Raw genomic sequence first — 72,089 nt, forward strand, 5'->3', positions numbered from 1 at the left:
TATGGTCAGAACACTCAATTTTCATAGTAACAGATGCTGTTTAGTCTTGAAAACTACTGCATACTAAACACATTTCAAAGGAAATGTGAAACACATACTGATGTGTGCTATAAAATTCTTGTTTGTCTGTTTTCAGGAACTCTGTATATTTTTAATCACTCTCACTATCTTAAATCTAAGATAATATTTTCAAAGAACATTTTTTTATCCCTGAAAGGAAGATACATGAGATGTTTTCTTCCTTTTTTCCATTCTTTTGCACCATTGGTCACATCCTGTGCTGAATATTTTAACAGTAACGGCATGCTTTAAATCTGATTAAGCATTAAGAAACTTTGGAATAGCTGAACAGTTACTGAGCAATTCTGTGTTACTGGTTGCTGAGTGTATCAGCCCAAAGCCTCAAGTAAATAGTTGCTGATTTTACTATAGGTTCAATTTATATTAAAAGACCATTAGGTCTTAGCATTAGGTCTTGATGCTTGTCACACATGAGAAGCATCAAATTGTGTGTTTGGGGCTACAGTGGTGGTACACATTTTTTTGAGATTGGATATGCAGTAGCTCTAATGAACATTTCCCCATGGTTAATCAGGGTACTATTTGTGTATATTGTAAATGTACAGTTACTTCCATTTCTGTGGAAAAAAAGCATTTGTATCATGTTTCAGCTTTTTTAAACTTTGTACACTTCACTAAATGTGGAATTACAGAGTCATCATCACTTGACACAGATCTTATCTTTGGTTATGTTTGGGTTAGAGGTCTTATGGAGAGCACGTTGTCCCTTGCACACAGAGGGAGTTTCTGCTCTCTTTCATAGCCTTGGGCACACACCCACAGTGCTTAAGCTTTCCTCACACTTAAGGTTTTGCTTGTCATTTCTTACCCTATATCATATATTTTTTTCTGATATAAATGGTTCATATTATACATACTGTTGTATTTGTGTATATTATCACTATTTAATTCTGTAGCTTAGTAGAATTTAACTGATAGCTGATAGCCACTATGTTACATAGGATCAACATTTCAAAATTGTGACAGCAAACAAAAATGGTATCTGTGTGAGCTCCTGATATCACTCGTTTACTGTAAACTGTAAAGTAACTGTGAATAAGCCTGAGAAATAGAAAGTTGAGTCAAGGCAGGCAAACAGAAACAGCTTTTAAACTACATTTAAACTGTGTGGGTTGTAACACAAGACAATGGTACCTATGATATACTTGCACTGAGTGTTCCTTGATCTTTTATCAAGCAAGGCGCATTGGCTTAGTATATTTATTTATTTGTCAAAGAGATTAATAGTGTAAACTTGTCAGGAAAACATGTGCCAAATCAAAATGTAACAATTATGAACTTAACACTGATGACACAAAAAATATTCTGACTCAAACTTGATCTTATGTTTACTTTTGATCAGTCTATTTTGGTGCCTATAAGTGGACCTTGTGTGTACACAGTTATGCTTGCAGTACACACATTTCCAGAAACATATATTTTAGTTCATTTTTATTCACATTTTAAATGTTCACATAGCCCATCTTTAAACTCATTTTTTCTGTTTATGAGTGTATACTTTCTGAAATTCCGTTCATATTATAAAAGAGGTTCATATTGTATAGAGGCCATGTTCTGTTGTTACATTCATCTGATTGATGTTACTCATAGTTTGTACGGTAGCCTGATGGCTGACAGCATTTTGTGACCTTAGAATTACAAGGTTCTATCTGGGTTAAGAATCAAAGAGAGATGAAACCTTGTAATACTAAAATTATGATTTTGTCTCTTCGTCAACAGATACATTATTTTGTTGTCTAGTTGTGTCTGAACATGGCATTGCCCAAGGTAACATTTAAATACTTGATTCCTTGTATATTCAACCATATGTCAGGAGTACATCATACTCTGTATTAATATTCCAGCAATTTAAAGTTATTGGACAAACATGTATAATTTGGGTAAATACTGGAAAGAAATCTGAGTATTTTCAGAATTGCTTTTTTTTCCTACACACCAAAATTGTTACTGCTGAAGAAAATTATGTTAAACTTATGCTGTATAGTATAGACCTTAAACACTGTAATGAGCTAATAAAACTGAAGAGATGTCATGACTGTAAATGGCATAAAAGGATTCTGTGTCTGCTCCAGAATGTGTCTTGTTAATGTTAATGGATTTTCCAAAATCCCCTTGGTCTTTTGCCCATATGGTTACAATGAGTCATCAGCCAAAGTGAGTTCCCATTTTTGTCTGTAATGTGAACTAGGTGGGCGATCTCATTGGAGTCCAAACTTCTTGTGTATATTTCCATTTGTGATATGTAATATTGCTAATTTAGGAAATACATAAACTAAAAATAATTAAATAATTACATGGAAAGGAAATGGATGTGATATAGAGATATGAAGCTTATGGAGACATCTGAAATTTGTCAGTGTGTGATATCAGTCTTTTAGAGTGCTGCTAATTTTATTGCTGGTGTGTTTTGGCATGAGTGTCTTTTGCCTCAAAATCTTTCTTGTCTCATAAGCAGTTCTAATAAAAGTGTAACACTCAAACATTTAATTACTAACTTTGTGTTGTAATACTTTGGGGAAAAGCATTTTCTTTTATTTTAAACTACTTCAAGAGGTCTTTTTTAATCCTCTATTCAAAATCCTTACCTCCAGGTATAGACAGGAATAGTGAGTCACTGCCAAATTATTATGCACACATGCTGCTCAAAATGTGACACAACACAGTCTCTCCATTTTATATCTCTCCTGTTTTTCTCATCATTGTGTCACCAGATGCTCAGTCATCTAAGCAAACTCAGCCCTCTCATGAAGCTCTCCATGAGCGTGCACACTGGAATGATTACTCACTAGTACAAACTATAATAATACAGTGTGTCACCTTCACTGAAGGTTCCAGCCAGTGAGATGAATTTGAACAAGAAACCTATTGCATTTCCTTTCAGTAGGACCACTCATCTTAATGACATATAAGAATAGATAATGTCAAAGGCTGGTTTAATTAAAATACACACTTTTAAAACTGTTTTCCATCTTATCTGTGTCTTTTTCCAAGTTATATCTGACTATAAGTCTGCAGTCTGAGGGATGTCTGCTTTCACCAGTCATCAAGATAATACATGATTGTTCTGTGTGTAGGTTAACATATTGAGTGGAGTGGATGTAGTAAACTATTTAGTGATTAAATTAGGAAGCACACCAAAAAATCCACTGACTTTGCTATGCCATCAAATTCTTGGTTGCAGTGAAACTTTAGTTTTATGCATATGACTCTTTTTTTTTAATCTACATTCTCAAATTGTTTCATGTCTATGTGAGCTAAAGTGAAAGCCGGGTGTTGGGGGGGGCAGACTGGAAAGACAGACAGTTATGACTTCACAACTTCCGTTGGCTGGAGGGGTGGAGTTCTGAGTCTTTTAAATACTGGAGACTTAGTTCGTGCTTGACAAGCAGCTCCAGAACACAGTCTGCAAGGTTAAATCGTTGGAAGAGCCTTCAAGACCTACTTTCAGGTAATGCAATGTTTTGTTCTGAAGTACATTTTATTTGGTATATTTTTGCATATTTGAAAAAGAAAAGCCTCAGCCTACTTGTATTGCCATGTTTATTTTGCTAGCCTGTCACTTAATGAATGGTAGGAAAGGGGAACCAGCTTACACTTAGTATTGTGAGGTTGACTTGTTTGGTAACTCAAACAAATAATTAGATTTTACCTACATATATTTTTGTATATGTTGGTGGTTATAGCAATATTTAAAACTCTAATGTTTACTATTGGAATTTGAATCTGTAATATAATAAAGCTTTAACTAATAAACAAGGTGGTTTGACTTAATAACCAAGCTTATGTGACCAACCACTTCAATGAACCAAAACCACAATGCCACCGACAATTAAAATGGAGTTTAATGAAAAAGCAATATATAGTAAAGTCACTTATGTCCACTGTGGAAAGTTGCAATGCTTAGAGATGGAAAGTACTTTCTTAGCATTAAGAGAGCAGCTCATGTAACTGGCCCAGTGTATTTCAGGGCAGTTATGAATGAACCTTTTGATTAAAAAGAAAGGTGAGTCAAGGCAGCCAAATGAAAACTTGGCATTTGAACTGTGGGTGTATTGTAACACAGTGGAGAATGCATGTCTCAAACATATGCATGCACTTATGCTTTCCTTTTAGGTTTTTCATTTGTTTTAATATGTTGAAATAATCTGTATTAGTGTTATAAAATGCTAACATTCTCCTTAATCATATAGATTGCTCTGTGGATTTAAATGTTAGCACAATAGTCAGCTTTCAATGGGCCTTATTTCTTTGTTTGAATTTATAATTAGTTCTGCAATTAGCTAAAAACTAAATAATATGTGCAATCTCTCTCAATACAGGATGCAGAGACTGTGTGTACTTATGATCTTCACCTTTTGCGTGTCAGCTCTGGGTAACCACTTTCAGGAGAAGCAGTCGGATTTTGGACTACGCGTTTTTTCAGAAGCTGCCCAATCCCATCCATATCAGAATCTCATTCTGTCTCCCTATGGCATCGCCTCAGTGTTGGGGATGGCTCAGCTGGGAGCCTACGGTGCCACTTTGCAGAGTCTCAGAAAACACATGGGCTACTCTCTGCAAGGTAGGAAACAAGACAGTAGTCTAAAAGATGATCAATTTATGAATGTAGTAGGGAAATGGTTTTATGCATTTCTCTAACTTCCTACACTTCTTTCATGCATAGATCATAGAATATCACGTCAACAGAGACTTCTTCAGAGAGACCTAGCCAGTGAAGAAGGAGTGGAAGTGGTAAGTGCCATAATGGTGGACAGGAAGGTAGTCTTGGAGAAGGTCTTCCAACGTAGCCTATCAAAGGCATTTCAGAGTGTGCCACACCAGGTGGACTTCAGTTATCCTGACACCGCCCTGAACGTCATCAACTCCTGGATGTCAAACAACACTGGAGGTGTGTTTTTGTGTGTAATGTGAAATTTGGGAGCAAGATTCGGTGTTTATTTGAAGTACCTTCAAATAACTCTTAGGAAGTGATATTCTTAAAAGTATCAGGCTCATGCTAAAGCATTTTATGTGTGAAAGTATAGTTGGTATGTGCATGAATGTGTCATTCTCATGAAAACTATACAAGTCTGTATAAGTCTTGAATTTCTCCTTGCTACTCTGCTTTTTTTGTTTAGGAATGATCCCAAATTTCCTACAATCTGGAGTGTTAAGTGAGCAGACACGTTTGTTGCTGTTGAATGCGCTCCATTTCCATGGGCTTTGGAAGAACCGCTTTGACCCCAGACTGACTACAGAGGCGACCTTCTACACTGCTAATGGCACCGCAGTGTCAGTGTCAATGATGAGATCAACACAGAAGTTCAACTATGGTGAGTATATAGGATGTAATGATGAATGTACAAATGAATGAATGAATTAACATGGAGGGATGGGTAAGTAAGTGAATAAATAAATCAGAGGACTGGTTAGTTCTAAGTATTATCCAGCCAACATTGTTTTAAATATTGCTTTCATATATCTCTCCACCCAGGTGAGTTTGTTACAAAGGAAGGTATTGAATATGATGTTATTGAGGTGCCATATGCTGGGGACTCACTGAGCATGCTCATCATATCATCATTTGAGTGGGATGTACCACTTTCTGCCCTAACCAAAGAGCTGAGCAGCAAAAAAATCCAGGAATGGAGAGAGCAATTGAGGAAGGTTAACCGAGAGCTGGTGATTCCCAGGTAAAATTAATGCATTACGCCACATGTTACTCTTTCAGGTTTATATTATGTATGCCTAAAGCTGATGTTTGTGTCAATGCTATGCCCAGGTTTTCTGTAGACACAGAAGTTGATCTGAAGTCAGCACTGAACAAACTGGGCCTTGGCGACATCTTCAGTCAGACTAAGGCTGATTTCTCCTGCATTACTAGTAAGTAAAGAAAAATATACTCTTCATGCATATCTTATATTTATTATTTGATATTAATCATTTATTTTCTCTTTCACCCTCAGCTGAAGAGCCATTGTATGTATCTAAGGTTTTACAGAGAGTAAAGTTTGAGGTGAATGAAGAGGGAACCAAAGGATCCTCTGCTGGAGGTATATAATTTCCACCTAAAAATAGTTATGTTGCTTCTTTAAATATAAGGACTGGTAAAGGTCACACTTATCACTCTTGTCTATTTTTTTAGGCGTCATCATCTATTCCCGCATGGCCATAGCAGAGCATATTTTGAACCGTCCATTCCTCTTCCTCATACAGCACAAGCCAACAGGTCAGTTTTGTTGTCAGGTTTTTGTGAATGGGATTTTGTTAACAGGTTTATGTTGTTTATTCTGAATTCTCTGTTTAATTTCACAGATGCTGTGCTATTCATAGGTCAAGTGAACCAACCTCAGGCTCATTAGCAATCCCAGAAGGTCAAAGACTAAAAAGATTACTGTAACTGTCTTCAAACAAATTACTACTGAGCCAGTGCAGGTTTGGGAACAAGAAAAAGAAGCAATAATCTTAAATGCAACCTGGAGACCCTACTATAAAGTGTACTGTTAAATATCCAAACAAATGGGTCAATAAGTTTGAAGAAAATTTCCTAAATTTAAGTCCTTTGATTGACTAGGTCTCATCACTAACTGTCGGTAACTGTTATATATCTGTAAGAACTGTATAGTGTAGTGTGTATGTGTGGTGGAAGACATTGTAAAAGATATTTGTCAATGAAGGAATACACTTGTGTATGTTAAAACAGCAAATGTTACTATTCTAGGATTTTATGGGCACTTTTAAAATACAGATTTATAAAGTTTTTATTATCCCTCTAATAAAAAAAGCAGTATTATAAAACAATACTTTTTACCCTGCAAGGAAAAGGTGATGTATGAAATTTGCTAAAGAATGTTTTTATTTCATGATGTTTATTTACATATTATATTCAGTGCAAAGTTGTATTTTTTTAAAAGATTATATTTATTTCTATGTGAACACGTTTATTTGTGTGAAGATGCCATATTTGTACATGGAACAAAATAAACTATAACAAACCTAATTTTTATTTAAAAAAAAAATCAGCATGCTTCTTTGCTCCTTTTGTGTGTTTCATTTGCAACTGAGGACACCTGGTGTTCATGCGAGAGAGAGAGAGAGAGAGAGAGAGAGAGAGATTATGGGATGGGGACTATTGCTAAATTTGGTCATCAAATCAATATTGCAGTGCTACAAAACTGCTTGTGTGTCCAAACCGGTGTCCCAATAATTGACCCAGTAATCTGGTTCTACTAGGGTACATTATTTGGACCAACTGCATTACATTGTGGGATTTCGAGAAGAACATTCTTTATGTGCAATATAACAAAACAAAATGACAAAACATTCAAAATGGTGCACTATATAGTCAATAAGATGTGGCCTTGGACATCAGAGTTAAAAATCAAGGGGTTTTGAAATTAATTTAAATAGGGGTGGGGATAGACAGTGATTTATAGATCACTCTCTATATTAAGTAATTGGACATTTTAGTATATTCTCCTTTTTAAAAATTCAGTTTGCAAATGAATTTAATGTTATCACTTTTTCTGCAGACGCATACGTAAACTCATCAGAGTCCCATCACCATGGAAACCAAAATCAGCCTACGAGTTTGTCATGGCAACAAGACCTCATCCGCGACAGACTTACTGGCTAACACACACAAAAAAAACAACAACAAACAAACACAGAACTATAGCCTATACGACCTGCCCTGCATACAGAATGGCAATTAAACCAATCGTTAAACGCATAAGTGACGGCAGGAAAGCGAATCTCCTAGTTACCGAGCCATGACATGATTCCCTGAACGGAAGGAGCCTCTTGAAGCGGTAATACGCAGTGCGCATGCGCACAGGAGGCGATGACGCTTCCTCTTCAGTCTCAATGGGGTTTTTGAACCCACCGAACTAGTAGGAGTGTAAAATAGACATGAATTACTAGTATTTTGTGTTTCTGATTAAAACGTCTTTCTCGTATATTTTGACTACACTGGACACTCTTGAGAAGCTGAGAAAATGGTAAGTTAATTCGCGCTGCTGAAACCGAGAGAAGAGACTTTGTCAGCTCACGTTACCGGATGAGCTAAAAGCAAGCAGAACAGCTATTTGCTAGCTAGTTCAAATTCTAATGAAACCGGAAGGAATTATTATAATAAAAACCTGTCCTCGGTGATAACGTCGTGGATAAATTAATATAAAATATTTTACTAATTTATAGTGCTGCAAGTTATTTACCTCAGTGTTTGTCGTGTGTGTGTGTGTATAGGAGAGAGGTCAGTATGTGTCGAATATGTCAAAGTTGTTTGTGTCGGTAGTTAACGCAAAACCTGTGTAGTCCTTCCCCAGTTTAACCTCTTAGCATAGCTAGCTAAGTAACTGCTTAGATAAGTCACTTCGTTTCTATTGCAGTTTGACAGCTTCAACACCTCATACAACTGTGATGTTGTTTAAAATGTTTTTTTAATTAGATTTCAGATTTTCCATATACTGTAGAGCTATTTATGAACAAAAGCGGAAACGGTGGATACATACCTGTGTAAGCTACTCATGCCATGTACACACGTAGCCGGGTATTTTTAAAACCGAACATTTCCCCCCCCCCTCCGTTTATAAAAATGTTTTATCCACACCACCTCGTCTTCGGAAAAAATCCCTTCCACACATAACCGAACATCTGCGTTTTCAATCACATTCATAAGCATTCCAAACCTGTAGATGGTTATTTCCCCAAATCCGACCCCCTAATCACATCGCCTGTGCTCTTGGAGCAGTAGTTGGGCTTCTAAAATTAAACATGTAAATAGCACCTGCACAATAATTAACGCTTTCAAGGCACTACTCCGATCCATTACTCTTTAGCTAGCCGCACACTACGCCGATTTTCAGCGTACCGAGCCAACTGAAGTCGCGAGTCAGGCGTAAAGACTAGTTTTCGATGGTACCGACTCATCTCACAGCCGATTCGAAAAACTAATCGGGAGCCAGACTGATCGGCGAGAGTCGCGAGCAATAGCCAATCATATCTTTCGCATATAACACGTGACATCATTAAACACAATTTCTAGCGCGAGAAATACGTGCTGGTAGCACCTAATGCAGGTATATACTGTAATTCCATAGACTGAAGCTTTATCCATAGACACAGTGGGCTGGAAAGCCACTCTGCTCAAGTTGTGTGGCTGAATTCCAAATCGCTTTAACTCCCCTATATAAGTGCACTATTTAAGGTTGGTAATAATAGCTCGTGCAGCCTAGATAGTGCGCTACATATTCCGTGTTGTGTCATTTGTAATTCAGCCTGTAGCATCTTCAAGTGTTGGATTTAACAGTAACTATATCCAATAGCCAATCACAAAGCTATTGTCACGTGCCGCTTCAATCGCGACTGCACTCGTCAACAGTCGGGGGATATGTGCGTGCCCTGTCGGGAGTCGGCTCTGAAATGGGTCGGTTCGGTACCGCGTGGATCGCCGTGGTGTGCGGCTAGCTTAAGTCCATGCTTAATCTGGCTTCTGCAGTAAACAAAGGTCGCACGTTTGACGTCAGGGCAGATTTGTTGTCATTTTTTTGGCGCAGATTGTGACGTTCTAAAACGCAAAACTCCGGTTATCTCTGTCTACACGAAAAGGCATACACGGAGTTTTCAAAAATCTTCACTTTGCCCGGAGTTTTTTTAAATATTCGTTTTTGATGTGTTTTCATGTGGATGACAGGCCAAAACGTAGAAAAATATCTTCGATTTAGCAGATACCCGGTTACGTGTGGACGGGGTCTCAGTGACTACTTAAAAAATACACCTATCTAAGACCCCGTCCACACGTAGCCGGGTATCTGCTAAATCGAAGATATTTTTCTACGTTTTGGCCTGTCATCCACATGAAAACACATCAAAAACGAATATTTAAAAAAACTCCGGACAAAGTGAAGATTTTTGAAAACTCCGTGTATGCCTTTTCGTGTAGACAGAGATAACCGGAGGTTTGCGTTTTAGAACGTCACAATCTGCGCCAAAAAAATGACAACAAATCTGCCCTGACGTCAAACGTGCGACCTTTGTTTACTGCAGAGGCCAGATTAAGCATGGACTTAAGCTAGCCGCACACTACGGCGATCCACGCGGTACCGAACCGACCCATTTCAGAGCCGACTCCCGACAGGGCACGCACATATCCCCCGACTGTTTACGAGCGCAGTCGCGATTGAAGCGACACGTGACAACTTAATAGCTTTGTGATTGGCTATTGGATATAGTTACTGTTAAATCCAACACTTGAAGATGCTACAGGCTGAATTACAAATGACACAACATGGAATATGTAGCGCACTATCTAGGCTGCACGAGCTATTATTTCCAACCTTAAATAGTGCACTTATATAGGGGAGTTAAAGCGATTTGGAATTCAGCCACACAACTTGAGCAGAGTGGCTTTCCAGCCCACTGTGTCTATGGATAAAGCTTCAGTCTATGGAATTACAGTATATACCTGCATTAGGTGCTACCAACACGTATTTCTCACGCTAGAAATTGTGTTTAATGATGTCACGTGTTATATGCGAAAGATATGACTGGCTATTTATTGCTAGCGACTCTCGCCGATCAGTCTGGCTCCCGATTAGTTTTTCGAATCGGCTGTGAGATGAGTCGGTACCATCGAAAACTAGTCTTTACGCCTGACTCGCGACTTCAGTTGGCTCGGTACGCTGAAAATTGGCGTAGTTGTGCGGCTAGCTAAAGAGTAATGGATCGGAGTAGTGCCTTGAAAGCGTTAATTATTGTGCAGGTGCTATTTACATGTTTAATTTTAGAAGCCCAACTACTGCTCCAAGAGCACAGGCGATGTGATTAGGGGGTAAGATTTGGGGAAATAACCATCTACAGGTTTGGAATGCTTATGAATGTGATTGAAAACGCAGATGTTTGGTTATGTGTGGAAGGGATTTTTTTCGAAGACGAGGTGGTGTGGATAAAACATTTTTATAAACGGAGGGGGGGGGGAAATGTTCGGTTTTAAAAATACCCGGCTACGTGTGTACATGGCATAAGACGCATATTTTTTGTCCGTTTTATCAGGTACATCTACACATAGGATTGCCACTAATGACTATCGCCCATCTGTTGCTGTATACGCTCCGTTAGCTCCCCTAGACCCTGACTACCAGCGGATAGGTATTATTTAGTGGTGGCACATTCTCAACAGCAATGACACTGACTTTAGTGACAGTCTAAATCAGGGGTTCTCAAACATTTGCGGACCCCCCCCCCGACTGTAGCAAGTGTACTTTGAGCCCCCCCCCCCCAATAATAATAATAATAATTATTATTATTATTGGGCTGTTTTTTAGTGTTGTGTATTATTGTATTATTACAATGTTAGACAATACAGTCCGAAACTGAAAATGTTTAGTTTTGCCCAATATCCTTTTAAAAATTTCTGGATCCAGGCGCGGTTCCGGATCACCTCCAACATTTAAGTTCTTCATTGGGTCAAGACACGTATCTGGTAAAATTTTCATGAAAATCCGTCTGTACATTTTTTTTCTGCAAAGTTGCTAACAAACAAACACATGAACGAACAAACTCTACCGGAGGTAGTGTTAACAAATGTCTCAGTGTGACACATGAGCCTGCTTTGTTTGGCAGAGTTATCGAATTCTCGGCTCAATTTTAGTTAAACACAGCCTCAGGTCATCCTCAATCTGTGCGCGATTGCGGTACTTAGTTTTGAGCGCGGTCAGTTTTGAAAAGCCTGCCTCACTCAAGTATGTTGACGCGAAAGGTAGGGGAATTTTTAAGGCAACATCACAGGGCTAGGAGTACTCCTGTGTCAGTGTTACCCAGAAGGATGTAAGAGAACAGGTGCTAAAAAGGTGCTTCAGCCTTGTCACTCTTCAGCTCAATAAGCTGCTCTTGCATGTGCAGTGACAAATCATTTGCAGTGCAAACAAATGGGTCCCGAACCCGGTAGTCCTCCTTGAAATAAGAAACTAACTGCTGCTTAAGCCCAGACAGGTGATCTGCAGCTGATTGAAAAATAGAGGAGAAATTACTGCCGCGTGCCTCAGTGATGAAATCTGCGAAGCTGGGGAACGTCACAATTTCCGACAATTATGCGGTCATGCCAGAGCACAAGTTTTTGGATGAAAGCATCCACTCTGTCAGCAAGGACCAATACATTGGAATCTCGGCCTTGCAAAGACAGATTCAGACTATTCAGTCTGTCAAATATGTTGACCGAATATGACAAGGAAGCTAGCCACAGGGAATCATGGAGGTGTTTGGCCAGTTCCGAATTGCTTTCGGTCAAAAACAACTTCACCTCTTCTCGCAGCTCATACAAGTGCTGTAACACACTCCCTCTGGAAAGCCAGCGAACCTCTGTGTGCAAGAGCAGCTGTTCATGCCCAGAACCCATTTCCTGACAGAGGACCCTAAATAACCATGAGTTCAGTGGATGCGACTTAATGTAATTTATCATCTGAACTGCCTGTTGAAGCACAGACTGGAAGAGCGTCGTCATTTTTTAGCTGCAGGTGCCTTGCGATGGATCATGCAATGAGTCCATCTTGCTAACGGAGCTACCCATTGAAGGCGTGTCATTAGGCCACTCTCATGTCCTGTCATTGATCGCGCCCCATCCGTACAAATACCAACACACTTCTCTCAGAGCAAATCTGCATTTTTGACAAACAAGTCAATAAGGTGAAAGATTGCTTCCCCAGTTGTACAGGTTTGAAGAGGAAGACAAAACAGAACATCCTCTTCAATCCACTGGTCTTTCACAAACCTTATATAGGTAAGCACCTGAGCCTGCCCAGCAATATCAATCAACTCATCTAACTGCAATGCATAGTAAGGACCCTGTCTAATGCCGCTTTTCCACTACAAACCCTGCTGAGTCGGGCTGAGCCGTGCCGTGCTGAGTCGAGCTGAGCGGGGCTGTTGGAGTTGCATTTCGACTACAACCGCGCTGAACCATGCTGGCTGGAAGTGGGTGGACACATTGGGTGGAGTTAGCGAAAGTGGGTGGACGTCAGGTGATGTCGTTAAGCAGCGCAAACAGTGACATCAGTGAGCTTTTAAGCGGTAGTCTCACGACCCGAATAGTAAACAATAAACATGGAGGACATGGAGTCGTTAGTGTTGCTGGTCTTGGTGCTGTGGCTTGTTGTCACCGACAATGCCAACAGATACTGGCAAGAGCGTATAGATGAGGCGAGGCGCATAAGGCTTCAGAAATTCTCGTAATTCATAATTCTTCTCCTTCCGGGTTTGCGGTGTTTACAGATCCCAGCATGCTCGCGGGGCGTGTGTGGGCATGTGAGGACACTCCTCCTCACCAATCAGTGCGCAGGGGAGTGTCTGCTCACGCCCCTAGCCTCACTCGGCTCGCTTTGGCTCGCTTCAGCCCCACTCCAAAATGGTGCGAGTTTTAGGGGCTAAGCAGGGCTGAAGCGAGCTGAGTCGTGCTGGTTTTTGGTAGTCGAAACGCGAGCCGTGTCGGGCTGAAGTGAGCTGAAGCGAGCTGAAGTGAGCTGAAAAAGGGTAGTGGAAAAGGGCCATAAGTAGTTGTAGCAATTGCTCCTTAACATCACTGGCCAAATCAGAGATCCTGCGAGCTACAGTGTCATTGGATAGTGGAATGTCACTAAGTTTAGCGGCGGCACTCTCCCCCAGCATTATTCTGCAAATATCCTGTGCTGCAGGCAAAATCAGTGTCTCGGCTATAGTATGTGGCTCCCCAAGTTTAGCTGTTCTTTGGGAGACCACGTACGAAGCTTTGAGACACTGACTAGACACGGTGGTATGTTTGGTTATGGTGGACTTTTGTAGCTGAAGGGCATCACGCTTTCTTTTGAAATAATCCACCAGTTTGTTTTTCACGTCAGGGTGCTTGGTGTCCAAATGCCTCTTTAATTTGCACGGTTTCATGCAGTCACTGGCAAGCACCTCCGCACAAACGACACATTGCGGCCGTGGTTCCAGTGTGCCAGTAACAGAAAAACTGTATTGTAAATAACTTTCGTCATATTTGCGGAGTTTTGATTTTTTGGGAACTGGTGCATCAGTGGGACCAGCTCTTTTTTCATGAATTAGAAATTTGTTCATATTGTTTATTAACCCAATAAAAGATCGTTATGCTGTAAGTGTGAACGTAGCAAAGGGACTTGCTCAGCTAAGAATGCTAGCACCTTACCACCACGCACCAGACTTAGCTCTGCTAAAATGAGCAATCTACAAACCGTGCTTAATGTAATTGTCAAAATATAATTAACTGTGATACGGTGTTGGACCTTACAATTTTTAATCGAAGAAAAAAGTGGGGGAAAAAGAGAAAAAAGTAGGAGAAAGATTAAAGAAAGGAGAAAGAATAGGTTGACAAGTAGGCAAAGGAGAAAGTAAGTTGACAAGTAGGAAAGAGAGATGGTAAGATCAGATTTAAATGGCGTTTTAAAGCAAGAAAAGAGGGCTGAAATAGTCTTTAAAAAGACTGTTTAAATTATTATTGCAATTGGAAGGCTAGCTATATATGCAAGATATAGCCTTTAAAAAGGCTGTTGGTAAAAGGTAATTGAAAAGCTAATAGTAGGCTATATGAAGCTGCAATGGTACGAGCTCGACTCAATTGCACAGTGGTGTGTTTCCGATGTCTGTGATCTCTTATGTACTCGAGGTGTGTCTATAAAAGTTCCTTGCTGAAATTTCAAATAATAACTCTCCGTTTTCATTGGCTGCACTGAAGACAAAGACATTCGTTATTTGTTGGTGCAACTGTAAACCAGCCCCTTGTATTTGCCACTGAGCGGTCTGTGACCACACGTCCCACTTGCCGAGTGTCCCCCCCAGTTTGAGAACCACTGGTCTAAATGATACACTCATAGCATTGCAGTGCTATGAGTGTATCAGTCACAGCTTTGGTGCAGGGATTTTTCAGTATTTCAAGTTTTACTGCTCCCCCAGAATGTCCAGCCAGTATGAACCTATTAAATAAATGCATTTTATTTATAGGCACCTTTCAAGGCACTCAAGAACATCTTACAATACACAATAAAAATCAACATACAAAGCCTAAAATACAAAAATAAAATTGCAAAAGTAATTAGTGCTGAAGTCAGACAGAATAGGCAAGTTTGAAAAGGTGTGTTTTAAGGCAGAATTTTGAAGGTTGATAGAGAATCACTATTACAAATGTCATGATGAAGAGCATTCCAGAGGTGAGGGGGTGACACGACTGAAGGTTCTAAACCCCATGGTTTTCAAATGAGAAGGAGATATAACGAGATTGATGGAAGAAGAGGATCTAAGAGTACAAGAAGGTGTGGAGATATGAAGTAAGTCAGGGAGATATGGATGTGCTCGCTTATGAAGTGCCTTAAAAGTGAGAAGCAGAATCTTGTAGTCAATATGGTATTTAACAGGAAGCCAGTAAAGCTGCTGGAGGACAGGTATCCTGATGTTAGTCAGAAACTGAACCATAATGAATGGATAGAGGTCAGTTAAAACACAATCTACATCAGTGATACTCACTATTTTTTTCACAAGAGCCACATTGGCAGAGCAAAATCAAGGGAAGAGCCATTTTTACGACAACATACCAAGTCCCCTTTTGCAAATGTGCATTTCTACATATAAATTGGACATCCCACAAAAAAAGAAACAACACAGCCAATACATTTTCAATTAAGACCATATTTACCTTAATACTGGAATGAGAGGAAGCTGGCATGCATGTCCTTGACTTTCTTCATGTTGTTTTTGTAGTTTGTTGTTGCAGTCACAGTGAGGCATTCAAGATGAGCATGGGTCAGTCGGTTTCTCTGTTTCCTCTTGATAGTGTTCATGGTTGAAAATGTTGACTCACAAGTGCATGTGCTCATGAAGAAAGACATCACTTTTTGTGCAAGTGGTTTCAAACTGGGAAAGTCTGTTTCAGAGACCAAACTGAGGTGGTGTTTACATTAGACCGTATCCGTCTCGTTTTCATCGTGGATGCACTGTCCGTTCACATTAAAACGCCGGGAAACGACTCCACAGGCGGAACAACTTGAATCCGCCAGGGCCCACGTATTCAATCCATTACGTATCTGATCCGGTGCTGTGTAAACATTGAGGAACGAGGATATGCTGTGCTGAGCTCAAGCTGACGTCGTCATTGGACAACGTCACTGTGACATCCACCTTCCTGATTCGCTGGCGTTGGTCATGCCACGTTGGTCATGTGACGCGACTGCTGAAAAATGGCGCGGACTTTCACTTCCTGCTATTTGTCCTGAATCACTGCTCGTGCGCTTCACTCGCGCGCTCTGTGAGCTGCGCAGGGCCAGAGTGCGCACCCTCCAGAGGGCACTCGCTGTTCAGGGCGGAGTGATTTGGAGCGCAGGATGCCTGCGGAGCCGAGCGTATCCGTGTATTGGCGTTGCTGTGTGCACGCGAATTGTTTTAAAAACGTTAATCTGATGATCCGCTGATACGGTCTAATGTAAACACCACCTGAGTTTGGCCAACACCTGCTCTGAGTTCAACTTGGAAAATGGTATTTGTTTACAGCTCTATTATTTCACTCTCCAGAGCGGCACGATTACCAGGGCAGAGTTGTGAAGGTTGGAGTGAGAGAGGATACATCCACATGGAAGGGGTTTTGAATAAAATTGAAAATCTCCTTATGTTCAGTCATATCACTGAATCTGAACTCAAACTCACCCTTCAGTTCCTCCAAAACTTCAACAAATCCTCTGTAGCTGAAGTGCTGCTGCAGAGATGGGTCACTTGTGGTTGTTGCTCTGAGTATTGGGAAGTGGATGAGTTCTCTGTCAGGTATCCACAGAGCAGTTATTTTGTTTTGGAATGCTCTGACTGCCCTCAGTGTGTCATTTGGAAGCTTGTCTCTCCCTTGGAGCTGCAAGTTGAGAGCGTTCAGGTGACAGGTAATGTCAGTAAGGAGGGCCAGCTGTATGATCCAGTGTGGGTCTTTCAACTCTGGCTGGTGTTTCCCCTTGCTGTCCAAGAAAGTGTTGATTTCAGGAAGGAGGCTCAGGAACCGCTCCAGCACCTTTCCACGGGACAACCATCTCACTTCACTGTGTGTAACACTAAATCGCTGTACTCTGTGTCATAGTCTTGAATTAACTGTCTGAACTGTCTGTGGTTTAGTGCTCTTGAAACAATGTAATTGACCACATGCACAACCCTTTCCATCACATTTTTGAATTCATTGTTTCTGAGCTTTGATACCAGTGCCTCCTGATGGATGATGCGGTGGAAGCTGATGAAATTGGGAATTTCATCTCTTTTTTTCATGAGGCCAACAAGACCCTTCTCTTTGCCTTGCATGCTTGGGGCACCATCAGTACACACACTTGCAAGTTTGGACCAGCTGAGATGATTTTGCTCAAAAAATACCAAAAGTGCATTCAGAATATACTCACCTCTTGTTTGGCCATGGAGTGGTAGTAAGCACAGTATTTCCTCTCGAAAAGAGTTTTCTTTTGGGAACCTCACCCAAATGCACAGCTGAGCAACATCGGTGACGTCTGTGCTTTTGTCCACTGCGATGCTGAAACAAGGTGCGGCGCGCAGATCAGCCAACAACTGGTCATGCACGTACTTTCCGATGTCTTCCATCCGTCTCATTATTGTTGAATCAGACAACTGTAATCCTTTTACTTGTTTAAGGATCGCATCCTTGTTGTCAAAGTCTGTGAACAGTATTTCTGCTGAAGCCAAAAATCAGTCTTTTACTATTTCTGAGTCTGAGAACGTTTTTTTGGCCCGCGCCAAAATCCAAGCTATCTCAAAAGATGCCTCTGTTAAACGCTCTGCAGTGGAGGTTGTTCTGTGGATAAGATTTTACTGCTCGCAAAGTGAAGCAGTGAGCTGTGCTATTTTCCTCTTTCTTATTTCACTGCCAGGCGGATAACTTTCATTGAAATTTGGATGTGCAGTTTTGAAATGGCGCTCCAAGTTCCTTCGTTTGAAACAGGCGCGGGTTTGTTTGCATATTAAGCACAGAGGGTTCATGCCATGAAGAATAAAGAAGAATTCGTCTGTCCACTTTCCTTGAAATTTCCTGTGCTCATCTTGTATGCTTCGTACCTTTTTGTTTTTTACTGGGTACACCCGACGTTTGCTTGCTCATCCCCTCTCCGGTGTCTTCATGCTGATTTTCATTTGGTTTTTGTGCTGGTTTTTGCCCTTTTTTAATTAAAAACCGATCCGTTGTGCCTGCATCTCACGCTGGCTAGCGGAGCTAGCATGCACTGCGGCCAGGTTTAACAGTGCCCCCTTTAGGAAACACCATTAAGCCTTAATTAATACTTAATAAAAATACTTAATACTACAAAAACGCAAACAACTGCATTTTAAGTATAATGCAGATGTTTGCGTTTTTGTAGTGCAGTGTTCACTGTATGTTTATGTAGCACATTTGAAAAAATGTATTGGCTGTGTTACCATATTGTTATAAGCTACTATGCGAGTGCAAGCCACCAATTAAAGCTTGACGAGCCACGCAATGAGTATCTCTGATCTACATGGTAATCTTTTCATGAACAGTACATATACAAAGGTGTAGTGTTTAAAGACAACAGCGGTTCTGCTCCGCCTCGTACATTTAACATGTCAGGGTCACTACTGTGCTGAGAATGTTCCCATACCCAAAATCATATCTATTCAGTTGTGGTTCTATGGCCAACATATACAAGGTAGTAAATAAAGGTAATTAAGTGGCCACAAGTAGTACTGATTTTTAAAGTCTACTGTACTCTTATAGTATGAGTACTGCAGAATATACTTTTGATTAAAATGTGTTCAAATTCATTCCCGTTCCACCGTCCCAATGCAGTCTACCCTACTCAGATGTTTATAACAGTGTTACGGACCCTGAAGCATCAAGTTAATTGTGTTCCTAAACTCATTTCTGAGACCACAGCAGTTGGTTTAGCAGTCATCCATTGGTGTTAAACCAGCTATCAAAAAGCACAAGTGACACCCGCAATTTGTTTTTGTGAAGATGTTCATGAAGTAGCTGATAGAAATGCTTCAGTATACCTACAGCAAACAGTGACAATAAGATCCCACATATGATTGTTAGTTAGTAGATACAGTGGGGCAAAAAAGTATTTAGTCAGCCACCAATTGTGCAAGTTCTCCCACTTAAAAAGATGAGAGAGGCCTGTAATTTTCATCATAGGTACACTTCAACTATGAGAGACAGAATGGGGGGAAAGAATCCAGGAAATCACATTGTAGGATTTTTAATGAATTAATTGGTAAATTCCTCGGTAAAATAAGTATTTGGTCACCTACAAACAAGCAAGATTTCTGGCTCTCACAGACCTGTAACTTCTTCTTTAAGAGGCTCCTCTGTCCTCCACTCGTTACCTGTATTAATGGCACCTGTTTGAACTCGTTATCAGTATAAAATACACCTGTCCACAACCTCAAACAGTCACACTCCAAACTCCACTATGGCCAAGACCAAAGAGCTGTCAAAGGACACCAGAAACAAAATTGTAGACCTGCACCAGGCTGGGAAGACTGAATCTGCAATAGGTAAGCAGCTTGGTGTGAAGAAATCAACTGTGGGAGCAATTATTAGAAAATGGAAGACATACAAGACCACTGATAATCTCCCTCGATCTGGGGCTCCATGCAAGATCTCACCCCGTGGGGTCAAAATGATCACAAGAACGATGAGCAAAAATCCCAGAAACACACGGGGGGACCTAGTGAATGACCTGCAGAGAGCTGGGACCAAAGTAACAAAGGCCATCAGTAACACACTACGCCACCAGGGACTCAAATCCTGCAGTGCCAGACGTGTCCCCCTGCTTAAGCCAGTACATGTCCAGGCCCGTCTGAAGTTTGCTAGAGAGCATTTGGATGATCCAGAAGAGGATTCGGAGAATGTCAGATGAAACCAAAATAGAACTTTTTGGTAAAAACTCAACTTGTTGTGTTTGGAGGAGAAAGAATGCTGAGTTGCATCCAAAGAACACCATACCTACTGTGAAGCATGGGGGTGGAAACATCATGCTTTGGGGCTGTTTTTCTGCAAAGGGACCAGGACGACTGATCCATGTAAAGGAAAGAATGAATGGGGCCATGTATCATGAGATTTTGAGTGAAAACCTCCTTCCATCAGCAAGGGCGTTGAAGATGAAACGTGGCTGGGTCTTTCAGCATGACAATGATCCCAAACACACCGCCCGGGCAACGAAGGAGTGGCTTCGTAAGAAGCATTTCAAGGTCCTGGAGTGGCCTAGCCAGTCTCCAGATCTCAACCCCATAGAAAATCTTTGGAGGGAGCTGAAAGTCCATGTTGCCCAGCGACAGCCCCAAAACATCACTGCTCTAGAGGAGATCTGCATGGAGGAATGGGCCAAAATACCAGCAACAGTGTGTGAAAACCTTGTGAAGACTTACAGAAAACGTTTGACCTCTGTCATTGCCAACAAAGGGTATATAACAAAGTATTGAGATGAACTTTTGTTATTGACCAAATACTTATTTTCCACCATAATTTGCAAATAAATTCTTTAAAAATCAGACAATGTGATTTTCTGGATTTTTTTTCTCATTTTGTCTCTCATAGTTGAGGTGTACCTATGATGAAAATTACAGGCCTCTCATCTTTTTAAGTGGGAGAACTTGCACAATTGGTGACTGACTAAATACTTTTTTGCCCCACTGTATGCCTGATCTTGATGAGGGGTATACAAAAAAAATTAACTATAGGTTCCTGTTTTAATGATTTGTGGTTACTGACCCCTCAGCAGCATATCTGCACTTTTCCATAAATGATGAACTGTTTTCAAAAAGGACAAAGCCCTTTAGTGCCAAAGGGTACGCTACTATTTTGGGTAACTGTTCATACTCAAATTAGCAAGTCACCAGCTTCAGTATGCGAATGGCCACATACAGTGGTGCTTGAAAATTTGTGAACCCTTTAGAATTTTCTATATTTCTGCATAAATATGGCCTAAAACATCATCAGATTTTCACACAAGTCCTAAAAGTAGATAAAGAGAACCCAGTTAAACAAATGAGACAAAAATATTATACTTGGTCATTTATTTATTGAGGAAAATGATCCAGTATTACATATCTGTGAGTGGCAAAGTATGTGAACCTTTGCTTTCAGTATCTGGTGTGACCCCCTTGTGCAGCAATAACTGCAACTAAATGTTTCCGGTAACTGTTGATCAGTCGGCTTAGAGGAATTTTAGCCCATTCCTCCGTACAGAACAGTTTCAACTCTAGGATGCTGGTGGGTTTCCTCACACGAACTGCTTGTTTCAGGTCCTTCCACAGCATTTCGATTGGATTAAGGTCAGGACTTTGACTTGGCCATTCCAAAACATGAACTTTATTCTTCTTTAACCATTCTTTGGTAGAACAATTTGTGTGCTTAGGGTCATTGTCTTGCTGCATGACCCACCTTCTCTTGAGATTCAGTTCATGGACAGATGTCCTGACATTTTCCTTTAGAATTCGCTGGTATAATTCAGAATTCATTGTTCTGTCAATGATGGCAAGCCATCCTGGCCCAGATGCAGCAAAACCGGCCCAAACCATGATACTACCACCACCATGTTTCACAGATGGGATAAGGTTCTTATGCTGGAATGCAGTGTTTTCCTTTTGCCAAACATAATGCTTCTCATTTTAACCAAAAAGTTTTATTTTGGTCTCATCCATCCACAAAACATTTTTCCAATAGCCTTTTGGCTTGTCCACGTGATCTTTAGCAAACTGCAGATGAGCAGCAATGTTCTTTTTTGGAGAGCAGTGGCTTTCTCCTTGCAACCCTGCCATGCACACCATTGTTGTTCAGTGTTCTCCTGATGGTGGACTCATGAACATTAGCCAATGTGAGAGAGGCCTTCAGTTGCTTAGAAGTTACCCTGGGGTCCTTTGTGACCTCGCCAACTATTGCACGCCTTGCTCTTGGAGTGATCTTTGTTGGTCGACCACTCCTGGGGAGGGTAACAATGGTCTTGAATTTCCTCCATTTGTACACAATCTGTCTGACTGTGGATTGGTGGAGTCCAAACTCTTTAGAGATGGTTTTGTAACCTTTTCCAGCCTGATGAGCATCAACAACACTTTTTCTGAGGTCCTCAGAAATCTCCTTTGTTCTTTCCATGATACACTTCCACAAGCATGTGTTGTGAAGATCAGACTTTGATAGATCCCTGTTCTTTAAATAAAACAGGGTGCCCACTCACACCTGATTGTCATCCCATTGATTGAAAACACTGGACTCTAATTCCACCTTCAAATTAACTGCTAATCCTTGAGGTTCACATACTTTTGCCACTCACAGATATGTAATATTGAATTATTTTCCTCAATAAATAAATGACCAAGTATAATATTTTGTCTCATTTGTTTAACTGAGTTCTCTTTATCTACTTTTAGAACTTGTGTGAAAACCTGATGATGTTTTAGGTCATATTTATGCAGAAATATAGAAAATTCTAAAGGGTTCACAAACTTTCAAGCACCACTGTAGGTATCTCTTTTAAGTACATTATTAAGTTTCCGAAAATGTAATAGCATTTATTTTGTAATACATAATTATTTAAAAAAAATGCTGTGTCACAATAACTTTAAAGGAAGCAGATACAGAAACAAAAGTGGTCCAGACGTGCTGTAGTTTACTCCAAATGCCAAGATAAGATTATTAGAATGCAAGGTACAGCTGAAATTGCAACTTTTGAATCTTGTCACAAGCATAATCATGCGAGTGGGTGAAGTGAACTTTAGAGAGAAATGTATCAGTAGACTTCCTGTATTCCAGAAACCACTCTGGCCAGGAAGTTATATCCCTTATGTTCAATATGATAAGGCTTCATTTGTGACTTTTCAAATAGTTTGTGTGCCCTGATGAACTGAAATTCATCCAACAGTTCTGAAAGCATTCAATATTAATACATTTGTACATTCAGCATGAATTATTTTTTTTTTATTTGTCATACATTGCCCTTCATGCCTAAACAACCTAACCTATGATCATTGGTTAGAAAATGTAGCACTCATTATTCAGACAGCTTGACATATTTCATTTTGCTACAATATAAGTTGTCTCTCCTTTTTTTTTTTGTGAAACTAGACTTATACAAACAACAGAGAACATTCACCACAGTAAGTAACATCATTAGATTAGCTGTAAACTGTGGTATGGTTGTTTTTTTTAAACAAATGTTTGTATATTAATAGTAACTGTAAAACACGTTTTGCTTTTTTTTTTTTTTGCATGTTTTTGAAACTAACTACAGTGTTTTTGTGATGGTTCATTTTCAGCCAGATTATACACTGTGTTGGCTATCACTTTCACTGATTGGCCTTGACTGGTTTCTTAGTTGTGATTTATCCATGTCTTCGTGTGTTTCTTTTCACCAAAATACGACTTAATGAATCTTGGTAAATATATATTTTAAATGAGAACATGTACACCTGATGTTCTACATAAGCAGAGAGCTGCAGTCCTTCCATCTTTGGAGAATGCTATTTTTGGCTACATCCTCGATTTAATATTTTCTTTACACTCCTTATCACACCAGGCTAGAGGAAGATGGTACCAGATTTTAAAAAGAAAAAAAAAACTATCAGTATGATGCCTGGGATATGGGAATGCATTAATTAGCCAGAGTGAGTGGACATGCATCAGTGGTTTGGACAAAGTGTAGTCACACATATTGGTCTAATTGACATTGATGTGTATGCATATGATACACTGTATATGAAGTGGCATTGAAGATGTAATTTATTTAACAGGGTGTCTCTGAAAGGCTGTTTCATATGTAAAGCAAGCACTTTTGCATTCCTTTATGTGTATACTTCCCTGGTCCTTTAAGCCATCTGTGAATGAAGCTTCTGCATCCAGTTAATGAGTTTTCATCATGTTACATCATAGGACAATATTTTTATGTGCTACTAGCACATATGTAAAGGCGTATTGTGTGTAGTAATTTATCAGGAATGTACATACATGTTGATATTTATTGAATTCCAAAATAAATACCATATATCTGTGCTAGCCCAGATTGTCCATACTGATACCTTCTACCATTGATTAAACTTGCTTCATCATTTCACAGTACAAACATTTTGTTCAAATTGTTCTGGAGATGTAGAAATGTAGTGTCATGGTAACATCCAGTTACCAGCACTGGTCCTATACAGGCTCTCAGCAAGTCTATAACTGCACCAGGACAGCAGACCGTCTGATTAACTGGACCAGAGTAAATACATAATCAGAGAACAGCCCTCACCCCATGAGGACTGAATTGAGACTCTATGAGCTTACTAGTTTACGAGCTTACTAGTTGTGAATGGAGTGAGCTCAATGGAGGATGGTATATGTAGGCCAGAACCACAGGGACTAAAGCAGTGCTCTCTAAGTCTCTCAAATATTTAACAGATGTGAAATACATCAACCCAGATAATGGTCTAATTTGAAATTATGAATGAGGTTGAAATGCTGCAGAGGAGCCAAATGATCTAACATTTGCATGAGCCAAAGTTGACCATTTTTATCAGTAGTTTTCTTTTTTAGGCTACATTTATTTGATGTTTTAGAGAACTTTGGTCTATTTATGTTGCAAGAATTATCTGTGATTTAAATCTGTTGCACACCTATTAAAATGTTGAGTGTTATTAAAAAAGCAGATTGATTAAACATTTGTTAATTACTTTGCTCCCCCTTGTGTATCTTTGTATGAAGACATATAAAGATAAACAGAGCTGTCAGTAAGCATTGCCCTAACATTTATATAACAGCTTGTTCTTTATGTGCTGTAGCCTGTTTTTAGCTTGCTCTATGTACAATCACTGGGAATTTGCATTTTTGTTTATTTCAAAGGTGATAATGAACAATTCCCTATTATCTCTCTCTCTCTCTCTCTCTCTCTCTCTCTCTCTCGCTGTGTGTGTGTATGTGTAGATGCGTTTCATGCTGTTGTTTAGCCGGCAGGGGAAGCTGCGGCTGCAGAAATGGTATACAGCTACAGCTGAGCGTGACAAGAAAAAAATGGTGCGAGAACTCATGCAGGTGGTGCTGGCTCGGAAGCCCAAAATGTGTAGCTTCCTGGAGTGGAGAGACCTAAAGATAGTCTACAAGAGGTGAGGTGATGCACTAAATATATATATGATGCCTCAGAAATAACATTCTTTTTTTAATATTTATTGTGAAGTCATATTCTACCGATCTATTATTATCTAATCAGCCAATTTCTCGACAGCAGCACAATGTATAAAGTCATGCAGATACAAATCAAGAGCTTCAATTAATGTTCCTGTCGAACATTAGAATGGGAAAAATTGTGATCTCTGTGACTTTCACTGTGGCATGGGTGTTGGTGCCAGATGGACTGGTTTGAGTATTTCAGAAACTGCTGCTCTCGGGGGTTTTCACACACAATAGTCTCTAGAGTTTACACAGAATGGTGCAAAAAAAAAAACATTGAGTGAGCAACAGTTCTGTCTGTATAAATGTTTTGGTGATAAGAGAGGTCAGAGGAAAATGACCAGATTAGTTTGACCACATTGGGTTCCACTCCTGCCAGCCAAGAACAAGGATCTTAGAATCAAGAACAAGTTCCAATTAAAGTGGAATAGGAACTGCGTATTTGGCATATCACTGCAGTGATGTAGCCACTGTCATGGCTCCAGCCATCAAATTCTAGGGAAGAAATACAGTATTGGTTTTCCATTGTCTTCTACTGAATTATTATGGAGGTTTTCTCCTCTCAACCTTTCACACATATTCATGCCTTTGAGCCATTTAGAGTAGCCAGTTAACCTAAGTCTTAACTGGCTTTGGACTGTGGGGGAAACCAGAGCACCCGGAGGAGACCCATGCAGACATGGGGAGAACATGCAAGCTCCACACAGAAAAGCCCCTGTTGGCCATGAGGTTTGAAACTGGAACTCTCATGCTGTGAGGCGGCAGTGCTAACCACTGCACCGCTGTGCCACCCAAAATCATTTTAGAAGAGCAAATTTAATTGAGCCATATTGCATTTATGAAGAGCACTGAGCTTCTATGTTGTGTTTAAAATATTATATTCTATACACACATTGCTAATAATTATTCTCTTTGGTTGACCTATTGCTTCTGGACACCCTGTTAGTTGACCAAAATGGCCAGTAACTATTTGGTCATTATGTCCATTTTATTTAATTTTATTTTTTTATGGAAGGATTTACACACAAATAAAAACAATGAAAAATTCATTCATTTCAGCTCTGGAGGACTGTTTTTAAGCAGTGTGCGAAATTACCGCGTGCCCGGTAGCCCGACGCTATCAACTTTTTCGTCGGGCCATAAACTATAAAAAGTAGCGAGTCCATCATGCCACAAACATTGGCCTGCCCGTCAACATACATTTTGACGATTTCATGCTTGTATTACTATGTCCCTAACACTTGACGATTTCATGCTTGTATTACCATGTCCCTAACACAACACGTACACCTTTTGCAAGGATTGTTTTCATTGGTTATTTTGCCAGATACGTCACAAATCTGTAAAACGAAAGCGAATCAGCTGCCATCTCTTAAATGAGCAGTTTATCACATTACATTTTGCTGACATTGTGGCGCGAGATTCTACAGGAGTGCGCTTTTTCGCCTTTTCGTGACAATCATGTGGAAGTTTCTGGGTTTGCCTGAGAAAAAAGTGAAGCAGAAGAAGAAATCAAAGCTACTAAGAAGTGATATGAGGAAGAAAAGCGGGAGAGGACATTTAAACCAGGTTGGCTGCAGACATACAATTGGTTGTTGTACTCAAATAGACAAAAACAGATGTTTTGCCGACCTTGCCGTTCAATTTATGGTCCGTACGCTGTTAGAAAACCCGGACTGAAAACTGACAAATATCACAAGTATGCGAATGCTCTTCTTGTGTTGGGCTCACAGAACTTCAAAAAACACACACTAGATGTGCATCAGGCATCCGAGGGTCATGTGTATGCAACTAGACGTGTATGGGCAGTGTTGGGCACGTTACTTTCAAAAAGTAATTAGTTATAGTTACTAGTTACTTTTCCCAAAAAGTAACTGAGTTAGTAACTGAGTTACTTTGTCATAAAAGTAACTAATTACCAGGGAAAGTAATTATTCCGTTACATTTTGTGTCCCCCCCCCCCAAAAAAAAAAAATCAAATTCAGTTAGTGTAATCATAATAAAAGTGAATGTTGAATGTGTTTAATGACATAAGTCATTATGTGTTTCATAAGGTTTGAATTACTGGCCACTGACGAGGACAAACGCTTTGTTCCTCGACATAATGTGCATTGCACGTAGACATTTTTGCCTTTTATTTCAAGTAATGAAAAGTAATGGCTGTATTTCCAATTTGAAAACGCAGTCTTGGGCTGACCGCTCGCCATCGCTGTGTCTTCTGATTGAAAGTGTGCGCAGTAGTACAGTAGACGTAGCCTACCTACGTATGTTGTACGTACAGTATGTTGTCCAAATCTACTCTGATTGGCTTACTATGCTGTTGTCTCGCATCTCCCCTGCCCCACACTAAAGCAGAGTAAAGAAAGGCTGAACGAGCAGCGTGCCAGATGAAAACAGCTTTAATAAAGTAATGCATAGCATTTTATTGTAAGTAACAGGAACGGTGTTATAACGATGTAAAAAGTAATTAGATTACTCGTTACTAAAAAAAATAACACCGTTAGTAACGCCGTTTATTTCTAACGCTGTTATTCCCATCACTGTGTATGGGTGAGGGACAAATCGAACGAAACAGAAGCAGACAAGTGCATTATGAGCATACATTCACACTGGCCATCAACTTTTAATGCTGACCATGAACATTGAAAAGTTAAGAGCCCTGTTGGCCATTTCTGATTTTCAAGATATTTCACACACTGTTTTTAAGTATCAGAGTTTTGGGAAAATCACTTTGCTGGTCTGTTTTACATATGCATTTTAAGAATTATTGTTTTCACATCAGTTGTTTGTCTTTTTTCAGCAATATTCAGTTTATAATAAATTAAAATAGATAATTGATTAATTATTGTTGCCTTGTTTCATTTAAATCGTTGCTTTTTAAAATGATGCAGGAATCACCCAGTCGTTACAACTTCATTAATAATCATGCAAACTGTAGCTTAAACTGTAGCTTATTGATTTATTTTGGTTTTAAAGACCAATTTTGTTCAAGAGGGAAAGTGAAATTATTTTCTATGTGTTTCTATATCAAGCATCTGTTGAATTGGTGCTTCATAGCTGTGCATGCTGTCTTTATGGATCTATTGCACTGTCTACTGGTAACATGTATACACAAACAGGTGACCTGCTGGTGCGGAAGATTAGATTGCACAACTTTTCATAGTTGCACAATGTGCAGACACACATGCACACTTACTCTGTACACTTATTCTAAAGGTCAGCTATATGTTTGTGGTGATAATGGGCAAATGTAGCTCATACATGCGCAGAGAGACAAGAATCTCCTTGTGTGTTCTCTCCAGTTGTATAATATTCAATATAATAATAACATTTCATATTTCAGTGTGAAACCTGGCCTTTTTTAAGGTTCTATGGACTGAGTTAACATTAAATGTCAGAAGTTACCAAATCAGATGTTAGGAATGACTGATTTAGTGCGTCAGTGTGGAACCATACATCACATCTAAATATGACACCTATTACTCCTTACCTGCTGTTCTGTGAAGCAGGGTGACATTAGCCAGTGTAAATCTCGCTATAGACAGCTTCAGCAGTTATTTAACCATTCTCATAATTTCGCTCTGGTTTTTAGCACTGCCGTCGCACAATATATGGTACCTGATTTTAGACTTGATGGTTTGGTGCTGTGTAGAGGTGTGTTCCATTGAGCATATTTATGTTCTGCCCACTAGAGGGCTCTTACAGAAAAGGCTTCTCTGTGTATGCAGCCACAGTGATTCGGCCTAAAGTAGTCCATGAGATTTATCTTAAAGATTAAAATTATCTCTCATATTTTTCTGACATAGACTGCTGAAGAAATGCAAACTTTTTGTTGTGCATCACAAAGCTTTACGCATTCAGAAAGAGCAGAAAGTTGGTAGACAGTTTCACGGTAAGATGGGTTATACGTATTGATTCAGTCTCTATTCCTCTGTTATCAGCATTCTCTATGTTTCCTGTCTAGATACATAAGTCACACTTGCATACATGTGCTTCTGTATTTGTCTGATGTTTGTTACATGTATGTACGTGTGTTAAACACAATAAAATTGTATATTTGGAAATCTGTTAGTTAGCCTCTGTTCTCACCTGTGTGTGTGTGTGTGTGTGTGTGTGTGTGTGTGTGTGTGTGTGTGTGTGTGTGTAGATATGCCAGTCTCTATTTCTGCTGTGCAGTTGAAGAGCAGGACAATGAGCTGATTACCCTAGAGGTCATCCATCGTTTTGTGGAGCTGCTGGATAAGTACTTTGGCAGTGTGAGTCATTCCTCAATTTTCTCCAGCTATCTTTTTGTCCGTCACCTTCACTGACCCTAGCCTGTCTATTTGTCATTAGCTTTTTTCCCCAGTATATTTCCCTCTATACATTTCCTGGCTTTGGCCTCAGAAGACCTTTTTTCTGTTCTTTCTACCATTTTGTTCTTCATTTCTGATCCTATTTTCTCTGTAGCATTTTTGCTTGCACAGTGTCTAAAAATCAGGCCTGAGTTTCCCAAAAGCATCGCAGCAAAAAGATCATCATTAAATGGTAGAGTGAGCAGCACAATGAACACTCTCCTAGTTAAGCTGCTCTTAGTGTTAAGAGGCTTTTGGAAAACCCACCCCAGGTTATTTGAATTTTTTAATGACCATTCTTGAATGTTTTTCTTAACCCACATAGTAGAAACAGTGTTTTGAATCATATGCTGCAAAACTAAATTGTATTCGGAATTCAGATTCTCTAATTTGTACTTTGCTACCACATTTGTGTCTAACCTCCTCTAGGTGTGTGAGCTTGACATCATTTTTAATTTTGAGAAGGCTTACTTTATCTTGGATGAATTTCTGATGGGGGGAGAAATCCAGGACACTTCAAAAAAAAGTGTGCTCAAGGCTATTGAACAGGCTGATCTGTTGCAAGAGGTGTGTATGTGTTTGTATATTGGTGCCTTTTCACACAAAATGTAATTATGCTGTAGTTCTTAAAAATCTGATTTGGTCATATTCCTGGTCTGGAGTCTACCATAGATTCTGGTTAAGACTGATTTTGGATATATCCCTATATGGCTATTACCTGAATGTAGCGATGAACTGAGATAGAAATGGTCTTAAACTGAACTTTAGCGTATACTGTCCTGAAAACAACAAAAAAAAAATCCAAATTATTTTATATTGATTATTAATTTGCTTTGTTGTACTATTGCATAGATTATTTTACTTGTTTATTCATGTTTGTGTATAGAACTTAATTGAAAAACTGGATAGAAATGCAAAAAAAAAAAAATCACTGATAATTATTTTGCAAATCCATCACTGTCTTAAACCCTTTAAAACAGAAATCTTGTTCTTGCCTTCAGCCATTAAAAAGTTTCCGCATGCATGTTGCTGACTGGTGTCCAGAATTTTGGCTGCCAGCTGTAGGCCTTTTATTTTTATTTAATTTTTTTAGCTCAAGGTAATTAAAAATATCATAATCTTAGCGGATGCTGCCTAATTTGGCAACACTGAAAAAAATGGTGATTTAGTGTGAATGTGTCAGCAATGAATAAGTAATAGCAGAGGCTCTTCTGAAACATTGTATAATGTTGAGATGTGTATCTTAGAAAATGAAAGCAGTGTGTCAAAAAGGACCTAAAATTATTGGTGCCTGATTTTCCAGTGCACCCTAACCTTTTTCTTTTGTCTGTCTCAGGAGGATGAGTCTCCAAGGAGTGTACTGGAGGAGATGGGTCTGGCATAGAAGCCTCTCAGTTTTAGAAGGGACTGTTTTAGATATTACTACTGCATCTGGCAAGGGAATGGACTTTATTAGAATATGTTTGGGGAGGGAGGGTCAAGGATGGCATGAAAAAAGGACACAGGATAGAGGGATGGTTTGAAAGTGTGTGTATACACTTCTTTTTTCTTTTTTTTTTAAATACTACTGAGTTCTGCATGTGATTGTACTTTTTTCAGCCCAATTTGTATTCATAATGTTAAAATAGCTGTGTCTTATGCGGGGATCAAACTACACAAATTCAGCCTGATTTGAACATGATTTTGTTGTTTCTGACAAATTTCCAGTGTCAGGCCCAAATATGAAAGTTGGAAACAACGAATAGGCCTTGTAGTGTCGCATAATCAAAGAACAGTGATGAGGTGTCCGGGATGCCCCATGACACCCTTCCAAAAAGTTTAGCATGTCAGAATTTTTCGTATTTTCTCACCTAGTTTGACAACTCCCGTGGCATGATCCTTGATATTCCTTCTGTAGCCATGATTGGCTATTTCGTGACCTTCCTCTCTGATGACATGCAAGGACATCAATGATTGGTTGAGGTGTAACTTGTCGTGTTGCCAGTCTCCTGACCAAGACACAGCAAGAATTTATGGCACTATAATTGCCTAATTGGCCATGGTGACTATCATGAAAGACAAAAATATTGTGTAGCCTGATCCTGGCATTATCAGGACTCTCTGAAGACACACTATACAGATTATAGTGTGGAATGCAGATTAGACACTTGAACTTGATACACAGCCATTTATTTGTAATGAACTGAAAGTGAATCAAGCCTTACTATGTTAACAAAAGGAGACAATATGCTTTTAGTCTATAAGGAGCAGTTATTTATTTCTGCAATCTCAAATTAATATATTCAGAAATACTTAGATTGTATTTTTTGCTGCTCAGGAAAGATTGGCTGTAACCATTCATGCATGTCTATTTTTAAATGTGATGCAAGATTTAAAGTAGATATCAGACCTGAACTGCTTGCTTTGCAGTATAGGGACCACACAGTAAATCTGTGTATGTGTGTGAATGTGTGTTTAAAAAAAAAATTTAAATAAAAAAGTGTGTGTTTATAATGAGTATATAGGAAGTATATCTGTGCTCTTCACTTGCACAGGCTACCATTAAAACAGTTTTCCATGAGCAAGATTTAAAAATAAACTGATGTGACATTGGAAATAGAAGAGAAATATTGAATAGGTCTTTGAGTCAGTAGAATATTGAATAGACTGCTGCATATGGTCTGTTCATTCACTTCTAGTTCTATGAACCACATCTGCAAAGTCTTTGAATGTTTAGTTTAATGGAAGAGGGAAAAATTGTACCTAACCTCGTTCCTGTTTTGTCCTGTTTCTACTTCCTGCTTTCCAAAGAGATGTCTGACTGTAAATGCATAGTATTGGAATAAAAAGGGAATATTATTTGAATAACTCCTTTAAAAATTGAGGGCTTTGGCATAATTTGTAACATAGTGAGGATAAAAATTTAAAAGCAAAGTTTTTTTAATGTATTGTCAAATAAAAAAAGAATGTTTTGAGTGGAGTTGTGTATTTTTCTTCCTTAATACTGAGCTATTCTTTGTCAAATTGCTGGTGCTCTCACCATGTGTCCTATGTCTTGGAGCTGATTCATAAGAAGGTACATAAAGATGCAGATTCTGTTTAGACTGATGTTAATTAGATGCAAAGAGAAATGCAGATAAGTTCTCTCTTAGAAATAATCTCTAGCTTCATAGCAAATTGCACAAATGAAACTAAAACCTGAACGCTAAAACTTCGCATCAAATCTTGGAATCTGACAGTTGTAGCGTAATTGTACAGTCTGCTATTGCTAGGTAAAATTATGGAGGTAGTTATGATTTATTCTTCCTGTCAAATTAAGTCCATGAAGGGAAAGTCTGGAGTCTGATTTTATATGTTGCGTCAAACATTTTATTTAAACATTTTTCATTTGATTCACCTGACTGGTTATGAATAGCGATGGTTGGTCAGAAGCTGATTTACTGTGTAAAATTATGAAACACAACCTTGTAAAAACATTTTCTTCAAATGATGTAATGATTTTGATTTAAAACTAAATACATAAAGTTTGAACAGACACCTCTTTATCTGTCTTCTGATACAGATCCAAGATGGTGAGTAATTTGTATGTTCATGGAATAACTAAATTAACACAGCATGAGGACATGTCTCTTTGTCAAGTGTCCCTATCAAATTGTGTGTGAATGTAATTTTTTATAATGAAATAAAAGCCCAATTTCACCATAAATTTGGGTCTGTATGGAGCATTTCTTATGCCTTTTTTTTTTGGATTAATGGACACTTCTTATAAAATTAGTGTTTGACAAGAAAATAATGGCAGTTTCTTTATAGAAGCCATTCCTTTGTTTTTCACTGTGCGTGTGGAGTAGAGATGTAATACTGTTAGAGATAGCAGCTGAGAAAATGGGATAGAGAGAGATGGAGCATTTAAGTGGATGAGTCACCAGTCTTTTGTCATGGTGGTGCAGTGAAACTGACTGCACCATCACGACAAGAAAGACAGGATGAGTGTGTGAGGGAAAGTGGAGAAAATCTATTTTCACATTAACTGGAATACAATGACCTCACTTCTGTTCTTTTTGGAGAAGGGTAGTCTACATTTTTTGTCTTATTGTCAGCCTGTCTGATTCTTTTACATTCCCCCCCTCCTGGATTCTTTCTTTCTTCCTTACAGTAAGTTCATGTCTAGCTTAAGCCATTTTCAATCCAGTTAAACAAAAGTCCAGCTAGATGTACAAGTGTTATGTTCACATTGTCCTATTCAATTACTATTTTAACCATGTAGAATAAAAAGTAATTTCCAGCATTTGACTGGCAAAAGTTTGGATGTGAATACAAATTTAAGTAAGCTGATGGAACATATTTGGAAGGTCTAATTTCTTTTATTATACTGTTAACCCTTCATTTTATGGAATAAGAGAGTGATGTATTCCACTGGGGCAACACGAGTTTCTTATAATCTCATGATGCTTTTTCTAGGGTGGCATGGTGGTGTAGTGGTTAGCATGGTCACCTCACAACAAGAAGGTTCCGGGTTCGAACCCAGCGGCCGGTGAGGGCCTTTCTGTGTGGAGTTTGCATGTTCTCCCCGTGTCTGTGTGGGTTTCCTCCAGGTGCTCCGGTTTCCCCCACAATCCAAAGACATGCAGTTAGGTTGACGTGGGGCGGCCTTGGGCTGAGGTGCCCTTGAGCAAGGTACCTAACCCCTGACTGCTCCCCGGGCACTCTGGTGTAGCTGCTCTGGGTGTGTGTGCGCGTGTGTTCACTGCTTCAGATGGGTTAAATGCAGAGGATGAATTTCACTGTGCTTGAAGTGTGCATGTGATAAATAAAGGTTTCTTCTTCTAAATATAATGTGGGGTTAAATATAGAAAACCTGTTGTTAAAAAAAGGGGCTAAATTTTCATGCACAGTGATTTAAAGTTTCCATATTGTCTTAAACATTCATTAGATTGTCATTTGGACAGAAAAGTTACAAGAGTACCAGTAAAAAATAAAAAAAAAAGCAAAACGCCAGCTTTACACATGTTAAAGTGATTTAGTATCTTCATTTGAAACATTTAAACATACAGTTTGGTAAGGTCTGGTGCACACCAGAGGATTTCTAGCTCTTCACCAATTTTTAAAAATGTGGGAGATCACAGACATAACAACAGATGTAACTGATTTTTGTCCCCTGCTGGCCGAAAGGCCCGAAGGGGGATTATGTTGTGGCAAAGTCCGTCCGTCTGTCTGTCCATCCGTCCATCCCGGAAAGGGTTCTTGCCTTCTGAAATCAACTCCTCTACCAATTTTTGGAGGAAATTCACAAAACTTGGCAAAAGGCTTTGTTATAGGACAGTAATATGCATATTGTAATTTCATTTTCAATATTCTGTAGCAGGGGATATTGTGCTCTCAGAGCACTCTTGTAATATTTTAATTGCAAGAACCCACACACCAGATGATTCAATTGAGATGCAGGACCACACACTTGGAGATTATACTGAACGATTTCAGAGTGGCCATTTCGGGGACTTGGGATCTCAGAGAAACCCACTCTGAAAAGTTCAGTGGGTGGGACTCATTCTTCCTTCTCTACAGCACCATGTATTTTAAAATCCTTCTTAGAGTGTGTCATTCACCATATTCAGTCACAGCAGAATCTCGCCATGTCATAACCCAAGCATGTAATAGAACTTGATAAAATCATGTAAATGAGCCATATTACCCAGTTTATTCTCTGCACACCTCATTCAAACCATAGATTCAAACATGAGTTTAAAGTTGTGTTATAACATGAAAAGTTTCACATTTTAACAATATAAATTATCATGTTATGACATGAAACCAAATTATCATGTTATAAGATGAAGCATTTCATATAATATTGTGAAAATATATTATAACAATAAACTTTTCACATTATTATGTGATACTGATTGTTTTTTTCTTTTTTCTGGTGTGGCAGCAAAATATGCTGCCATACTCTTCCCATGGAACAACTGAGACACTGGCACTCAGGGAAAAATTCTATATGGACACCTGCCCTTATATATTTTGCAGTGTGAGCTGGAGGTGAGCTAGTGCATTTACTGCTCCAAGCTCACCCTATAGTGTACACAGGTAGAGGGGAGAGTGAAACTCATAATAATTAGAAATGCAGTTATTTTTACATATTTTCTGACCTTCCACTGCCTTGGAGATGCCACTAAACATGACACTTCCTGGTCAGTTCTCTCTCTCTCTCTGCTCAATATTCCATCGCTTTTCCTTTCACACTTAAATAATATTGGCTGGCTTTGAGTGGTATATCAGATATACAGTTAGGTCCATATATATTTGGACACTGACACAAATTTTCTTTTTTTTACCTGTTTACTGAAACATATTCAAGTTATAGTTATATAATGGACATGGACATACAGTCCAGACTTTCAGCTTTCATTTGAGGGTATCCACATTAAAATTGGATGAAGGGTTTAGGAGTTTCAGCTCCTTAACATGTGCCACCCTGTTTTTAAAGGGACCAAAAGTAATTGGACAATTGACTCAAAGGCTATTTGATGGGCAGGTGTGGGCAATTCCTTCGTTATGTCATTCTCAATTAAGCAGATAAAAGGCCTGGAGTTGACTTGAGGTGTGGTGCTTGCATTTGGAAGATTTTGCTGTGAAGAAAACATGCGATCAAAGGAGCTCTCCATACAGGTGAAACAAGCCATCCTTAAGCTGCGAAAACAGAAAAAAAACATCCGAGAAATTGCTACAATATTAGGAGTGGCAAAATCTACAATTTGGTACATCCTGAGAAAGAAAGAAAGCACTGGTGAACTCATCAATGCAAAAAGACCTGGACGCCCACAGAAGACAACAGTGGTGGATGATCGCAGAATAATTTCCATGGTGAAGAAAAACCCCTTCACAACAGCCAACCAAGTGAACAACACTCTCCAGGAGGTAGGCATATCAATATCCAAATCTACCATAAAGAGAAGACTGCATGAAAGTAAATACAGAGGGTTCACTGCATGGTGCAAGCCACTCATAAGCCTCAAGAATAAAAAGGCTAGATTGGACTTTGCTAAAAAACATCTAAAAAAGCCAGCACAGTTCTGGAAGAACATTCTTTGGACAGATGAAACCAAGATCAACCTCTACCAGAATGATGGAAAGAAAAAAGTATGGCAAAGGTGTGGTACAGCTCATGATCCAAAGCATACCACATCATCTGTAAAACACGGTGGAGGCAGTGTGATGGCTTGGGCATGCATGGCTGCCAGTGGCACTGGGTCACTAGTGTTTATTGATGATGTGACACAGGACAGAAGCAGCCGGATGAATTCTGAGGTATTCAGAGACATACTGTGTGCTCAAATCCAGCCAAATGCAGCCAAACTGATTAGTCAGCGTTTCATAATACAGATGGACAATGACCCAAACCATAAAGCCAAAGCAACCCAGGAGTTTATTAAAGCAAAGAAGTGGAATATTCTTGAATGGCCAAGTCAGTCACCTGATCTCAACCCAATTGAGCATGCATTTCACTTGTTAAAGACTAAACTTCAGACAGAAAGGCCCACAAACAGACAGCAACTGAAAACTGCTGCAGTAAAGGCCTGGCAGAGCATTAAAAAGAAGGAAACACAGCGTCTGGTGATGTCCATGAGTTCAAGACTTCAGGCAGTCATTGCCAACAAAGGGTTTTCAACCAAGTATTAGAAATGAACATTTTATTTACAATTATTTAATTTGTCCAATTTCTTTTGAGCCCCTGAAATGAAGGGATTGTGTTTTAAAAAATGCTTTAGTTCCTCACATTTTTATGCAATCATTTTGTTCAACCCACTGAATTAAAGCTGAAAGTCTGAACGTCAACTGCATCTGAATTGTTTTGTTCAAAATTCATTATGGTAATGTACAGAACCAAAATTAGAAAAATGTTGTCTCTGTCCAAATATTTATGGACCTAACTGTACTCCATTCAGCTAGCATGATATTGAACAAGTCGAAGACAAGCTCAATATTATGCGAGCTGAATGGAATATATCCGATATACCACGAGAAAAAGCCATTATTATTATTATTATTATTATTATTATACACATTCGATGGAACAATTATAGATTTTACAAAAAGAAGAACAGGGTTTACAAATTGTCACAGTCGCTCGCTAGCGTGGAAGTTTTACATGCAATACGTATCTTATGTCCTTTTCAATTCACTACAACAGTACTGTAGGCACTGCCAGCAAATAGAAATGCCTCTGTGCATGCACAGCAAAAAACCTCTCTCATTGGATATTCGCATCAGCTCCAATGTGTGATGTCATGTTGTCTTGACAACCATACAATATCATAAACCATTGTCAACGTTCATTGTTTATTGGGTAGAGTGATATAATACATGTAGGATAAGCAATATGCTAACAATATCACATGCTATCAAAACAAATAAATGGAACACGCTAGAAGGGAATAGAATACATGTTTCTTATTCCATCAAAAAAGTGTCTTGTATGTATAATAATACACAATATAAAACATGTTTGATATTTACAATTCTAAATCTGGGAGGCTCCGATTCAGTCGGTAACTTTAAAATTGTCTGTAAACCCCTCACACTACAGGTTATTTGGGCAGATAATTGCTTCTGACCAGCCTTGAATCAGGCTGATTATTGAAAGGGGCAAATTGGACACAAAATTGGCCCGATTATCCTTTAGTGTGGGGCCAGCCTAATGTAAATACTCAATTCCTGTCACTCTGTTATAAAATGTAGTCAATGTACACTGGTGCTTGAAAGTTTGTGACCCCTTTAGAATTTTCTATATACTGCATAAATATGACCTAAAACATAATCAGATTTTCACACAAGTCCTAAAAGTAGATAAAGAGAACCCAGTTAAACAAATGAGACAAAAATATTATACTTGGTCATTTATTTCTCATTCTCATCTCATTATCTCTAGCCGCTTTATCCTGTTCTACAGGGTCACAGGCAAGCTGGAGCCTATCCCAGCTGACTACGGGCAAAAGGCGGGGTACACCCTGGACAAGTCGCCAGGTCATCACAGGGCTGACACATAGACACAGACAACCATTCACACTCACAGTCAATTTAGAGTCACCAGTTAACCTAACCTGCATGTCTTTGGACTGTGGGGGAAACCGGAGCACCCGGAGGAAACCCACGCAGACAACATGCAAACTCCACACAGAAAGGCCCTTGCCGGCCACAGGGCTCGAATCTGGACCTTCTTGCTGTGAGGCGACAGCGCTAACCACTACACCACCATGCCACCCTGGTCATTTATTTATTGAGGAAAATGATCTAATATTACATATCTGTGAGTGGCAAAAGTATGTGAACCTCTAGGATTAGCAGTTAAGTTGAAGGTGAAATTAGAGTCAGGTGTTTTCAATCAATGGGATGACAATCAGGTGTGAGTGGGCACCCTGCTTTATTTAAAGAACAGGGATCTATCAAAGTCTGATCTTCATAACACTTGTTTGTGGAAGTGTATCATGGCACGAACAAAGGAGATTTCTGAGGACCTCAGAAAAAGTGTTGTTGATGCTCATCAGGCTATTACATTGGTGGTAATGCACTTGCACAGGATTCTCGTTAATAATCTGTGGGTGTACACACAGGCGCCATGTTATTTGGCACAGCTGAGTCATATATTTTTCCACTTTCCTCTACCAAGGACATCAAATAGAGCACCACTCATTTTGAAAATTGCATGATCTAACTTGAAAACAGTGATGGTGCCAATGTGTACATAGTAGATAACTGGAATATACCACTGAGGTATTTGCTTTTCCATATGCCACTTTTAAATGTCTATAATATGAACATGGTATATAACTGAACTCAAATAAATTGTTTCATGGTAGAATGCAAACTATTAAAGGTACTTATCTGAAATGAGTGTTTGTAGTGAGGCCTGTATAGTTTTAACTGTAGTGTATTGTTCAAATAGCTAAATATTATACCAAGCATGATTTTTGTTACTAATGAAAAAATGAATGTAAAATAAATACTGTTATTTACACTCTCAGAGTACTTTCTGATCAGAATACTATATTAATATTGGGTAGAGCCTCCTATTTGCTCTCAAAACAGCCTCAATTACTTGTGGCATGATATTTTGGTCCATGCTGACATGACTGCATTCCTGCACATTTTTTCAGGTGCACTTTCATGTTGTGGATCTCCTGTTCTACCACATCCCAAAGATGTTCTACTGGATTCATAGTTGGTGACTGGGAAGGCCACTGAAGAACACTGAACTCATTGTCATGTTCGTGAAACCAGTTTGAGACTTTTGTTTTGTGACATGGTGCATTGTCATGCTGGACGTAGCCATTAGAAGATAATAAATTGTGGCCATGAAGGGATGCACATGGTCAATAACATTCTTATAGGCTGTGGCATTCAAGCAATGATTGATTAGTATGAACAGGCCCAAAGTTTGCCAAGAAAACATTCCCCACACCATTATACTACTTCCACCAGCCTGGATTGTTGACTCAAAGCAGGTTGGGTCCATGGATTCATGCTGTTGGAGTTATTTTCTGACTGTGCCATCTGTGTGCCTTAGCAGAAATTGATATTCTTCAAACCATGCTATGTGTTTTTTTCCCCCCCAGTCTTCAACTGTCCAGTTTTGGTGAGCCTGTGCCACTACAGTCTTAGCTTTCTGTTCTTGGTTGAAAGAAGTGGAACCTGACATGGACTTCTGCTGTTATATCCCATCCACCTAAAGTTCGAAGTGTTGTGCATTCTGTGATGGAAGAAATCCCAGGGATTTCTAGATTTCTAGAATCCCAGTTCTAGAAATACTCAAACCAGCCAATCTGGTACCAACAGTCATGGTTAAAATAACTGAGATCACATTTCCCCCCGGGCGGCACGGTGGTGTAGTGGTTAGCGCTGTCGCCTCACAGCAAGAAGGTCCTGGGTTCGAGCCCCGGGGCCAGCGGGGGCCTTTCTGTGTGGAGTTTGCATGTTCTCCCCGTGTCCGCGTGGGTTTCCTCTGGGTGCTCCGGTTTCCCCCACAGTCCAAAGACATGCAGGTTAGGTTAACTGGTGACTCTAAATTGACCGTAGGTGTGAATGGTTGTCTGTGTCTATGTGTCAGCCCTGTGATGACCTGGCGACTTGTCCAGGGTGTACCCCGCCTTTCGCCCGTAGTCAGCTGGGATAGGCTCCAGCTTGCCTGTGACCCTGTAGAAGGATAAAGTGGCTAGAGATAATGAGATGAGATGAGACATTTCCCCCCATTCTGCTGGTTGATGTAAACATTACCCAAAGCTGATTAGCTAATTAGATAATTGCATGATTGCATAGGTGTACAGTTGTTACGTCTTAATACTGATGCAGGCAAAACATCGGTCCTGGTATTACTGGACCTCAGTGCAGCTTTTGATACTGTTGATCACAACATACTGCTATATCGACTTGAACACTGGGTTGGATTGACTGGTAAAGTTATCAATTGGTTAAATTCATACTTAAAAGATAGAAGCTTCTTTGTTACCCTGGGAAATTGTTCCTCAACGTCAATGTCCTTGAACTGTGGTGTCCCCCAGGGGTCGATTCTTGGACCATTACTTTTCAACCTTTATATGCTCCCACTTGGGCAAATTATCAATAAAAATTCAATTTTGTATCACTGCTATGCAGATGACACCCAAATTTATTTTGCTCTATCACCTAATGATTATGTCCCCCTTGAATGTCTCTACCAGTGTATCGATCAAATCAATAGCTGGATGTCACAAAATTTTCTTCAGCTGAACACAGATAAAACAGAAGTAATTCTATTTGGAAAAAAGATGAAAGACTCAGGATTACCACTATTCTTGACACAAAAGGGATTAAAACTAAAGAAATGGTTAAAAATCTTGGTGTTTTCATTGACAGCGAGCTAAACTTTGACAGTCACATGAAAGCAATCACTAAATTGGCATTTTATCACCTAAAAAACATTTCCAAACTAAGAGGACTTATGTCAAAAAATGATCTGGAAAAACTAATACATGCCTTCATCTCTAGTAGGGTTGATTACTGCAATGGCCTTTTCACAGGCTTGCCAAAAAAGACCATCAAACGACTTCAGCTGGTTCAAAATGCAGCGGCGAGGGTTCTCACACGAACAAAAAGAACAGAGCACATTACTCCAATTCTAAGGTCCCTTCACTGGCTTCCAGTAAGCTACAGAATTGACTTTAAAGTATTGCTGCTGGTATACAAATCTCTAAATGGTACAGGGCCCAGTTACCTCTCTGATATGTTGCAGCGGCCTAACCCAATCAGATCTACCAGATCAAAACAGAAAAATTTACTATTAAAACCAGTTGTTAAAACAAAGTGTGGTGAAGCAGCTTTTAGCTACTATGCAGTACAGCTATGGAACCAACTCCCAGAGGACATTAAAAATGCTCCTGCTGTTGGCAGCTTCAAATCTAGGTTAAAGACCAAGCTGTTTTCAGATGCTTTCTGTTAAATAATTAATATTGTCTTCTTTACATTCTTTATAATCTTTACTTCTCTGCATGTTTTAAATTTACTTTAACTTTATCCTATTTTATTCTTTATTCTATTCTGCTGGGTTTTTTTTCTTCTCATCCTATTTGAACTACTACTTCATTTTATTATTTTATTTTTACTATTGTTTAATTCTTATTTTCTTTTAATTCTTTTAATTATTTTAATTAATTGTTTTAGAATAAAACTAAAATTATTTTATGTAATTTTATTTCTCTATTGTTTACTGTTTTTGTTTTTACTTCTGTAAAGCACATTGAACTGCCATTGTGTATGAAATGTGCTATATAAATAAACTTGCCTTGCCTTGCCTTGCCTCCGCCAAGGAGGTTATGTTTTCGGTAGCGTTGGTTTGTTTGTTTGTTTGTTTGTTTGTTTGTTTGTTGGTTTGTTGGTTTGTCTGTTAGCAACATTACGGAAAAAGTTATGAACGGATTGCTCTGAAATTTTTTCCAGAGGTGTGACTGGGCACAAGTAACAATCCATTAATTTTTGGCACTGATCCGGATCACCTTCTGGATCCCGGATTTTTTTTAAAGGATTCTTGGCGGAGGTCTGCGCTCTCTGAGTGCTTTTCTAGTTAGGAATTAGAAAAGCACTCAGAGAGCGCAGACCTCTGCCAAGAATCCTTTAAAAAAATTCCGGGATCCAGACGGTGATCCAGATCACCGTCAAAATTTAATGGATTGTTACTTGTGCCCAGTCACACCTCTGGAAAAAATTTCAGAGCAATCCGTTCATAACTTTTTCCGTAATGTTGCTAACAGACAAATCAACAAACAAACAAACCGACGCTACCGAAAACATAACCTCCTTGGTGGAGGTAATAAAGTTGTCTGAGTGTATATGATGCACTTTATTACCTAAAACCTAATATTAATGTGGTAGACATTATTTATTAAAACGCATACAGTGTAAAGTCTGATATAATGTTAAATAAACTACTCACTTGTGTTGTAGCTCACATTTATACAATTATGTGCAACTTATTATGCACTGTGAAATATAGGTACACTGCAGAACTATTGGCACACTTCATGTAAAATAAGCAAAGAATAAATGACATACAATAAAAAATTGTCTGTTTTTGAAGCTTAGGTATATTCTGTAAAAGCATGCTTTCCTAGTGTAAGTGCATCTTTTTGCAACATACTCATTTTAAAATTATTGGCACAGCCACAATTTATATTTGGCATTGCCTTGCCAAGGGAGAATAGCAGCACTGAATCTCTTTCTGTGATGTCTAACAATGTTCATGAAAACTTATAAAGGGTTTCTGGAGCACTACATAGTACAGAACATTTCAAGCTCTTTCATATTTTTAGGCTTGTGCGTGTGGGCTGCCCTCCTTGTAAAAGTTATAGTTATTTTAACTGTCTACCACAGTATACTGAAGTTAAAATTAAATAATAAACTCAGAAGTACAGTCCTTCAGCCTGAATTTGATGGGCTATACACATCTGAAACAGGTGAATCTTGTGGAATTACAGAACTTTTTATATGTAAGCCCCCTCCCCCTTTTAAAAAGACCAAAAATAATTGGACAGTTGGCTGCTCAGCTGTTCAGTGGCCGGGCTGATGTTATTCCCTCATTATTTCACTTACAAGATACATTTCAGAATTTCAGATAAAAGGTCTAGAATTTATTTCAAGTGCAGCATTTGCATTTGGAATCGGTTGCTGTTAACTCTCAGTACAAAATCTAAACAACTGTCATTGCCGTTACTACAACAAGCCGTTATTAGCCTGAAAAATCAAAACAAATCCATCAGAGGGATTTGAAAAAAAGATTGGGCGTAGTCAGATCAACCATTTGGTACAACCCTAATACCAAATAATTTGGGACACTGTGTAAACTGTTAATAAAAACAGAATACAATAATTTGCAAATAATTGAAACCCTATATTTAATTGAAAATAGTACAAAAACAACATATCAAATGTCTCGTCTCGTCTCGTCTTCTTCCACTTTATCCGGGACCAGGTCATGGAGGCAGCAGTCTAAGCATGGAAGCCCAAACTTCCCTTTCCCCAGACACCTCGGCCAGCTCCTTGGGAAGAACACCGAGGCATTCCCAGGCCAGCCGAGAGACATAGTCCCTCCAGCGTGTCCTGGGTCTTCCCTGGGGCCTCCTCCTGGGGGGACATGCCTAGAACACCTTCCCAGGGAGGCGTCCAGGAGGCATCCGAAAAAGATGCCTGAGCCACCTCAGCTGATTCCTCTCGATGTGGAGGAGCAGCGGCTCTACTCTGAGCTCCTCCTGAGTGACTGTGCTTCTCACCCTATCTCTAAGGGAGCACCCAGCCACCCTGCGAAGGAAACTCATTTCGGCCGCTTGTATCCACAATCTTGTTCTTTCGGTCATTACCCAAAGCTCATGACCATAGGTGAGAGTTGGAACGTAGATCGACTGGTAAATTGAGAGCTTCACCTTTTGGCTCAGCTCCTTCTTCACCACGACGGATCGGTAAAGCGACCGCATCACTGCGGAGGCTGCACCGATCCGCCTGTCGATCTCATGCTCCATCCTTCCCTCACTCATGAACAAGATCCCGAGATACTTAAACTCCTCCACTTGAGGCAGGACTTCTCCACCAACCTGGAGAGGGCAAGCCACCCTTTTCCGGTCGAGAACCATGGCCTCGGACTTAGAGGTGCTGATTCTCATCCCAGCCGCTTCACACTCGACTGCAAACTGCCCCAGTGCATGCTGAAGGTCCTGGTTTGAAGAAGCCAACAGGACAACATCATCCGCAAAAAGCAGAGATGAAATCCTGTGGTTCCCAAACAGGATTCCTTCCAGCCCCTGGCTGCGCCTAGAAATTCTGTCCATAAAAATTATGAACAGAACCGGTGACAAAGGGCAGCCCTGTTGGAGTCCAACATGCACTGGTAACAGGTCTGACTTACTGCCAGCAATGCGAACCAGACTCCTGCTTCATTCATACAGGGATCAGACAGCCCTTAGCAAAGAGCCCAGAACCCCATACTCCCGAAGCACCCCCCACAGAATACCATGGGGGACACGGTCGAATGCCTTCTCCAGATCCATAAAGCACATGTGGACTGGTTGGGCAAACTCCCATGAACCCTCTAGCACCCTATGAAGGGTATAGAGCTGGTCCAGTGTTCCACGACCAGGACGAAAACCGCATTGTTCCTCCTGGATCCGAGGTTCGACTATTGGTCGAATTCTCCTCTCCAGTACCCTGGAGTAAACCTTCCCCGGGAGGCTGAGAAGTGTGATTCCCCTGTAATTGGAGCACACTCTCCGGTCCCCTTTCTTAAAAAGAGGGACCACCACCCCAGTCTGCCACTCTAGAGGCACTGTCCCCAACCACCACGTGATGTTGCAGAGGCGTGTCAACCAAGACAGCCCCACAACATCCAGAGACTTGAGATACTCAGGGCGGATCTCATCCACCCCCGGTGCCTTGCCACCGAGGAGCTTGCAAACCACCTCAGTGACTTCAGCTTGGGTAATGGACGAGTCCACCTCTGAGTCATCAGCCTCAGTCTCCTCAATGGAAGACATGACGGTGGGATTGAGGAGATCCTCAAAGTATTCCTTCCACTGCCCGACAATGTCCCCAGTCGAGGTCAACAGCTCCCCACCCGCACTGTAAACAGTGTTGGCAGAGTACTGCTTCCCCCTCCTGAGGCGCCGGACGGTTTGCCAGAATTTCTTCGAGGCCGACCGATAGTCCTTCTCCATGGCCTCCCCGAACTCCTCCCAGTTCCGAGTTTTTGCCTCTGCAACTGCCCAAGCTGCAGCACACCTGGCCTGCCGATACCCGTCAGCTGCCTCAGGAGTCCCGGAGGTCAACATGGCCTGATAGGACTCCTTCTTCAGCTTGACGGCATCCCTTACTTCTGGTGTCCACCACCGGGTTCGGGAATTGCCACCACGACAGGCACCGGAGACCTTGCGGCCACAGCTCCGAGCAGCTGCGTCCACAATGGAGGTAGAGAACATGGTCCACTCAGACTCAATGTTCCCCGCCCCCCTCGGAAGCTGGGAAAAGCTCTCCTGGAGGTGGGAGTTAAAGACCTCCCCAACAGAGTGCTCAGCCAGACGTTCCCAGCAGACCCTCACCATACATTTGGGCCTGCCAGGTCTGTCCAGCTTCCTCCTCCGCCAGCAGATCCAACTCACCACCAGGTGGTGATCAGTTGACAGCTCAGCCCCTCTCTTCACCTGAGTGTCCAAGACATAGGGCCGGAGATCAGATGAAATGACAACAAAGTCTATCATCGACCTCCGACCTAAGGTGTCCTGGTGCCACGTGCACTTATGGACACCCCTATGCTCGAAAATGGTTTTTGTTATGGACAAACCGTGACTAGCACAGAAGTCCAATAACAAAACACCACTCGGGTTCAGATCGGGGAGGCCGTTCCTCCCAACCACGCCCCTCCAGGTGTCACTGTCATCACCCACATGAGCATTGAAGTCCCCCAGTAGCACAATGGAGTCCCCAGTCTGAGCACCCCTCAGTACCTCTCCCAGGGACTCCAAGAAGGCTGGATACTCTATACTGCTATTCGGCCCGTAGGCACAAACAACAGCAAGAGCCCTCTCCCCAATCCGAAGGCGCAGAGAGGCGACCCTCTCGTTCACTGGGGTAAACTCCAACACATGGCGGCTGAGCTGGGGAGCTATAAGCAAGCCCACACCAGCCCGCCGCCGCTCACCATGGGTGACTCCAGAGAATTGGAGAGTCCAGTCCCTCTCGAGGAGCTGGGTTCCAGAGCCCAAGCTGTGCGTGGAGGTGAGCCGGACTATCTCTAGCCAGTACCTCTCAACCTCCCTCACAAGCTCAGGCTCTTTCCCCCCCAGCGAAGTGACATTCCATGTCCCAACAGCTAGCTGCTGTGTCTGGGGATCAGGTCGTCGAGGCCCCTACCTTCGACTGCCACCCAATCCACACTGCACCAGTCCCCTACTGCTACCTCTGTGGGTGGTGAACCCACAGGAGGTCGGGCCCACGTCACCTCTTCGGGCTAAGCCTGGCCGGGCCCCATGGGCTAAGGCCCAGCCACCAAGCACTTGCATACGAGTCCCAACCCCAGGCCTGGCTCCAGGGTGGGGCCCCGGCTGCGCCATACTGGGCGATGTCACGGTCCTCGATGGTTTCTCCATAAGGGTTTTGGTGAACTGCTCTTGGTCTAGCCTGTCACCTAGGACCTGTCTGCCTTGGGAAACCCTGACGGGGCATAATGCCCCTGACAACATAGCTCCTAGGATCATTCAAGCACACAAACCCCTCCACCACAATAAGGTGGCAGTTCTAGGAGGGGCATATCAAATGTTGAAACTGAAAAAAAAAATTGTTTTTTGAAAAATATATGCTCATTTTGAATTTGATGTCAGCAACACATTTCAGAAAAGTTGGAACGGGACATGTTTACCACTGTGTTGCATCACCTCTACGTTTAACAACACTCTGTAAATGTTTGCGAACTGAGGAGACCAATTGCTATTGGTCTCCTCAGGAGAACCACTGCTCTGCCTACTCAAGCGAGTAGGACGCTTCTTTGCTTTGCTCCTGCTTTGCTCCTGCTTGATCTTTATTTTACTTTACTTTCTCATTTAATTTCCACTATTTCTTCATTTTATTTTTCATCTTTATAAGATAAGTTAACTTTTAAAACAAAATGCCAGGGGGCAAAAAATCCAGGAGATCCTGCAGAAAATGCACAGAACTAGAACAGAGGATTTCTATCCTGGAATCAAAGATTGATGCCCTGCCAAAGTTGGATGAATTAAGAGTGATATCTCATGAAAGGAGTACAGAAACAGTGGCTGAGAATGCAGAGATTGCACCCCGACAGGCCGATGGCATTGCAGATCGAGTGGATGAATTCATCAATCTAACAGGGCAAAATGTGAGTACAGAAAACTGGCACACGATGGGTGGCAGGCCCAAAAATAAAAACAGAAGAGTAATTACCTCAACACCAGTTCGTTCTGATACCATGCAACCCGTGCTCCACAGCCATGCTATTAGAAATAGAGCCAGGTCTACAAACTACAATAGGATTTACAATCCTATGGAAAATCCACAGCCCATAAGGCTTCAGAACAAATTTGAATGCCTTAGGGATGTGGAAGCGGAATTTTCAGGCGGATAAACACATCATAGAAAGAGATCGCACCACAACCAAAGAGCTGTGGGAAGAGGCAAAAAGCAGCTCGTAACACCACCTGATCCCACAACCCTTGTTCTTGGTGATTCCACTGTAAGACATTTAAAAGGACATGGGATGATTATTTGCTGCCTTCCAAATGCATCCATCTCTAACACCAAAGACAGCATTTTGAAACTCATGTCCGAATATAAAACTATCAAATGTATTGTTGTGCATGTGGGAGCAAATGATGTTTTCAGAGAACAGCTGTTTGTCCAAGATGATTTCAGAAAACTTTTTTCTGACCTCTATAAGACTGGAATACAATCTTTTATCAGTGGCCCACTCCCTGCAAGGGGAAGCTTTGCATTTACTAGACTCTTCAGTCTTAACACCTGGCTTGGAAAAACTTGTTTTTTATTTGGTATGAACTTCATAGACAATTCTAACCTTTTCTGAAATCGCAGAGAATTCTTCAAGCCAAATAGCACTGAACTCAGCCGGATTGGGACCAAAGTTTTAGCTGATCACTATAGTCTCGCTCTCCAACATGCATTTTTCTTTAAGCCAACATTGAGCAAAACAGCTAAGATATCGCAGACTGACTTAGTTACAAATATCAACAATACCTCTACAAAGTCAAAACAATCATCCATGCAAGTCTTCACCAAGGACACACAGCCATCTGGGGCAGACTGCCAAGAACTATCTGGGGCAGACTGCCAAGGACATCAACAATCACATGGAGAATGTGAGCATGCGATTCCATCATGCAATTCCATCCAGATTGAGGACCTGACCAAAGACAATCATGCCAAGGCTGCATCATCCACATCTCGACCCCATGCAAGTATCACAGAGACTGTCGGGGAGACAGTCACCACAGAGACAGTCATGGAGACACTCACAAAGACCTCACCAAAGTCCCAATCTCAGTCTCGCTCTTCTGACTTTGTTGTACCATCTCCGTCTCCCCCCTGCATGGATTTCCCTAAAAGTATGCAGAGACTGCTGCCAATGGCTGCACTCTCTTTTTCCAGCCCAAATCATTTGCGACAAGCAGTGTACCCAGTTCATCAAAAATCAACCAACAGACTGAATTGTGTTCACCCAGGACTTTCAGCTGGCTACCAATCTTTTTCACCATCTAAAAAATACATGACATCTCCAATCCTTCCCCCTCCCAACCTCATGGAACATACAGAGAGTCTTGTATGATGTGCTGTGGGTCCATGCATTGGGTGTAGTTTTGAAAACAAGCTGGGACCCAGTATGCCTATGCCATTCTCTATTCCTGTGTTGATAAGAAACAGAAAACATAGAGCATATTTAACCCAGGGGATAAACCAGTCTAGTCTCCTTCCTGTTTCAAAACAACATCAGAGTGCCCAAGCAGATATTACTTCTAGACTTTCTGTAAAGCTAGCTCTTCTGAACATTAGATCACTTTCAAACAAGTCATTTTTAATTAATGATCTTATTTGCAAACACAATCTTGATTTTTTGCTTCTAACTGAAACATGGCTGGATCAAGCAAATAGTGCTACCACCCTTATTGAAGCAGCTCCCCCAAATTTTAATTTCATGAGTGCTACCCGACAGGGGAAAGGTGGAGGGATCGCAAATATATTCAAAGCCTCTTTTCAATGTAAACAATCCTCACTTGGTGATTTTACATCCTTTGAACACTTATGTGCACTTGTTACATGCTCTCCTAACATATTGTTATTAACTATTTACAGGCCTCTGAGACATTCAGCCAAAGTTTTTCTGGAAGAGTTTGGTGAACTGTTGTCAGTCATTTGCTTAGAGTTTGACTGTCTTATTATATCTGGGGATTTTAACTTACATGTAGATAATCCTGAAAACACTTATGCCAGAGAACTACTTGTACTTATTGACAAGTTCAACCTAGTACAACATGTACAGGGGCCGACCCACTCTCGTGGTCATACCCTTGACCTCGTCATCACAAAGGGTCTTACTGTTTCTACTACTGTTGTTGACCTGGCCTTATCTGATCATTTCTGTGTTTTCTCTGATGTTTCTATGTCTCCTCAGATTCAGAACAGCTCAATGACTATGGGTAGGAGAGTCATAAATGACAATACATGTGTTCTCTTTGAGCAAGCTCTCTCTCGGATCTCAACCAAAATGTCAGACTCTGTAGATGATTTATTGGAAATTTTTAATTTAAACATAACCCAAATTATGGATGATATTGCTCCATTCAAAATCAAAGGAGTCAATGACAAGCAGAAAGCACCATGGAAGCAATACCCAGCTGTTAAATTGCTAAAGAGAGAATGTAGAAAGACTGAAAGAAAATGGTGCAAATCTAAACTTCACATCCATTATCAAATCCATAAAGAGATGCTTAGTAAATATAATTATGAAATTCATAAAGCAAGACAGTCTTTTTTCTCCAACATCATCAACAGGAATATGAACAATGCCCGTGTGCTATTTTCAACAGGAGAGAAGCTAACTAATCCCCCACCACAATTAGTACCTGAACTTCTCTCAGTTAATAAATGCAATGAGTTTGCATCCTTCTTCAAAGGTAAAATTGATAAAATACGTCAGAATATTGCTCATAATATATCTCAGTTGCAAATAATTGAAAAGCTGCAATCACCAGTGACACAGACAGACAATTTCAACACAATGTCAGAATTTTGTTTAATTGATTACGAGACGGGCGGCACAGTGTTGTAGTGGTTAGCGCTGTCGCCTCACAGCAAGAAGGTCTGGGTTCGAGCCCCGCGGCCGGCGAGGGCCTTTCTGTGTGGAGTTTGCATGTTCTCCCCGTGTCCACGTGGGTTTCCTCCGGGTGCTCCGGTTTCCCCCACAGTCCAAAGACATGCAGGTTAGGTTAACTGGTGACTCTAAATTGACCGTAGGTGTGAATGTGAGTGTGAATGGTTGTCTGTGTCTATGTGTCAGCCCTGTGATGACCTGGCGACTTGTCCAGGGTGTACCCCGCCTTTTGCCTGTAGTCAGCTGGAATAGGCTCCAGCTTGCCTGCGACCCTGTAGAAGGATAAAGCGGCTAGAGATAATGAGATGAGATGAGATGATTATGAGACTCTTGAAAAAACTGTACAAAATCTCAGTTCCTCAACATCTGAATTGGACATTCTGCCCACCAACTTTTTTAAGTCTGTTCTTCACCTCATAATTACAGATGTGCTTCAGATGATAAATACATCCCTAGAGACTGGCATTGTTCCTGTGTCCCTGAAAAAAAGCTGTTGTAAAGCCCCTACTTAAAAAGAATAATCTGTATGCTTCAGTATTAAACAACTACAGGCCAATATCAAATCTACCATTCATCGGAAAAACCCTTGAAAAAAATTGTCTTCAATCAATTAACTGCCTTCTTGATATCAAACAGCTGTTTTGATAACTTTCAGTCAGGATTTCGTGCCAATCATAGCACTGAAACAGCGCTGATTAAAGTTATAAATGACATACGTCTTAATACTGATGCAGGCAAAACATCGGTCCTGGTGTTACTGGACCTCAGTGCAGCTTTTGATACTGTTGATCACAACATACTGCTATATTGACTTGAACACTGGGTTGGGTTGACTGGTAAAGTTATCAATTGGTTAAAATCATACTTAAAAGATAGAAGCTTCTTTGTTACCATGGGGAATTGTACCTCAACATCAATGTCCTTGACCTGTGGTGTCCCCCAGGGGTCGATCCTTGGACCATTACAATTCAACCTTTATATGCTCCCACTTGGACAAATTATCAAGAACAACTCAATTTTGTATCACTGCTATGCAGATGACACCCAAATTTATTTTGCTGTATCACCTAATGATTATGCCCCCCCTTGAATGTCTCTACCAGTGTATCAACCAAATCAACAACTGGATGTCACAAAATTTTCTTCAGCTGAGCACAGATAAAACAGAAGTAATTCTATTTGGGAAAAAAGATGAAAGACTCAGGATTACCACTATTCTTGACACAAAGGGGATTAAAACAAAAGATATGGTTAAAAATCTTGGTGTTTTCATTGACAGCGAGCTAAACTTTGACAGTCACATGAAAGCAATCACTAAATCGGCATTTTATCACCTAAAAAACATTTCCAAACTAAGAGGACTTATGTCAAAAAATGATCTGGAAAAACTTATACATGCCTTCATCTCTAGTAGGGTTGATTACTGCAATGGCCTTTTCACAGGCCTGCCAAAAAAGACCATCAAACGACTTCAGGTGATTCAAAATGCAGCGGCTAGGGTTCTCACGCGAACAAAAAGAACAGAGCACATTACTCCAATTCTAAGGTCCCTTCACTGGCTTCCAGTAAGCTACAGAATTGACTTTAAAGTATTGCTGCTGGTGTACAAATCTCTAAATGGTACAGGGCCCAATCTCTCTGATATGTTGCAGCGGCCTAACCCAATCAGATCTACCAGATCGCAGCAGCAAAATTTACTGGTAAAACCTGTTGTTAAAACAAAGTGTGGTGAAGCAGCTTTTAGCTACTATACAGTACAACTATGGAACTAACTCCCAGAGGACATTAAAAATGCTTCTGCTGTTGGCAGCTTTAAATCTAGACTAAAGACCAAGCTGTTTTCAGATGCTTTCTGCTAACTGATTAAAATTGTCATCTTTACATGTTTTAAACTTTCTTAACTTTTACAGTCTCTGCATGTTTTAAACTTTACTTAACTTTTATTCTATTTTATTCTGCTGTTTTTTACTGAACTTTTATTTCATTTCATTATTTTATTTCTACTATTGTTTAATTCTTATTATTTTCTTTTCTCTCTTCTTCCCCATTTATTTTATGTAATTTAATTTTCTATTGTTTACTGTTTTGCTTTTACTTCTGTAAAGCACATTGAACTGCCACTGTGTATGAAATCTCATCTCATCTCATTATCTCTAGCCGCTTTATCCTTCTACAGGGTTGCAGGCAAGCTGGAGCCTATCCCAGCTGACTACGGGCGAAAGGCGGGGTACACCCTGGACAAGTCGCCAGGTCATCACAGGGCTGACACATAGACACAGACAACCATTCACACTCACATTCACACCTACGGTCAATTTAGAGTCACCAGTTAACCTAACTTGCATGTCTTTGGACTGTGGGGGAAACCGGAGCACCCGGAGGAAACCCACACAGACACGGGGAGAACATGCAAACTCCGCACAGAAAGGCCCTCGCCGGCCCCGGGGCTCGAACCCAGGACCTTCTTGCTGTGAGGCGACAGCGCTAACCACTACACCACCGTGCCGCCTGTGTATGAAATGTGCTATATAAATAAACTTGCCTTGCCTTGTCTATTGTTTTGAAAGAGAAATGTTGCCCCATTTTTGCCTGATACACAATTTCAGTTGCTCAACAGTTCAGGGTCTTCTTTGTTCTATTTTGTGCTTTATAATGCTCCAAATGTTTTAAATGGGAGAATGGTCTGGACTGCAGGCAGGCCATTTTAGCACTCAGTCTCTTTTACTATGAAGCCATGCAGTTTTAATATGTGCAGAAAGCAGTTTGGCATTGTCTTGATGAAAGAAGGAAGGCCTTCTCCGAAGAAGATTATGTCTGGATAGCAGTATATTACTCTGAAATGTGTATATATCATTCAGTATTAATGATGCCTTCCCACATGTACAAGCTACCCATTTCATGTGCACTAATGCCCTCCATACTATCACAGTTGCTGGCTTTTTAACTGTGCACTGATAGCAAGCTGGATGGTAAAGGCTCTTTAGCCTGGAGGACGTGGTGTCCATGATTTCTAAAAATAATTTCTACTTTTGATTTGTCAAACCTCAGGACAATTTTCCACTTCGCCTCAGTAGATCATAAAAGAACTCGGGCCCAGAGAAGGTGGCGGCATTTCTGGATATTGTTTATATAGAGTTTTAACTAGCATTTGTGGATGCAGTAACAAACTGTTTTCATAGACGATGGGTTTCTGAAGTGTTCCTGAGCCCACACAATGATTTCCACTACAGACACATGTCTACTTTTAATGCAGTGTTGCCTGAAGGCCTGAAGATCACAGGTCATCCATTGTCAGTTTTCAGCCTTGTCTCTTGCATACAGAGATTTCTCCAGATTCTCTGAATCTTTTAATGACATTATGTACCATAGACAATGTGAACCCCAAATTCTTTGCAATTTTACATTGAGGAATATTATTCTTAAATTGTTGCACTGTTTGTCCACACAGTCTTTCACGGAGCAGGGAATTCTTCCCCATCTTTACTTCTGAGAAACTCAGCCTCTCTGGGATGCTGTTTTTATACCCAATCATGTTACTGACCTGCTGCCAATTAACCAAATTGTTTTGTTTTTTTTAGCATTACACAGTTTTTTTCAGTCTTTTGTTGCCTCTGTCCCAACTTTTCTGAAACATGTTTCCATTATTTGCAAATCTTCACATTCTGTTTTTATTTATGCTTTACACAGTGTCCATGGCTAACGAGCTCCACCTACCTTTACCGGGTAGGTGGAGCTCATTAGCCTTGGTTGGCAGTCCACCTAGGAGAAGGAAAACTCTGATTTCAAACCTCCACGGCCTTGCGGCAATACCCTGTCCGGGATAGGCCATCAAGTTCTGGTATCTTCAAACCAGATACAGTAGCTCCGGGCTGATGAGGCTCGATAACCTGGCTGGAGAGAAAACTCCAAAATCAACCACTGCTGTCTTGCAACTTACCCTTCCATGGGAGAGACTTCGGGAGTAAACCCTGAGGATAAATCCGGAGGTGGAGTCCGTTAGGCGGGTCGTCGTTGCTACAACTTCGTCCCAGCAACTCCTGCGTCGCCCTGATGCCAGGCGTACTTGCTTGCATTTCCCCTGGACCCCATCAGCTGCGAGGAGAGGGGGGACCTACTGCATGGGCAACAGTTAATCCTCCATATCAATCTGCCCAGGCTTGCACCTGGAGAGGCCACTCCAGCTTCGCTGTTCTTCAGCGTAGGCATAACACAGGGAGCAGCAGTCTACCAGTTATAAGCCCATGCTCCTTTGGTGTAGAGCTGGGTGCTAGGGGTTGCTCTTGATGGTGGGAGGAATTTTTCAATTCCATTGGGTAGTCACTGCCTGCCTTAATCCGGGCAGCCCTCGGACAAAAAGGTACTACCCCGCCACAACCTGCTTGCTCCATTGGGTGCTTGGAGCTAGGACAAAATCGACAGGCAGGTTGTAAATCCCAGCACCTGGCAAACATCGTTCACGCACTATGAAGGCACCAGCTCTTCAAATATCAAGCTGGAATGTACAGTGGTGCTTGAAAGTTTGTGAACCCTTTAGAATTTTCTATATTTCTGCATAAATATGACCTAAAACATCATCAGATTTTCACACAAGTCCTAAAAGTAGATAAAGAGAACCCAGTTAAACAAATGAGACAAAAATATTATACTTGGTCATTTATTCATTGAGAAAAATGATCCAATATTACATATCTGTGAGTGGCAAAAGTATGTGAACCTTTGCTTTCAGTATCTGGTGTGACCCCCTTGTACAGCAATAACTGCAACTAAACGTTTCCGGTAACTGTTGATCAGTCCTGCACACTAGCTTGGAGGAATTTTAGCCCATTCTTCCGTACAGAACAGCTTCAACTCTGGGATGTTGGTGGGTTTCCTCACATGAACTGCTTGCTTCAGGTCCTTCCACAACATTCCGATTGGATTAAGGTCAGGACTTTGACTTGGTTATTCCAAAACATTAACTTTATTCTTCTTTAACCATTCTTTGGTAGAATGACTTGTGTGCTGAGGTTCGTTGTCTTGTTGCATGACCCACCTTCTCTTGAGATTCAGTTCATGGGCAGATGTCCTGACATTCTCCTTTAGAATTTGCTGGTATAATTCAGAATTCATTGTTCCGTCAACAATGGCAAGCCGTCCTGGCCCAGATGCAGCAAAACAGGCCCAAACCATGATACTACCACCACCATGTTTCACAGATGGGATAAGGTTCTTATGCTGGAATGCAATGTTTTCCTTTCTCCAAACATAACGCTTCTCATTTGTGGGTGCAATCAGTTAATTATTGAAATTAAGTGATCAATCTCGTTAAATCAGTCTCATTAAATTTTGAAGGTCAATAATTAAAATGAATCAATCCCATTGAATCGTTTAATTTGACTCATTTGAATTGAATCATACCATAGAATCAGTCTCATTCAGTGAATCATTCAATGAATCGTTTAGTGAATCATTTAGTGAATCGTTCAATGAATCATTTAGTGAATCATTTAGTGAATCGTTAATGAATCATACCATTAATCCTGGATAAATTACCAGACAGCTAGATTATGGTATATTTCCAAATTATTACGATCACTTACCATATTACATAACATATGCACCCTTTCTGAATTCTTTGAGAAGATTGGGGACTTCACATATTGTTCACCAACAAGATGAATACGCACAGCTTTGATAATAAATGAATTTATTATACAAAGATAAAAAAAATGGATAATCAATATATACAAGCAGTGAGGTGTATATACATGTGTGGTGTGTGTGTGTATGGCCTAGCTTGTGGCTAGCTAAAAGTGTGTGTTTGTGTGTGTGTGTAGGACTTGACCATGTGTTTAGCCTCGTGTAGCTAACTACACGTGGTGGAGGCCTAGATTAGCTAGTGTGTGTTTGCTAAAGGCCCTATGGCCTAGCTAAAGTGTGTTTGTTAGGCCTGGTGAGGCCTACTGAGCACGTGTTGCTAAAGACAAAGGGAAACTGTAGCTAACCCACTAGCTCATAACCATACTGAATCCACTGAAATCTTAATGAGATCAAGATGTATAATAATGAAATTATAATGTTAGTAAGAATAAAAGAGAGAAGCATGCGCAGCCTATCTATTAAACAATTTAGAGAACATAGAACCAAAATAAATCAACACGCTGCGTGTCTAACAGTGTAACAGATAAACCTGGGTTTAAATTCACACTATTTCAAATAAAGCAAATTCCTAAGACTATCCTAATTATGCCCAAATGCCAAAATCTTACTTAATCCTGCCTTTAGCAAGATATGAAGAACTATTCGCCGGTGTAGTTTCGGGCCTCGCCATGGGAGCACGTGAGCCGCTCGTGATGGAGGCGCAGAAAACTTTCGGGTCCAGCGGAGCACTTGGGTGATTCCCATGGAAAGCAGAGGATTCTTGGTCCGAACCTCAGCGTTCGTGAGGAAAAGTCTCTGATCAGAATAAGATGCACAGCGCTTTTGAGTTAAAATGGATTCAATCGCTTCTTAACTTTTAACTGCCTGGGCTGCAGTCGTGACGTCACTTCTAATGCAAGTAAACCGGTTGTAACTCAGGTTGAGTTTAAAGATCGCGCGACTCTAGAGTTTACCTTTGCCAAGGGTAAGAAAGAAAAATCGCGCTGAGTGATGGATCTTGCAAGAAAGAAGACGTCTTTTTGGGTGGAGAGCGCCTCTTTATACGTCCAGATTCATCGGAAGCCAGACGTGAGAGACAAAGATGGTGGAGCTTCCGCTTGGATTTATGTGTGCATGGCAGACTGACGTAGGTGATCCCGCCCACGCGTGACGTAGGTCACACGGAAGTTGCCTGGGAATTGTAGTTCTGACACAAGATGGCGGCATGATACCTACAGTCCCCCTTTTGGTCTCAGGGGTATGACAGAGTCGTAGCACTGAGAGCACCGTATCGTATCATCGCCGTGTCCATAGTCCTTGAGGTAGCCTTGCTCTGCACAGTCCATGGTGTCCTGCGGAGACTGTGTAAACTTGTGAGTTCCAGTAAGACAGTTGGAGACAGAGGCATTTTGGGCATATAATCACTATGGGCATTTTGGGCATATAATCACTAACTAACTAGATCAAAACCACATCAAAAAAAACATTAAACATTGAACATGAAACATGTAGTGTTTAATTTCTTATGCATAAAAAAAACAAGAAAAGAGAAGAAATGAAGGAAGGAAAGAAGTATTAGTGTTTGGGTTGGCAAACCTAATCTTCTGGGAAGGTGATAGCAGTGGGTGGTCTGGCTAGAAAGCGTGCGCTACTGCAGCTAAAGCTGTCGGAGACGCAGACCAACTTATCTAGCTTGGCATGTAGTGTTATGTATGGGTTGCCTGGGCAGACCCAGTGGATGTCTTTAGTGGGGTGCATATCTCTAAGTCTTGTGGATTCACAAAAATGAGGATAGCACTGCCAAGACTATATGCCAGGTGTATTTGCGATGAATACACACCAGTAATAATAGCGGATTTTAGTATTTTATCTACCATGTTATACTGAAGGGTTATTACTTCATTGGGTTGGTGAAGTCTGACCGGGAATGTTAGTGTACGCCTATGGTTGAGTGATGCGTACAAGCTAGGTGGACATGATGGGCCTAGCTGTCGTCCACCCCCTTTTGGAGTGAGGACTGTTCAAAAGGTTTGATTCGATTATCATGGAAATCGATATGAAAGCGTTTGATTAGGCCTAGATGTCCTAATGTGATACGCGACGGGGAACGGTTTTCCCACGATCGAAAGGTCTCGACCAGGGTGGTAGGAACTTCTCTGAGATTCGGGCGTAGTAGGCTTTGTGTCCTTCTACTCTTGAATCGAGATTCTTTTGGGCACCTGTAAAGGTTGACTGTAGGTGGCGTTGTAGGTCGGCGACTTGATGTGCGGTGTATGCAATCGCGATGCTCATGGCCTCTGGTTTGTATAGGAGATGCGGGGGAAGAACCGACTCTCGCCCAGACATCATCCCAAAGGGTGTGACTTCAGTGGCGCAATGAGGGGTGGACCGAATGGCCCTTAGCACCAAGGGAAGTTTCACGTCCCAAATTTTACCATGGTTTGTGATATACTTTCGCAGCATACTCACAATGGTTTGAATGGCTCGTTCAGCCTGCCCAGAGAATTGAGGGTGGTACGCGATATGGAATTTCGCCTCGACGCCTAACATGTTCCACAGCCCAGCCATTACAACAGCAGTGAAATGGGTGTCTGAGTCGATGGATAGAGGGAGATTTTTGCCACTAGGGGGAATCGCGATGTCGGGTGTTTCGACACCGGACTCGGTGTGCAAAGACATGAACTGAAGTTCATCGGAAATTTGATCTTGCGTGGCGCTCGGTTGATCGGTGTTCGCACTAATCTCATTGCAACGGTTTTGTGCATATTTTGTGGGATCCAACGACTGTGGGGTTTTGTTTTGTGTGAAGTTGACCAAGTTTATGTCGCAGGGCTTGGTTGGGATTGGGTCCCCTTGTGAGAGCCGTGTGTCTGAGAAATGGTGGTGAAGACTTTAGCGCACATGAGAAGTGCGTCTTGTGTGTTTGCCTTTGCCACCAGGGGGGGCCCTACATCCTGACCCTCGCCTGCTGTTTCAGAGGGATCTCCTCCCCCTTTCACGAGATATACCCGTGGTTCCTGGCCTAGTCATGCCAGCGAATGGTCTTTTGTCGTTTTTCTTGGGCTCTTTTGTTTTATCTGTTGAGGGGTCTGACGTCTCCTGTAACAGTTCTTTAATCTCAGCCAACTGGGCTTTTAAAGAGTCCAGCTCTGAGTGGAACTCACCAGGTTGGTCTGAGTCACTGTGTTGGTCGTCTCTACCCTTGCGTTTAGAGCTACGGTCGGAACGCTTCTGCCGTTTCTGGTCAGAGCGGGGATAACGGTTTTGCTGCCAACCATTTTGTTCCCTACGACCCTTTTCATGTGATGGGCGATTGCCATAGTCACTGTGGACTCGCCCTCGGTCCCTCCTGGCCTTACCTTGTCGATTTTTCCACTCACCCTTGTGATGGTTCGGCAAGGGGCGGTTTGGACCGGGATTTCTCCAGGGGGGCACCCCTTTTGGAGCTTCGCCTCCTTCCAAGGTTAGCAGGGGCCCATTTGCATCCTGGAGCCTAAGGACTCTGGGGTCATCATCGTTTCCGTTTGCGGTTTTGACGATGGTGTCCCAGGTCATTTGGGCTAGTCGCCTAATTTCCCTCATCGAATAGCGACCTTGTCGACACGTCAGTGTGACATGGGTCCGCACGCTTGGGTGGAGGTTATGTAAGAAGAGAGATATGAAACCTCTATCTTCTTCCAACCCTGGTGCGTTACTACCTTGGAAGTAGGCAGTACGTAGCCGTCTGTAATATTCACGAGGCGCCTCAGACCGTTTTTGTTTGACTTGTAATGCACACAATAACGCGGAGGTTTCGTCCGTGTATGGCACATATTCTTCCCTCATGTAATTGCGAAGTTTCGAATAACTATCGCGAATGTTTGGGGGTAGTGTCTCTAAAAAGGCACGAACGCTACTACTGGAGGTCTTCCAGATTAGTCTAAGTTTTTCACGTGTTGTGGCATTCGGCAGGTCCATCAGGCATCGGTCAATTCCTCATAAATAATCATTTACATTAGTTCTTTGATTGTCGGGATCGAATTGTTCGATATCTTGGGCAAGTAGGTCAATTTGCCGTAAGCGAAGGGTTTGGTGCACGTCCTTGTGCGACCTTCTTGGCTCTTCTGAGCACTCACTATCTAAGCTACTCTGGTGTTGTTCCCGTTTCGCACTAGATTCGTGGTCTGATTCATCTGAAGATTGATCAGGGAAACTGAAGCGCACTGACCTAGGTGTGCTACGGGCCTGGGCTCGGGATGAGCGCAGGATGGCTCCATCTTGGCTACATAACGACGGGGTCGTGTAGCGAGTTGATGGAGTTTGGCGGGATGTCTGGTTCTCGACCAGATCATTTACGGTGTCCAGTTCGGACGCCTCTTCCCGCTCTGAGCTTTGGCGCATTGTTGGGGGTCTTTCACGCCCCTCGCGCTGCTCTTGGGGGGTCTGCTCCTGGGCAGCCCTCTTAGCAATCATTTCGGCTTTCTCTAGCCGTTCGGTGCAATCATCAAGGGAGGTCTTCAAGAGCTCGCACTCCCTATGTAAATCATTATTATCGGCTGTCAGCTTGGTGTTGCTGGTGGTCAGCCTTTCAACCTCTCCACGAAGGCGTCTGATTTCTGAATCAGCATCTTGGAAGTATGATAGGAATAGCTTACCTAGTGCCGCTTGGACACTAAAAGTTGTTCTTTTTGGATCTCTCATATGTTTGTTTGAATTGTCTATGGTGTTTTGGCATTCACTCTCACTCGTGCTCTTAATGTTTGCCTTTCCGGAGGCAGAGCAGTGAAGGAGGTCTGCGATGACCTCAAGGAGAGACACGTCTTGAGCGTTGTCTTCCATTTTTGAGACGCGAGGGGATGCCAATTTACTTAGGCTGGATACTAGATAATTAATGAGTTAATTATTAATTTAATCATTATTAATTAACTATGTAATTAATTAATAAGGTTTGTTTGGAAAGGCTCTCTTATCCTAAGTTGAATAGGTTATGAGTATTGGTGATATGGTTATCACACTACTGTTAACCGTTTTAACACACCTGGGGATATACCTTAGCAGTTGCTGAATCAACTGAGTTTATTTGTTGAACAATATTCCAGAAGTCAACAAACCAATCGTCCTCACACGAGGCACCAATTTAACTGTGGGTGCAATCAGTTAATTATTGAAATTAAGTGATCAATCTCGTTAAATCAGTCTCATTAAATTTTGAAGGTCAATAATTAAAATGAATCAATCCCATTGAATCGTTTAATTTGACTCATTTGAATTGAATCATACCATAGAATCAGTTTCATTCAGTGAATCATTCAATGAATCGTTTAGTGAATCATTTAGTGAATCGTTCAATGAATCATTTAGTGAATCATTTAGTGAATCGTTAATGAATCATACCATTAATCCTGGATAAATTACCAGACAGCTAGATTATGGTATATTTCCAAATTATTACGATCACTTACCATATTACATAACATATGCACCCTTTCTGAATTCTTTGAGAAGATTGGGGACTTCACATATTGTTCACCAACAAGATGAATACGCACAGCTTTGATAATAAATGAATTTATTATACAAAGATAAAAAAAAATGGATAATCAATATATACAAGCAGTGAGGTGTATATACATGTGTGGTGTGTGTGTGTATGGCCTAGCTTGTGGCTAGCTAAAAGTATGTGTTTGTGTGTGTGTGTAGGACTTGACCATGTGTTTAGCCTCGTGTAGCTAACTACACGTGGTGGAGGCCTAGATTAGCTAGTGTGTGTTTGCTAAAGGCCCTATGGCCTAGCTAAAGTGTGTTTGTTAGGCCTGGTGAGGCCTACTGAGCACGTGTTGCTAAAGACAAAGGGAAACTGTAGCTAACCCACTAGCTCATAACCATACTGAATCCACTGAAATCTTAATGAGATCAAGATGTATAATAATGAAATTATAATGTTAGTAAGAATAAAAGAGAGAAGCATGCGCAGCCTATCTATTAAACAATTTAGAGAACATAGAACCAAAATAAATCAACACGCTGCGTGTCTAACAGTGTAACAGATAAACCTGGGTTTAAATTCACACTATTTCAAATAAAGCAAATTCCTAAGACTATCCTAATTATGCCCAAATGCCAAAATCTTACTTAATCCTGCCTTTAGCAAGATATGAAGAACTATTCGCCGGTGTAGTTTCGGGCCTCGCCATGGGAGCACGTGAGCCGCTCGTGATGGAGGTGCAGAAAACTTTCGGGTCCAGCGGAGCACTTGGGTGATTCCCGTGGAAAGCAGAGGATTCTTGGTCCGAACCTCAGCGTTCGTGAGGAAAAGTCTCTGATCAGAATAAGATGCACAGCGCTTTTGAGTTAAAAAGGATTCAATCGCTTCTTAACTTTTAACTGCCTGGGCTGCAGTCGTGACGTCACTTCTAATGCAAGTAAACCGGTTGTAACTCAGGTTGAGTTTAAAGATCGCGCGACTCTAGAGTTTACCTTTGCCAAGGGTAAGAAAGAAAAATCGCACTGAGTGATGGATCTTGCAAGAAAGAAGACATCTTTTTGGGTGGAGAGCGCCTCTTTATACGTCCAGATTCATCGGAAGCCAGACGTGAGAGACAAAGATGGTGGAGCTTCCGCTTGGATTTATGCGTGCATGGCAGACTGACGTAGGTGATCCCGCCCACGCGTGACGTAGGTCACACGGAAGTTGCCTGGGAATTGTAGTTCTGACACAAGATGGCGGCATGATACCTACACATTTAAACCAAAAGGTTCTATTTTGGTCTCATCCATCCACAAAACATTTTTCCAATAGCCCTCTGGCTTGTCCACATGATCTTTAGCAAACTGCAGACGAGCAGCAATGTTCTTTTTGGAGAGCAGTGGCTTTCTCCTTGTTACCCTGCCATGCGCACCATTGTTGTCCAGTGTTCTCCTGATGGTGGACTCATGAACATTAACATTAGCCAATGTGAGAGAGGCCTTCAGTTGCTTAGAAGTTACCCTGGGGTCCTTTGTGACCTCGCTGACTATTACATGCCTTGTTCTTGTCGTGATCTTTGTTGGTCAACCGCTCCTGGGGAGGGTAACAATGGTCTTGAATTTCCTCCATTTGTACACAATCTGCCTGACTGTGGATTGGTGGAGTCCAAACTCTTTAGAGATGGTTTTGTAACCTTTTCCAGCCTGATGAGCATCAACAACGCTTTTTCTGAGGTCCTCAGAAATCTCCTTTGTTCATGCCATGATACACTTCCACAAACATGTGTTGTGAAGATCAGACTTTGATAGATCCCTGTTCTTTAAATAAAACAGGGTGCCCACTCACACCTGATTGTCGTCCCATTGATTGAGAACACCTGAGTCTAATTTCACCTTCAAATTAACTGCTAATCCTAGAGGTTCACATACTTTTGCCACTCACAGAGATGTAATATTGGATCATTTTCCTCAATAAATAAATGACCAAGTATGATATTTTTGTCTTGTTTGTTTAACTGGGTTCTCTTTATCTACTTTTAGGACTTGTGTGAAAATCTGATGATGTTTTATGTCATATTTATGCAGAAATATAGAAAATTCTAAAGGGTTCACAAACTTTCAAGCACCACTGTAAGAACAATGTGTCCCGGTTTTAATCGCGACCCTCAGTTTATGGACGATGTTCAGAAGACTGCTGTAATAGACAGAGAACTCCACCGCCTCAACGTTGACATTGCAGCATTGCAAGAGACTAGACTGCCTGACGTGGGATCCTTACGAGAACAGAATTACACATTTTTCTGGCAGGGGAAAAGATTCAACGAGCCTAGACTACATGGCATAGGCTTTGCAGTTAAGAACTCCTTGCTGTCCACCATCAAGCTGCCATTAGGGGGTTCGGAGAGACTTCGGACCTTTCGGATGACAACTAGAACAGGTGTAGTCAACTTTGTGTGTTTTTATTCACCAACTCTATGCTCCACTGCGGAAGAGAAAGACCAGTTCTACGACGCCCTTGACTCGACCATCAAGAGTGTGCCCAGCAAGGAAGGATTCTTTATCATGGGAGACTTCAATGCTAGGGTCAGTGCTGACTTTGAAGCTTGGCCATCTGTCATCGGCCATCATGGTATTGGTAAGATGAACAAAAATGGCCAAAGGCTTCTAGAGCTCTGCTCTTTCCACAACCTGGTGGTGACCAACACCTTCTTCCAGAACAAGGAGAGGAACAAAGTTTCATGGCACCACCCAAGATCCAAGCAATGGCACCAGCTAGACCTGATTCTCGCCAGGAAAAAAGACCTGAACCATGTGCACAACACCAGAAGCATGCACAGCGCTGACTGTGACACCGACCACGTCCTTGTTCGCTTTGTCCTTTGCCTCGTTCCACGCAAGCTACATCACTCCAAGACGAAGTGCGTCCCATGTATTAATGCCAGCCAAGCCTCATGTCCACTCAGAGTACAAACGCTTCTTGATTCCCTAAAAACATCTTTGGGAAACAGCTGTTCACCTGCAGAGGCAGCTGAATCGAAATGGACTCATGTACGCACTGCCCTATACCAATCTGGGCTCGAGGCATTTGGAAGGAAGGAACAACGGAACCAAGTTTGGTTTGAAGCCAACTGGCAGGAAATGGAACCTGTAGTGGAGGCAAAGCATGCTGCGCATTTAGCCCATGTAAGCAATCCATGTCAGGCTACAAGGGATGCACTGAGAGCTGCACGCAGTAGATGCCAAAAGATGGCCTGACGCTGCGCAAATGACTACTGGCTGAAGCTCAGTCAGAGGATCCAGTCTGATGCTGACTGCGGAAACACTGGCAGCATGTATGCAGGCATTAAGAAGGCCACAGGCCCGTCAGCTACAAAGAGCATCCCACTGAAATCCAAATCTGGTGAATTCATCACCGACCAGAAGAAGCAGATGGAGCGATGGGTGGAGCACTATCTAGAACTGTACTCCACCCAAAACGTAGTTACAGATGCTTCCCTTGACACCATCAGCCAGCTGCCCATTCTTGCAGAACTGGACAAGGAGCCTACAATGAAAGAACTCAGTAAGGCTATTGACTCCCTATCGAGTGGCAAGGCCCTGGTTGAGGATGGAATTCCCCCCAAAGTGATCAAACATGGCAAAGAAGCACTTATCCCGGACCTCTATGATCTATTCATACTGGTCTGGAGGGAGGGTTCCATTCTGCAGGACTGGCATGGCACCAAGATTGTAACCCTCTATAAGAACAAAGGTGAGCGCAGTGACTGTAACTGCTACAGGGGCATCTCCCTGCTGGGCATAGTGGGCAAGATCCTAGCCAGAGTTGTCCTGGAGCGACTGTATGTCCTAGCAACTCGCGTCTACCTGGAAGCTCAGTGTGCCTTTAGGGCTGGCAGGTCCACCATCGACATGATCTTCTCCATTAGACAACTGCAGGAAAAATGCCAGAAGCAGAACCAACCACTCTTCCTCGCTTTCATTGACCTAACCAAGGCATTCGACCTCGTTAGCAAAAGTGGACTTTTCCTCATCTTGAAGAAGATCGGCTGCCCCCCTAAGCTGCTTTCCATCATAGCGTCCTTCCACACAGATATGTACAGCACTGTCTGCTACAACGGACAAATGTCAACACCATTCCCAATCCACAGTGGAGTCAAGCAAGGCTGCATTCTCGCACCAACACTGTTTGGGATATTCTTCTCAGTGCTTCTAGCATGTGCCTTCAAGGACAATGAAGATGGTGTCTACCTCCACACGTGATCTGATGGAAAGCTGTTCAACCTAGCAAGACTTCGCACTAAGACCAAGATCAGACATGTCACCATCAGAGAGGCTTTCTTTGCAGACGACATTGCTCTAGCGACCCACTCAGGCAACGCTCTACAGAGACTGATCAACCTTTTTGCTAAAGCTTGTGATGAGTTCGGTCTTACCATCAGCATAAAAAAGACTGAAGTGATGGGACAAGGCATTGACCACCCACCACACATCTATCTTAACTCTGAGCTTAACTCAGTTGAGAAATATCAGTACCTTGGGTCCATAATTAGCTCAAATCTCTCACTAGAACCAGAGATCAGTGCTAGAATAGGAAAGGCCTCAGCAATCATTTCCAAGCTCCACACTAGAGTATGGTCCAACAACAACCTCACCATTAGTACTCAAATGCAGGTGTACAGAGCTTGCGTCCTGAGCACACTTCTCTACTCCAGCGAAACTTGGACAACCTACTCTGCTCAGGAGAGAAGACTCAACAGCTTCCATCTTCGCTGCCTCAGATGCATCCTCAGCATCAGTTGGCAAGATAAAATCCCAAATACTGATGTGCTTGAGTGTGCAGAACTTCCATCTATCTACATGCTCCTTAGCCAATGCCATCTTTGCTGGCTGGGCCATGTACGCCGCATGGATGACGGTAGAATACCTAAAGATCTACTGTACAGCGAGTTGTCAGATGGCTCTAGATCTTGTGGCCGCCCAAGGCTCCGTTTCAAAGATGCCTGTAAGCGCGACATGAAATCCGCTGGGATCAGCGTACAGTCTTGGGAGACCACTGCCGAGTCCAGAAGTTCTTGGAAAGCTGCCGTTGCGAGCGGGACCAAAGAAGCCGAACTATTACATAGTGTCAACCAAAAGCGAAAGAGAGCAGCACGCAAGTCTTCCCGGCAAGATCAGGAACATCTGTGAACATTTGTACATCTGTCCTTCTTGCCAAAGAGACTGTCATTCCTGCATCAGCTTGTTTAGCCATGCAAAGAAGTTCTAATCAAGGTGCATCCCATCGTCTCACGAGACGGAAGGTGGCTGACGATGACAGTGTCCAACTTTTTTTGGACTTGGGGTTGTTGTCAACATACCCAGTTTACTGTCATTGATCTTTGCAACGCATTTTTCAGTGTCCCTGTGAGTGTTGAGACAACCCATATTTGCCTTTACTTTTAAGCAGCAACAATATACATGGGCCCAGCTACCTTAAGGGTTAATTGACTCCCCCGCAATCTTCACTATATTTGTTTGAGACTCACTGACCTCTCTGACCCTCAGTAATGGCTGCATATTGCTCTAATATGTGGAAACATTCTACTTTCAGCTGAAGACGTGTTCAAGTGTGAACAAGGCTCTCTGGCTCTTCTTGTCCACCTGGCTGGGTGTGGCTTTAAAGCCTTATGGTCCAAGTTGCAGGTCTGTCAGCCCTTGGTGTGATCGCTAGAGTTTGACATCTCTCAAGGTGAGTATTGTCTCTCATCTGATTGACTACCTGTGATACTCGAGGTGGCTCCTCCTTTGAATAAGACTGCCATGTTGCCTTTTCTTGGACTCATTAACTATTATTGTATGGTACATTCAAGACTGTTCTCATCATGACAAGACCTTGAAAAAGTCCTGCCTCAAAGAGCAGCCCAATGACAATATATGGTCTTCTGAAATGATGCACTCATTCTGTTATCTGAATTTTCATCAAGTATCATATCAACTCCAGCAACGGGTCTGTCTGACTACAATCTGCCATTCCACCTGTACTGTATGTCTCAGAGGACTCTTTTTATACCCAATCATGTTACTGACATTAAATGTTGCCAAACATGTTGCTGACATCAAATTCAAAATAAGCATACTGTATATTTTTCAAAAAATAATAAAAATTTCTCAGGTTCAACATTTGATATGTTGTCTTTGTACTATTTTCAATGAAATATAGGGTTTCCATAACTTGCAAATCCTCACATTCTATTTTTATTTATGTTTTACAGTGTCCCAACTTTTTTGGAATTGGGGCTATACTGTTCGATGGTCTCAAACACATTAAGAAAGGAAAACAAACAAACAAACAAACAAACAAACAAACAAACAAACAAACAAACAAACAAACAAAAAATCCACTAACTTTTGACAAGGCACAGCTGTTAATTGAAAAGCATTCTGTATCAGACTGTCTTTCCCTTTCTCCTGCAAGATGTATATGTGGACTAATCTGGCATGAGCTCATCCAAATTTCTCTGCCACTGCTGCTTCCACACATCATGTGGATTGGCTTCTCCACACTTATTCGCATGAATTTTTAATATCAAGGTTTTACAGCCTGCCCATATTATTTGAATGTACTGTAACTAGCTACAGTAGTTCCTATTGAATATCATAACACTTGCTCATGTATACTATGTTGCCACTCTGTCTCTTTCAGAATGCCAAATATGACTTTTTTTTTTTTTTGGCAGCTGGAGCTACATACAAACATTCAAACCTGCAAAGAATTTGCCACAGGCCTGATGCTGATGAATTGATGGTTTATTGGAGGCAGGACAAACTAGCATTCTGTGGGGTTTTTTCCATTATGCCACCCCACCCCCCGTGTTGACTCATACAGAATGTGGAGAAAAAAATCAATATTTGAAGAGAACAATAAAATGACTTTTCTTGCATGATTCAGACACTGTTAAAGAAGATTATCATTATATCTTATAAAGGAGAATGTTTGTGCCTGTAAGAGGTCATCCAAACAAGGAGGAAACTTTCTAGCATTGCTTTGTATATCACACTATGAAGTAATACACATGTGAATTGAATAGCCATTATGAGATGTCTCCCCTTGTAAATACTTAGTAAAATAGAATGTTACCCATTTTGCTGAATTTTACAGAAAGGACCTGGTGCCTGCACATCAGTAAATATGACAAAAGTGCAAGCTTTATGTGTGTTGGTGGATGGGGGTTCTGCAGTAGAAGGAGTATGACTCACACCTCAACCACGTGACTTATGAATCACTGCACTTCTGTGGGCTGTGCTCTTCTCATCAACCTCGCCACCCCCACACTCTTGCCCTCTTGTTTTCTCCCTGTGTTTATTACTTGCTTTTTCTCATTATTATTATTATTATTATTATTATTATCTGCAACCTTGTGTGTTTTCATTGTGATCTTCTGGTCTATCTTTTGTTTGTTTGTTTGTTTGTCTTCTATTTTAATGAGCCACCCTGTTAAAAAAAAAATGAGGGGAGAGGTCAGCCAAAGAGTCTTAGTGTACCCTGCCTGAATTAGGTTACCATAACCCACCCATAGAGCCTTGGTTTGGTGTCTGCAGGCAAATGTGACTAGACCACCGACATAACACATTTGGGCTCAGCCCAGAATGGTGATATGGAGCTATCTTTTGTGTTCACCATTCGCAAGATGAAGGGTGGGAATCAGGTGCAATGCCAGGCCAGCCACAGGCAAGTCATGAATTATTATTATTATTATTATTATTATTATTATTATTATTATTATTATTTAGTAAATTCACACTATTTACCATATTTACTGAATTAACATCAGTAAAATACATGCAATTACTGATTTTTGTTAATTTATTGATATTTTATTAACCAACCCCATTCATCATCCCAATGGGAAGCCATATATACTAGTGCATCTCAAACATTAGAATATCATGAAAAAGTTCAATGTTTTCCATCAATCATTTAAGAAAGTGAAAATATATTGTCAACTCATTACATGTAAACTAAAATGTTTTATGCATTTTTCTATTTTAATCTTGATAAGTATGGCCTACAGCACAACAAAACAAAACAATCATATCTAAAAGTGTGAGAATATTTCATTTCAAGTCTCAGTAAAACAGTATAAAAATACCATGTATCTCTTAGTCTAGTTCAGTACACACAACCACCATCATGGGGAAGACTGCTGACTTGACAGTTGTCTAGAAGAGGATCTTCAACACCCTCCACAAGGAGGGTAAGGCACAGAAGGTCATTGCTGAAAAGGTTGACTGGAAAAGGTGCAGAAGCAACAGGGACAACCACAGTCTTAATAAGCTCATCAAAAAAGCCAATTCAAGAACTTGGGAGGGCGGCACGGTGGTGTAGTGGTTAGCGCTGTTGCCTCACAGCAAGAAGGTCCTGGGTTCGAGCCCCGGGGCCGGCGAGGGCCTTTCTGTGCGGAGTTTGCATGTTCTCCCCGTGTCCGCGTGGGTTTCCTCCGGGTGCTCCGGTTTCCCCCACAGTCCAAAGACATGCAGGTTAGGTTAACTGGTGACTCTAAATTGACCGTAGGTGTGAATGTGAGTGTGAATGGTTGTCTGTGTCTATGTGTCAGCCCTGTGATGACCTGGCGACTTGTCCAGGGTGTACCCCGCCTTTCGCCCGTAGTCAGCTGGGATAGGCTCCAGCTTGCCTGCGACCCTGTAGAACAGGATAAAGCGGCTAGAGATAATGAATGAGATGAAGAACTTGGGAGAGCTTCACAAGGAGTGGACTGAGGCTGGTGTCAGTACATCAAGAGTCACCATGCACAGATGTCTTCAGGAAAGGGGCAACAATTGTAACATTCCTAATATCAAATCACTTCTGAACCAGAGACAATGTCAGAAGTGTCTTATGTGGGCTAAAGAGAGAAAGAACTGGACTGTTGCTCAGTGCTCCAAAGTCCTCTTTTTGGATGAAAGTAAATTTTGCACTTAATTTGGAAATCATGGTCCTAGAGTCTGGAGGAAGAGTGGAGAGGCACAGTATCAAAGGTGTGTGAAGTCCAGTGTAAAGTTTCTGTAGTCTGTGATTTGGGGTGCCATGTCATCTGCTGGTGTTGGTCCACTGTGTTTTATCAAGTTGAAAGTGAACGCAGCCATCTATCAGGCGATTTTAGAGCATTTCATGCTTCTATCTGTTGACAAGCTTTATGGAGATGCAAATTTCTTTTTCCAGCAGGACTTAGCACCTGCCCATAGTGCCAAAACTACTACCAAATGGTTTGCTGATCATAATATTACTGTGTTTGACTGGCCAGCCAAATCGCCTAACCTGAACCCTATAGAAAATCTATGGGGTATTGTCAAGAGGAAGATGAGAAACACCCGGCCCAAAAATACAGACGAGCTGAAGGCTGCTATCAAAGCAACCTGGGCTTCAATAACACCTCAGTAGTGCCACAGGCTGATTGCCATGCCACGCTGCATTGATGCAGTAATTTGTGCTAAAGGAGCCCCAACCAAGTATTGAGTGCGTAAATGAACATACTTTTCAGAAGTTGGACAATTCTGCATTGTAAATCTTTTTTTGATTGATCTTAGGAAATATTATAATAATTTGAGATACTGGATTTCTGATTTTCAAGAGCTATAAGCCATAATCCTCAAAATTAAAACAAAGAATAACTTGAAATATTTTATGTTATGTGTAATGAATACAGAATATATGAAAGTTTACCTTTTTGAATGAAATTATGAAAAAATTAACCTTTTCACAATATTCTAATTGCATGAGATGCATTAGTATACATTATACATACAGACATGAGGGTTTTACTGGGAAATATGCCATTCATATGAAAAAATATGAATATGAATTTTGAACCAGTTTACCTTTTTGAGAATGCATGTCAAGTCAGCCGGAAAACATTGGGAGTGATGTCACCAGAGTGAAATATCGGGAATTATTATACATACAGGACACTTTTTTGATAGAATAAAAACATATATTCTATTCCCTTCTAGCAGGTTCCATTAATTTGGTTTGATAGCATACAATATTGTTAGCATATTGCTTATCCTATGTGTATTACGTCACTCTACCCAATGGAGAATG

The 72,089-nt window shown here is 41.2% G+C and overlaps 2 protein-coding genes across 3 annotated transcripts; both read left to right on the forward strand.

Moving 5' to 3' along the window:
* The first annotated feature begins 3,453 nt into the window (after positions 1-3,453).
* On the forward strand, positions 3,454-6,979 carry serpine1 (serpin peptidase inhibitor, clade E (nexin, plasminogen activator inhibitor type 1), member 1). The gene is made up of 9 exons (XM_060924061.1): positions 3,454-3,529; positions 4,401-4,642; positions 4,745-4,969; positions 5,199-5,393; positions 5,555-5,753; positions 5,843-5,943; positions 6,027-6,113; positions 6,206-6,289; positions 6,376-6,979. Exons 2-9 carry the CDS (start codon positions 4,402-4,404, stop codon positions 6,420-6,422), a joined length of 1,179 nt encoding a protein of 392 aa, XP_060780044.1. The 5' UTR covers positions 3,454-3,529; position 4,401; the 3' UTR covers positions 6,423-6,979.
* Positions 6,980-7,882: 903 nt separating this feature from the next.
* ap1s1 (adaptor related protein complex 1 subunit sigma 1) lies at positions 7,883-32,519 on the forward strand. 2 transcript variants are annotated; one of them, XM_060935736.1, is made up of 6 exons: positions 7,883-8,060; positions 23,156-23,187; positions 24,989-25,167; positions 29,379-29,487; positions 29,995-30,132; positions 30,902-32,519. In XM_060935736.1, exons 3-6 carry the CDS (start codon positions 24,989-24,991, stop codon positions 30,947-30,949), a joined length of 474 nt encoding a protein of 157 aa, XP_060791719.1. In that variant the 5' UTR covers positions 7,883-8,060; positions 23,156-23,187; the 3' UTR covers positions 30,950-32,519. The 2 variants fall into 2 exon arrangements, with proteins under 2 accessions (XP_060791719.1, XP_060791712.1); XM_060935729.1 differs by lacking the exon at positions 23,156-23,187.
* Positions 32,520-72,089: the final 39,570 nt, after the last annotated feature.

The sequence above is a fragment of the Neoarius graeffei genome, chromosome 1 (genome assembly GCF_027579695.1).
Source record: "Neoarius graeffei isolate fNeoGra1 chromosome 1, fNeoGra1.pri, whole genome shotgun sequence".
In the NCBI taxonomy this organism is placed as follows: Eukaryota; Metazoa; Chordata; class Actinopteri; order Siluriformes; family Ariidae; genus Neoarius; species Neoarius graeffei.

What these genes read in the sequence shown, in the direction of transcription:
- serpine1 (XM_060924061.1), top strand. Translation starts at nt 4,402, where the DNA reads ATGCAGAGACTGTGTGTACTTATGATCTTCACCTTTTGCGTGTCAGCT. An exon ending in CGAGAGCTGGTGATTCCCAG is followed by an intron (nt 5,754 to 5,842) that starts GTAAAATTAATG and finishes TGCTATGCCCAG; the next exon opens with GTTTTCTGTAGACACAGAAG. An exon ending in CATACAGCACAAGCCAACAG is followed by an intron (nt 6,290 to 6,375) that starts GTCAGTTTTGTT and finishes TTAATTTCACAG; the next exon opens with ATGCTGTGCTATTCATAGGT.
- ap1s1 (XM_060935729.1), top strand. An exon ending in CTAAAGATAGTCTACAAGAG is followed by an intron (nt 25,168 to 29,378) that starts GTGAGGTGATGC and finishes GTGTGTGTGTAG; the next exon opens with ATATGCCAGTCTCTATTTCT. An exon ending in AGGCTGATCTGTTGCAAGAG is followed by an intron (nt 30,133 to 30,901) that starts GTGTGTATGTGT and finishes TGTCTGTCTCAG; the next exon opens with GAGGATGAGTCTCCAAGGAG.